General features: G+C 45.4%; 1 protein-coding gene across 1 annotated transcript; it reads left to right on the top strand.

Annotated features, from left to right (window-relative positions):
- Positions 1-6,473: 6,473 nt before the first annotated feature.
- Positions 6,474-61,859, top strand: LOC8050775 (store-operated calcium entry regulator STIMATE). Its single transcript, XM_029987918.4, has 7 exons — positions 6,474-7,101; positions 7,709-7,757; positions 8,853-8,948; positions 21,889-22,010; positions 28,159-28,271; positions 35,464-35,547; positions 59,349-61,859. Exons 1-7 carry the CDS (start codon positions 6,894-6,896, stop codon positions 59,553-59,555), a joined length of 879 nt encoding a protein of 292 aa, XP_029843778.1. The 5' UTR covers positions 6,474-6,893; the 3' UTR covers positions 59,556-61,859.
- Positions 61,860-64,350: the final 2,491 nt, after the last annotated feature.

The following is a 64,350-nucleotide window of genomic DNA, read 5'->3' as shown; positions in this document are numbered from 1 at the left end:
TTGCACGCTCCGAGTGGTATTTGAACGTTCCTTCAACATTCAGAATATCCAGGGAATGTTCACACAACATTGGGTGCTACTTAGGAAGTTGGCCGTCGACATTTTGGGGGTGGGTTTTCTGGCCTCCCCAGTCACATGAGTTTTAGACCCCTGGGACCCTGTTGTGAATGAACTATCTTAGCAACACCACGTATCGCGGAATCTCACCTTCTGACGCCGTGACTTTCGCCGTTTCGAAATTCGTCATCAGCGACTTCACCAATGAACATCCAATGAGCGTCGTTGACGTCCCTCTCCCCGGCCGCCCTGGGAGTCCAAAAAGCGCAACGTAGGGCCCCTGTTCTAGAGACACGTATAAATGTTCCTTCTCAGTCTCATGCACGCTTGGGGTCTTACTTGAAGAAACACTGACAGGTTATTTATGCTCGCCAAGGTTTTTATTTGTACATCACATATGAGAGCCCATCTACCCAGATCACAATTTTCGGCTCGAAATTCGGTTTCTTTCCCTCCGAAAACCGCCGATCGAGGACCGGCCTGTTTGAGTAGCGCTCACTCTCCTCTCCGTGGTCACGTGCCGTTTTCTATGGTTTATTAGACTCTAGAGCGAGACACGACTACCAAACAACGTTGCCGCACTACCACTTCGGTTTTTCCCTCGCCAAGCGGCGAAAATTCCATTTTTTTCCGGCAACACCATTTTAGTGACAAAAGTCGTTTTTAAGATACGCATGACGCCAAGTATATTTAAATGCACCAACACCTCCCCTATGTTTTTGTTTTGCAGAAGTTTGCATTGCATAAATTTCGAAATGTAGTTGGCATTCGGCAAACTGGTCTCCCCTCTCCTTCATTGGTTGAATGAACCAGGGGAACTGAATAAAGGCAAGCGGGCCATTAACTAAACTGAACTAAAATCGCCTGCTCGTTTTCGTGATGTGAAAGGGATCCCACCCACTGTGCAATTCATGATCTATCGCACTGACAGAGGATTAGTGTGCGTACCTAGCGGTGAGAAAAGCGCACGAACCGGCAGTACTGTACCGGCAGGCTTGCAGCACGCACATGATGTAAGTCGTGATGAACTAGGTTGGCTCTTCAAAACAGCAAACTGCTTTGCTGGCTAGTGCCACTTCCTTTCTCTCGTTCGATGTAGATAAGAAAATTACGAAATTTTGGTTTAGTTTCCTATTAAAAAATATTTCCCAAGTTTTACAAGTGTTTAAATCCTGGTTTTCCCTTTTCCCTAGCTGTCATGCTTTTTCCCACAGTATGGGAAATTTCCCACGATTCGTCAACACTGCTACCAAAGATAATCAAGGTCGTGGGTCATCGCAGGCACACACTCAATACTAAAAATCGACAGAAAATATTATATCCATTTTTGTGGCTTCTAAAAACTGCAAATACGCTGAATAAAAAAAAAAAGTTGCAGAGCCACGTGATTTTTGGTAACCTCCTTCTCTGTATTTCCCCTTCCTCCCCAGTCCAGTTTCAATTTCGATTTCTAACGTTGTTTTTTTTTTTTTTTTACTTTATTAAAAATGTACGTGACGCTTTAGCGAAATATTGTTTGGATAGTCTTCTGATACCATAATAATTCACCTGGCAAACAATAATAAAAAGAATTGGTGGGTGTCAGTTTTCCTTTAAAACTGAAGATTATAGGATTTTTTCAAGGCAGGTACGAAAAACGAACACCCGTATTACGAGCCTGAAAAACGCGGTTGAGAATCTCGTACCCGCTCATGTTGGAGTAAAAACAATTGCTCTTTCGTCACAATGCGCGTTAAATGCAAAATCAAAAAGAAGACCCGACGCTGCTTTGATATCATGCTCTAAACAGCTAGGTGCTTTTCTCGCTGTATTTTAACAATGTCTCCATGCGTGTGATGACTTTTGTCAAAGAAAATCCGGTGTGGCACGTAAAGTTGCAAAAAAAAAAAAAAAAAAAGCAAAATCAAAATATTTTTGTGCAGACGATTCCGGCTGTTGCAGACAGCATACTTCAGTCATTCCGTGTGCGTTCGTCATCCGTTCGTCGTCTGCAACAGGCCTCTCGAGACATTTCGAGGACCGGAAGATGTCGCAAATATTTCAGAAACAGCCGATTTTCGGAAAACGTTTGCCGAGGTAAGAGTAGAGCCTAGGATTTCTTCATCTATTTACGTTTTAAGTCTTCTAATGTTTATTTATTATAATTGCGCTCGTTAACCGCATTGACGCTGCAAGCGATAAACGTAAGCTCGGTGCGCTGGTAAACATATAATTAAAACACATATTTTTTTTTTTTTTTTATTTAGAGGTTACTACAAGCCATCGAAGGCCCAAGTAGGTGTGGGAAATAACATATACATTCACACATAAAACGAAAGCAAATAACACGACATTAAAAGGTTTACAACTAACTAGCAAATATACAGGATATATTATTTAAAAAAAGGGGGGGAGGGGGAAAGCAAGCATCAAGCAGTATGTAATTCCATCATGCACTAATACAAAATGACCTATCCAGATGTAGTATGAGGGTTTATACAATCCTAATGTCCATGCGAAAAAGATGAAGGTGCAGCAATGTACAAAGCAAAACATGTTAGTTGTCAAGACGCTCGAGACCTTCTACAAAGTTGGTGTCGATAAATAGTTCGAGAGGTAAACCGTTCCAGTCGCTAATAGTGCGAGGGAAAAAGCTAAACTTAAACATATTAGTACGCGCAAAAATGGGTGTTAGTGAAAACTGATGTCTGTGCCGCGTAGCTCTTGACGCTAAAGGGGAAATATATTGCAATGGGTCTATGCGAGTCTGTCCTTGCTGAAGATGAAACAAGAATTTCAACCGCGCTAGTTTCCTTCTGGCCTGAAGAGTCTGTATTCCGTTAGCCTGCATAAGTTGAGATGGTGAATCCAGCCTTCTATACTTTCCGTAAATAAACCGAACCGCTCGACGTTGCACCATCTCCAACTTCTGGATATCTTTCTGAGTGAATGGATCCCAAACGATATTGGCATACTCCAACTTGGATCTGACTAATGAATAATACGCATGTAGCTTAACCTGAATCGGAGCGTCGTTCAACTTTCTTTTAATGAAACCCAACTTCCTGGATGCCGAAGTACAGATATGTTTTATATGAGGAGACCAAGAAAGTGTGTCCGATATAATTAAACCAAGATATTTACATTCTCGCTCCACAGTAACCGGGGTGTCCGCGATATTATAAATGTATTCAAAGGGTTGCTTCTTTTTTGTAATACGTAAAAGTGTTGATTTAGCAGAGTTAAGCTTCATTTTCCACGTATCGCACCATGATACAACGGAATGCAAACTATGATCTAGCAATAACTGATCCGAGCTCGAAGTTATTTCTTTAAAAATAATGCAATCGTCGGCAAAAAGACGTATATGGACACCTGCGTCAATGATTGAAACAATATCATTTATGTACACCAAGAACAAAAGAGGACCTAAAACGCTCCCTTGGGGGACCCCTGACGTTACAGGCAGAACTGGAGAGATGCAACCTCCGACGGAAACAGACTGTGTGCGATGTGACAAGTATGCAGCAATCCAGTTAACAAAACCATGTGGAAGACCAAGCTGTTCAAGTTTAAAAAGCAGTTGTTCATGAGGCACCTTATCGAAAGCTTTGCTGAAGTCCAGGAAAAGCACATCGATTTGACCTCCCCTATCGAGGATTTGCGCAAACTCATGGATGGTAGTGACGAGTTGGGTCGTAGTTGATAAGCCTTTGCGAAAGCCATGTTGAAATTCTGTTAGAAAATTACGACTGTCCAGCAGTTCATTGATTTGGCTGCAGATGATATGCTCTATTAATTTACACGAAGAAGAAGTCAAGGAAATTGGACGGTAGTTCTCAACTGCTAGGCGATCCCCTTTTTTGTGCACAGGTACCACTATGGCAGTTCGCCAATCATCTGGCAGCGAGCTGTTTGAGTATGATGCACGAAAAATAATGAGAAGATAATGGGCTAGGGACTCAGCGTACCGTCGTAAAAACGTGTTTGGAATCTTATCGGGACCAGCACTTGTTTTCGTTTTCAGTGACAACAGCAAAGAAACTATGCCGTAATAAGTTATGAACTCAGAGTGATAGTTTGGTGTGGTGGAAATCACATAATCATGGTTACGGATATCGGAAAAAACCGACTGAAAATACTCATTGAAATGGCACGCTATAACACCAGGATCAGTTGAGACAGTGTCATTCACCACGATTTGCTCAACAGGCTTATCTGTTTCAGTCAAGTACCGCCAAAACTTTTGGGGGTCATGTTTAAGATAGTTTAGAAGCGTACCGGAGAAGTAGTTGTTTCTAGCCACTGCAATTAGGCTACGAAGATCGCTCTGCTGATTGGTGACATCACAGTTAACTGGCCTTGATTTCTTCGCTCGTTTTATCCTGCGTTTGAGATGTATGATTTTTCTGGTAATCCACGGATTATTACGATTAATACGCTTGTATTTTGTAGGTACAAATTTGTCAAGGCAGTATTCACATAAGTTCTTAAATTTTAGCCAAAGGGTATCAACATTTGTATCAGTGAAATTATCAAGATTTATGTCAAGATAATCGAGTATGCTAGTATCGTCAGCTCGCGAGTAGTCTTTGAAAGGCGAATATTTAACTCTTTTTGTAGGTGAAAAGCGCTCAAGTAAACAAGTCAAGAGGACCAAATAGTGATCAGATATACCCTGTTCAACAGATATGGTGCAATCACTAAGCGAATTGTTTACGAAAACAAGATCAAGAATTGAGTGACTTGTACCATGTACTCTGGTTGGAACCTGAACTAACTGCGTCAGATCAAAGGCGAACATCATATCAAAAATAATTTCAGTTGCAGAAGAAGAACCACACATATTCGGCCAGTCAACGGACGGGGTATTAAAGTCACCAGCCAGGATTATTTTATGGCTGCTAAATTTAAACAAGTGGTCAAATAACCTGCACAAGTAGTCAGGAGTAGCAGAGGGGGGTCGATAAACACTTCCAAGGATAACAGTGTTGCCCCAACAGTTAAGGCGTAGAAACAAGCTTTCATGATTTTCTATTTGGGTTTCCAGGACCGCTTCAATGCCTGGTTTAAGTAAAACAGCCAGTCCGCCACCCCTTCCATCACGATCCCTGCGAAATACATTGTACTGATCCGGAAATACCTCTCCGTCACTAATGTAATCAGTAAGCCAGGTTTCGGTTATAACACAAACATGCGGGTCATGCGTAAGAAGGATAGATTCAAGTGCGTGTGATTTGTTGACGACACTTTGTGCATTTAAGTTCAAAAGTCGAAACTGTTTACGATTAGGTACAAGTCAGTCAGAACGGGTGGTTTTCATCTGGGTTGAAATACTTGCGCGTGTATTTTTGTTTTCGTCCCATACAAATACATCGTCATTCACGTGAAGCTTATCATTAAATAGATAAACACGGGCGCCTTTATCTTTATCGTTTCTGGCACTCTCCCACAGCATTTTTCTTTTCATGAGTGTAGCCTGCGAGTAATCATTGTTTATAAACACTTTCGAGCCTTTAAGTTTTTTAGCATTACGAAGGATTTCCGTTTTTTCATTGTAATCCTGAAAGTATAAAATAATCGGTCTTTTGGAGCCATGTTTACCAAGCCTGTGAGCACGCGCCACGGACGAACACGCAACGCCCAGTTTATGTTGAAAAAGTTCAACGAGTACTGTTCTTTTTAATTGGTCGTCGGTTTCATTGGGAGTTTCGGGGATGCCATGGATTACAAGGTTTGAACGGCGACTTCTGTCTTCCAGATCAGTAATTTTTGCATTTTGTTTCAATATAATTTGCTCAAGAGTAGTTACAGTTTGCTTTAGGGAATCAATCTGCATAGTCTTTATTTGTAGATCGCTCAGAGTTCTCTCGATTCCCGTGCATTTAGACGTTAGGTCTTCCATTTTTTTGTCATTACGATCGTGTCGAGCCCTGAGCTCAGATATTTCACTTTTAATCGCGATTTGGCCATCAATGATTGTCTGAAACATTTCTTCAGTTGTAGGCCCCGGGTTTGACTCCACATCCCCACACAAAAGAAGCGTACATACTAACAAACAGTCATGCGCAATGTGACACAAAGTCCGTGGGCACGGCACAACTACAATCGTAATATCATCACTTCTAAACGATCTGAATGAATAACCAACCTGTAGGTTGACTCTATGTTAAAACAGCGCAAACGAACACAAGTACAGCTAGAAGAAGGGCCACAGACACAGCGCTGACTCGCGACTTGCTCTTTTTGCGCCAAGTCTAGGCCACCACCACCTCACTGCGCTTGAGTTCCCCAATTTCTTAGTGGAATCGAAAGTGGCATTTACGCAAAGTTAGGCTTGGAAAGGCGAGTGACGAATCATACTTTCGCTTTCACTTTCTTGGCTAGGTGCGTTGGCTAGGTGGCGGACAGCATCCATGCATCCGTTTACTATCCACTACCAGCCAATCCAATCCAAAGCAATCTGGGAAAACGCTTGCGGAGCGAGCCAAGTGAGCGGTGCATGTGTTGTGCGGTTTGTGGTTTATTTGTTCAGCCAATCTATCGTCGCAACGTCTACTTCATCGACAGCTGCACCTTCTGACGCCCGCAGTCTGAGACCACTGAAGTACGAAATAACACACAGCTACATCAGCGGCTCCGTCTCCTTTCGACGCGACGTAAACGGTCGTTCGCATCGGGCATAGTGCGACGCGAAACCTCCTTCTCGTGCCGGCTCGAAAGGGGGTTGCCCGGCCCCTTCCTTCCTCCCCCGAAGTGTGAGTCATCGCACCGATCCAACAAAGCCCCTCGACGACATCTCGACGGGGAATGTGGGATCCGATGGTCGTCGCAGCAGCTGCGTCCGTAGCACGCTCATGACGCTCGGCACGGCGTTGACTACGGCCGGTACTTGGTCGTCGACCGCGGCGGCGGCGGCCGCCCCGGGCGCCGGCGATGTCATCGACAACTTCGGGGCGATCGTGGACGACGACGGCGTGCACTGTCGCCACGGCGCCCTCACCAACTCTTTCGGCTGGTTCGTCCAGGGCATTCTGGCGGTGCTCGCGTTCGCCTGCCTCATCCGTAAGTTGATCGCGCGGATGGAACGGCGGTCGCGCGGAGGGGGTGGCGACAGCGTACGGGTTGAACCGCCCCCCTCTGTGCTTTGAACCCACTGCCGAGGCGCCTCGTACGACTTCCGAGCCAAGGAAGAGGCTTTTCCGCTTGTCGTGATCGAGTGTGTTGAAACACGGAAGAGGGAGCGAGCGAAAGTTTGGCCGTGTTTTAGGTTTTTGTCTCAGACCCTGTAGTAGTAGTAAAGTAATAGTAGTAGCAGTAGCAGTAGCGATGTGCGCCGCAGTGCTGCAGGTGTACGCATGCACGTAGTACCTGTACATCAGTTAGAGGTCGTGTTTGTCTTCGAGCTGTATTGATATCTCCTTCAGTAAACAATGGATATCGATAGCTAGCTCCCGTGGTCGGGTCTAGAATAACGGATCGTTTTTACTCTCGAGCTACAGACAACTCATTGTTTTACTGGAGATCAGTATTTCTCTGTGCAGACACCCAGGAATCGAGATTGAACATGTACAGAATACTAAATAGCTCAATTTTCATCTTTTGCAAGAATGCTTGGAATATTTCTTGTGCACTCGTGAAATGTACAACAGTTTTGTGGGTATATTTTCAGTAAAGAGGTTCTGCGAGCCACGGAGACACAGGAGACCTTGGATTATTTGGTGAGAATTCATGGAATTTCTGGTTTATTTTTGTAATTCTTTCTTTGAGAAGGCTGTTTCTTTTCACATGTTAAAAGGGCCCTGCAAGGACTTTTTTTACTGGTTTTTAATTTGCACCGAACCTGAGCGCACTGACCGTAGTAACCTAATGAAACTTTTCTCGAATTTCGCTTTAGTTTAAAAGTTATAGGCAAATTAAAATTACAAAAACAAGCAAAAAATAACCTCCTTCATGACGTCCTCGGTTGCTTGAGTGGCCGTGAACTCGAGGAGGGGTAGTGAGCTAGGCAAGCACTCACGGATGCCGCTCTCTGTGTCGACGGCGCGAGAGGGCGCCACTAAAGCATGTTCTGGATAGGCTGTATGCAGCGGGCAGCCAGAGCGGCTTTCATTGCATATGCTGCGCGATTAAACACTAATTCGGCATGACACTTCATTCGCCACAAACGACAACAAACACGGGGTAAAGATCAGTTCAGAATGGGAGCCACTTCGCGCTGCCATACTGCGAAACGGCCAAACCGCAAGACGAAGCTTCTCACCGAAGGCTTTCGGAACGCTCGGAGCCAGTCGGATCCTCCTGTCGATACGACCGCAGTGCCGCCGCATACATCCGGAACCTTTCCGTGTTGGCGCCTGATCCCACTACTCCTTTCTAGTACGCGCCGCCTTTTCCACTACTTGGTGGCGGGTATGTCGACGGGTCATTTCTTGTTTCCGTAGTTTATAAACTGCATTCGTTTCTTTTCTGATCTAAAATACTGAACAAAAACTACTTTTATAAATAATTAAAACGGTTCGCGCCACCTATGTTTTGTATTTCGACCAAAAAGAAGCTTTTAGTGGCTCCAGCCAGTAGTAAGCCCAGGACCAAAGACGTCACATTTTGCGCGCTTTCGGTACTACGGGTCGCCCTCGTCGGTGGAGGAGCTTTTCGCGTCGTCCGGTTACAATATGACGCACTGATATTTAGTTACTCTCTCCATGCCCGCTCGCTTGCCCAAACCCCAAGAGACGTGGAAACCGCAAAAAATGTAGACGCTTAATTATGATTGCAGGGCCCCTTTAACATGGCTATGTTGCTTTTGCCCTCAGGTTTTATGACACGTCCAAGCAAGGAGTCGGTGCCTTAGTGATCCACTTTGCCAACGTCTTCCTGGCAGAGTTCTTCCAGGGTGACCCGTGCACGTGGTGAGTGCCACCTTACTGCTTGACTTGCTTCTGACAACCGCCGAGCACTTGTCAGGAAGTGAGCCTTGTTTTATGCACCGCATAAAAAAAAGCTGCTTCCCAAAGAGTTTGATATCTGCCAGCATTTGGAGCTGTACTTAGCAATTTGTGAAGCTGCCCTTACTGACTGCATTTTATGAATGCCCAGGCTTTTCTTTTCCCAGGCACTCCTATAAGTATCTCAAGTTTCAGAGCAGGTATTGGGAAACCAGAAGATGAAAGTGATGCCAGTATCAGAATTTGAGTACTTTCCAGTGGTATGAAGTCATTGGTAGGCATGGGTAGAGAGTCTAGACTACGAAGTATCCCACACATTTGTTTTTTCGTGCTGCTGAGCGAGTGCTGAAGTGAGCTTCCATGCCGTCCATTTCGCATTACCAAAACTTTCCTTAAAGGGACAATGAAGGCAATTTCGGAAATCTTTTTGGCGATTGAACTGGGTTCCAGGCATGTCTCAGGCCACGTTGCCCAAATTTCAGCCGAAACCGGCGCTTGTATGCCGCGCAAATCAATTACACAGTCGCGGTAATAATCGTACCGGAATCGACTGGAGCGACGCACCGAGAGTTGCGGGAGAAGCTAGGAGAAGCGGAGCTCACGTGACCGATGCGAGGCCAAGAAGCGCGACGTCACAAGAGACACCTCAGCGATTGGTTGAAACGAGAGACGCGCCCTCGGTCACGTTTTGATTCTCAGTTTTTAGGAATATTGTTCTAATTTCCGCTTGAATAGCCATGAAAAGTATAAATCACACCGGAAATGATTACTAAACCGTAAATAAAGCAGCATAATTGTTTTTTTCTTTGCTACGCTGGACGCGAAACGGTCACCGAGCAACTATGGGCACTTCGGCATGCGGCCGCTCGTTATCGGCTGGGCGGTCTCCCTCGGGTGATGGCGGAGGCCGCCACACACGTACTCCCGTTCCGTTTGTGTTGGCTTACTGAACGGAAGCTCGAACTCGCTCGGGAGAGCGGCATTGCCGTCTATGTTGACAGATTCGACGAAACGACCGCACCAGCGCGCTGCTATAACCCACCGCGGTAACAGGAGTCTCGATCTCCTAAATACTACCGATACCGACTATTCACTCTTGACGTCACTCCCTACGTCACCTCCGTTTTCGGAGGCCCAGAAACGAGAATGGAGATTGTTCAGTTTCGGTTTCTTTACTTCTTTCGTAGGGACAGAAATACGCGTCACAAATGTCTTCAAAAAATTGGGCAGCATGCTATGTTCCCAAGAAGCATAAAAACACTATTTAAAAAAATTAGATAAAATCGTCTTCATTGTCCCTTTAAAGGGACGCTGACAGGGCATTTAAGCTCGCCAAGGTTTTTATTTGCACATGTCATATGAGAGCCTAACTACCGAGAACACAATTTGCGGCTCGAAATTCGCTTTTGTCCGAAAAGCGCCGATCCAGAACCGGCCGATTTGAGTCGTGCTCACTTTCTTCTTCGTGGTCATGGGCAGTTTGCTACGGTTTAGACATAACCACCAAAGATAATCAAAGTCGTGAGTCATCGAAGGCACACACTCAATACTAAAAATCGACAGAAAATATGATACTTTTGTGACTTCTAAAATGCTGCAAATACATTGATTGAAAGAAGAACGAAAATTGCACAGCCACGTGGCTTTTGGCAACTTTCTCCCCCTCTATATTCCCCCCCCCCCCTCCCCCACCCCTTGGAACTAGTTTCAGTTTCGGTTAGTTCTGTTTTTTTATTTTATTAAATATATATATACGCTGTAGCAAAATATTGATTGGGTTGTCTTGGGACACCATAATGGATCGCCAAACAAAAACAGAAAACTGAATTTTTTGGGGGGTGTCAGTGTCCTTTTAATCACTTGGGGACAAGTTCTATTGCCCAAACAATGAACCCGCCTGGGCATAATATTTATGTTACAACTTCAGCCATATCTAATGGTGTATTGAGTCAATTTTGAGGCAAGTCATTGTCCCCGAAAAGAATGGCCAGGGTGCTACAGACGCTCCGAGACTTCAGTTTCAAAACTTCACCATTTAAAGGCCAAGGGCAAGCCTTGGTCTGCTTTGTTTGAAATTTTGTGAAAGGTGCTAGCTTTCTCTTGATTGCTTTTGAAACATTGTTTTGCCTTGCAATGGTAGTATAGCTGAGGCTGCAGTGCTCTAAACAATGGCATAGGCAGGGTGGAGGGGGCAGGGCTTCAGGGTCGCACCTCCCCTTCTCCCTCAAGATCATATTGCTCCTTCTGCTTCCTCCCTCCACTCTTCATGCCCACCTCCAGAGCCCCCCCCCCCCCCCCCCCCTATTGTAGAGATACCCCCCTTCCCTCTAAAAACAATTCCTGTAGTCAGTTGCAACTCAGAGAAAGTAGGGCGATGGTAAGACGAGCCGGAAAGGAGGAAGCAGGCGGAATACTAAAGAGAGGAGGAGGTTTCCCTCTCTCTTCTCCAGTGTTCCGTCTGTTTCCTCCTCCCCGGCCCGCCTCAACTCCGTCTGTTTCCTCCTCCCCGGCCCGCCTCAACCTCGCCCTACCTTCTTGAGTTGCAACGAACTATACACCAACTCATGTTTACAAACAAACCGGAGCGCCCCTAGCGGACGCCACCGGCACCGCGCATGTGCGATGGGGGTGTGGGCAAGAAGCTCGCCGTCGCCCAAAACAAACCATTGAAATGCGATGTTGTCGGTGTGAGTCCCCCTGCCCTTTTTCGCGTTTGAATTGTTGATTCTACGTCTTTCTGGCGATGTCTGACTATCTTCAGCGGCATCAGCGAAATTTCCGAGGCATGTTACACTGCAAAACTTTGCGTGAATAATGTGACATTTGGCGATTCATTCTGCGTAGACGCCGCAGTATTTACAATACGCTAATGCCTGATACGCATGATGAGATTTCGCTCGGAATTTTCACTCGCAACGCCGCTCGGGCTACAAAAGCGTGAACCGTAGCTGAGATGGTCGACGTCGATACTGAAAATCGCAAGTAGAATCGGACCAAGTGAATTAGGCATAACAAGTCGGTGATGGTCACTGGTAACACTGATCAACATCTTCTTGTATCTACTGTTTACATCGAGCCTGCTTACCAACCTTCAAATTTAAGTCTTGATGCATGCACTTACTTCTTATCGCAAGTACCGGGCCAACATTCGGTCTACTGGCCAGTGTCGTCTAAGAGAGCAGACGACAAGCAGAAACGTTAGGAAGAGCAGACGACAGTTCGAACGATGAGGCGGCCGTTTGAACTTGAAGACGCACTGAACGTAGTCCGCAGGTGGTCCGCACAACTTGACGGTTTTCTGGCTTTCATGTTGGAACAAAACAAATAAATCTGATGACCACAAGTATCCGTGAATTCAACCCAAAGCGCTTCCCCCCCAAGCAATCGTTGTCCGACGGCGTCTGCTTTTCCCTTTTCACGGCACATATCCAGATTCTCGGACGAACCGAGCAAGTGAAAACTGACCTTCAAACCTTTCTCGACACTTTTGGTATGGTCCCAGTCGCGGCGTTTTGACGAGAAGGCAGGTTTTTGTCTGGTTCCTTTCAAAACAACGCAGGAATACATGTCTGGCATGGGGACTTCTGCCCACAGCCCCAGACCGGAAGTGCGCCCGACGCGCCACCACCGTGCCGTGACGTCACAGAGTTGAGTTCGTGCATAGCTATGCCACTGGCACAAGTAACTTGTTTTGAAATGCTTCTTGACCGTTCCTACAAGAACCCTGCCTTGGTTCTGTAGCATGATTTGAAGTAAAACAAAGTTTGAGCCTGTCCCTCTGTGTGAAGACACAAGCAGCAAAGGTTTTCCAGTAGCAGTAGCTGGCACAGGGCTTTTTCTGATATGCCGAATGGATAACAAGCCCTCACTTAGAGGGCGAACATGGACTGATAAGAGTCTCACAATCTATGTGTGTCAATTTTCAATGGACGAGCGGTGTCAGTTGTAGCTTTTTTCAGTTCGTCTTAATAGATTTGCCGGTTTGATTGTGCAGGAAGTTCTTGAGAAAAGAGAACCGTGTTTTTCGACCCGGGCAATGGAGAGTATGCATTGCACAAAGCTCAAACTCCGTGAGAATGTGACGCTAGCGGTTGGGGTAGAACAAAAAATTATAAGAGCACAACGTTACCTGGATCAAAAGATATTTGTGAAAAACATAATTTCTCCACAAGCGAATGTCCACCTAAGCCAAAACGAGAAATTACATTGTGGGTGCCTGTAGCATCTATTTCAGTGAAAAAAAACTTAGCATTAATAAAGAAAGCAGTTTCCCCTTTTTTAGCGACAGGTGTTTTTCAATGATATATATCCCACAACCATCCACAATGTTGAGTTTTGTTTTGATGATATTAGACTGAGGTGGACGTTGGCGTCCAAAATGAATGAAGATCAATTCAAAGCAAACAGTTTGTGTCTATATGTGCTGTGCCAATTTCTTTCTTTCTTTTTGTACTAGCTCAAAGATGAAATTGCAAAAAAAGAACTGAAAATCTCTTATCTCTTTACAAAGCTGACCTCAGCAGATCCACATTGAGGTGTTTCATAAGAGAAAACATTCATTCTAATATATCTTCTTTTTATGTCGGCCATCATATGAAGACGACCAAATCTGTGATTGTCAGTTATTGTTAAAAATGAACACGGGTAAGTTTGAATGTAAAAAGCTGGAGCACCTAGGGAACTGGAACGCTAGGGACAAGACCAGGTATGCTGGTTGTAGATATCATCTGGTTTTAACAATTGTTAGGATTGAGTCAGTCTACTCTTTGAGAGGAAACAAATATAACAAAACCGAAGAACACAGACAAGATGAGGGATAAAATGTATATACTAAATTGAGATAAACAATGATATAAGCCCCCACTCAAGTGTCCTAACTTAAATAATAATAATAGTATATAAAGCATGCATTGCCTCTGACGTTACAACAGTAGAGGGGTAAGGGCAGAAATATTTTCTTATAGGGCCACATTCACATAACCCTCCCCCCACTCCACCTCCATTTATAAAAAGATGACAGACCAAAGATGCTAGACGAGTGGACCCAACCGAAGGGCCCATCAAAACAAGGAAAAGCCATCCTCAATTCACCGGTGGATTACATGAGATCTGGGACCCATCACCTCGTGTAGTTTTGATGTGGTCACCTAGGCCAACCCCTGTACTCACCTCTTTTCCCTCAGGGTAACTGCCCGAAGGCAGGCGATTCTTCGGTGAAAGGAAAAAATACTTGTCTTTAAGGGGCCCTCTAATCATATTTAAGCGTCTACCTTTTTTGCGGTTTCCACATCTCTTGGGGTTCGGGCAAGCCAGCGGGCACGGAGAGAGTAACTAAATATCAGTGCGTTATATTTTAACCAAACGGCGTGGAAACCCCTTCTACCTACGGGGGCGACCCGCGGTGCCGAAAGCGCGCAATATCTGACGTCTTTGGTCCTGGGCTCACTACTGGTCAGAGCCGCTAAAAGCTTCTTTTTAGTCGAAATACAAAATATAAGTGGCCAAGTATTTACCAAAGTACTTTTTGTTCAGCATTTTAGATCAGAAAAGAAACAAATGCAGTTTATGAAGTATGCAAACAAGAAATGACCCGTTGACAAATGGCCACCCAGCGGTGGAAAAGGCGGCGCATACTAGAAAGGGGTAATGGGATCAGGCACCGACTAACGGCGAGCATAGAAAGGTCCCAGATGTACGCGGCGGCACTGCGGTCGAGGATCTGACCGCTTCCGAGCGTTCCAAAGGCCTTCAGAGAAGGTTTGGCTTGCAGTTTGGCCATTTTGCGGTATGGCAGCGTGAAGTGGCTCCCGTTCTGAAGTGATCTTTACCCCGTGTTTGCTGTCGTTTGTGACCAATGAAGTGTCATGCCAGATTAGTGTTTAATCACGCAGCAAATGCAATGCGAGCCGTTCTGGCTTCCCGCTTCATACAGCCAATCCAGAACATGCTTTAGTGAGGCCCTCTCAAGCCGTCGACACGGAATGCGGCAGCCGTGAGCGCTCGCTGAGCTCACTACCCCTCCTCTAGTTCACGGGCACTCAAGTGACCAAGGATGTCATGAAGGAGGTTATTTTTTGCTTGTTTTTGTAATTTTAATTTGCCTATAACTTTTAAACTAAAGCGAAATTCGAGAAAAGGAAGGTTTCATTAAGTTACTGCATTCAGTGCACTCAGGTTGGGTGCAAATTAAAAACAAGTAATAAAGTCCTTGCAGAGCCCCTTTAGCTCACTGATCCCATCACCCCTTCACCTTCCAGACACGTGCGACCCCTGGCCCTTAGCATTGTAAAGGGGCCATGAAAAGATTTTTCAACTTCTTCCTTAGCTTTCCTCCTCAACTCACAAATCTTGCAGCGTTACCAAACAGTTCAAGAGAAGAGAAAGGAGGAACTCCCGTCTTGCTCCAACCCTCGTTTGTGTACCCGGGTGTTGCCATTCTCCCTCTAGAAGATTAGTCCGTCGCTCAAAATTCGAAGAAAGGTTGCTTCCCCCACCGCCCGAGGCTCTGGTAGCTATGTGCTCGTTGGGCTAGTCACGCTTCTATCTCTTTCCACGTGATCACACTCCTTCGCTCATACCCACGTGCAGAAGTGGGGTCAGGTGATGAAAGGCAGGCGGTTGATTGGTCCAGCACGCGCATAGCTCCCACCGCATTGTCCGCTTAGGTGTGAACAGAATATTCGCGACTTTAATTCACTATAGGTGGCGCCACTTGTTTTCCAAAATGGCGGTCTTAGTGAGGGTCGAAGCAGTTGCTGAGTCTGTCTACTTTGCTGGCTTGACAGAGCGACACAAATTATTCCTGCTTATGCGAGGAAGCTAGGGTATTATGAGCACGGGTCACCTCCTTATCTGAAAAAACAAATGGTGTTTAGACAGGAGGAACGTTTTAAATCTGGAACGAAATCGAAACTAACCTCTTTTTTTAATTTAATTTCTTGGTTTCTTGGTAATTTCGGCTTTAATAAATTAAGATGTGTCTCACAGTGTAATTATCCAACTGAAGAAGTTGGTCGCGGAAAATTTATTTTGTGACGTACATCTCCGATCAAGGCAGTTCAAGATATCTTGGAGTCCAGTGTGCTTTTAAAGACAGGGCTTTCATACCCCTCAGAGGTAACATAGAATATTGCATTTGTTGAAAAAAAAAATCGGTGCTGATATTTGTGTGTTCTTGCTACCTTTTCTCGCTCGGATAATTGTCATTTGAAATAATGAACTGCGGGCCTTTAAATGGGTTCGGAGATATTTAGATGAATGACTTTTAACATCATTTTCAAGCACAAGAATAACAATCAATCTGAACTTCACAAAATGTCCATAAATGTCCATAAAACGTATAAATTAAGAAACGCCGTTCTTACTACAAAACCCCAAGACGAAATCGGAGTCAGACAGCAGAAGTGTGCGATTGTTTTTTAAAGCAACGCGTGACGCATAGAAATTTATATTACATACAGCTTAGATTGTTGTTTGATGACAATTTCACAGTTTTTATATGCTAAAAACAAAACAAAATGAGACCTTCCTGGAAAGACTGTTATGATTAAATGGCGTATTTTTGTGATCGTGGCGTGTATTGGAAGCTTACATTGCCGCAATTTTTATTAATAATAATAATACAATTAAGATATTTTAATACATAGTTTTTCAAGCTCTAATATAATTTGTTGTTTATGATCTAATTTCAAACGTGCGAACAAGTATGGCACTCGAAAATGTGCAAATTATTATCACTGGTGTCAATTGCAGCCTTTTTAATTAACAAGTTATAAAATAAAAATAGTTTAAAATCAATGAAAACATTCCATAGCAGATTTTAGGGATCCATGTAAAAATGCACAAATTGCAGGGGGTAAAGCTATCAAAGTCAAGACTTTTGACAATCGACAAAACTTTCAAGGGTGCCGTCAATCCTTCCGGACAAAATTCACCCCCCCCCCCCCTCTCAAAAATAAATAAAAATAAATAAACTAATTTCCTTTTAGTTACCATTCTTTTTAAACAGTTTGTTTCTTTAATTTTTATGTGCCGTCCTTTTTCCCAATTTCAGCCTTTCCAGTTCGAAGGAACGCTTACCCGCTTGCCCGTCTGCTCACTGCAGCGCGTTTCATTGGCGTTGAAAACCGGTGCAACAGTACTGAGTTTTAGTGTTGTGTATACGAGCGAATGCAAGCACTGTGTGTTTGTGCTGCGTGCTCTACACTGCGCGTGCACTAAAATACGGCCTTGGATTGGAGCTTCGCGACGACGTGCATGCACAGCGTGGAGCACGCAACTCCAACGCAAACGCACAGCTCTTGCTTCTGCACGCAATACTAAAACTCTGTAATAAGGTGCATTCCCATGCCGGCTGCAGCACTACATTGGGAAAGTGAAGAGTGTTGTTTGCATTCGGAAATGACATTTCGCGAGCCATGATCGCGAACAGTTCCGCTGTGCCCGCCGAGCGGGAGAACCGGGTGGCCCTCACTAGAGCGCTTCCCTTTTCCGCTGCGGGAGGGCGAGTAACGAGCTGGAGACGCGAATAGGGAAGTTGTTTTTCGTGGGATGTGCTTTGGGGACGGTTGGCATGCCTTGGGTACCGATGGACGTATCACAGCAGAAAGGCAGAGAGCTTTCGAAGGAAAGGAGGTACGAAATAGTCCGCTGTATTTTCAAATTTATATACCTAAAAGCAGGCTTTTGACTTTCTACCTTCTTTCTTTTGGCCCACTAAACAATATTCTATTAGTAAAGTCCCAATCTGAAGTCATTTATCCCAGCCAAAAATTAATTTCCGTTTCCTTTAAAGGAAGATGCGGGTCGAAAAATGGCAACATTTTGCAAAAAAACTTGATTTTGGGTTTTATGATGTTTTATTAATCTTGAATCTTTATGTTTCATATATGAAAATAATTAGTGCCAGTTATGAACGCGAAATTAGTCAAATACGCATTTGAAAACCTCCAGGGAAACTAGAACAGCATGAATTTGAGCCGTTTTTCCCTGCGTGGTTCTTCAAGGTGTGACGTCACCCGCCATCACATTGACATGTAGGCCTAGCTGTCTCCTCTGCATGGCCGCCTTTTGTAACTTCAATTTCTCGCGTAAAGTTATTAACAAAATATTATTTTCTGCACTGCAAATTGGTATAGCTACACATATAGGGTAACATTCAAATGCATTTTTCTTTTTATGTTATTTGGGGTCATCTTCACAGTTTGTGGGCGAGAGCATTTCTCTTCTTAATATTGTCCTATCACAACCAAATTTGGCACGCATATACTTTAGAATAAGTAAAATGCAAGTATCTATTTTTGGTTGGAATGTAAATATTTAATATTTATGAAAAATTTAAGTAACTTTTGTTAGCCTCTTGAAATGGCAGTTTTGCTATTTATTTATTTTAATACAAACGAGGTGTCGCAGTAAAAAACAAACATTAATTTTAAAATTTAACCAGGTAGGAAAAAACATTTTTTTCCGTAGGTTCAGCATTTTTTGAAGGGTAAAAAAACCTTTTGTAAAGCCAACTTGCGGAATTACCGTTTTGCTGATTTGGTTGCATGCGTACATGTTTGAGCCCTTCTGCAATGCCCACAAAAAGTTGACATATGACACGAAATTTAAATGTTCATATATAATTTTTTTTTTAAAATAAATTGAACTAAGGGGGTACAGTCGATAGCACATGTATAGGCCTACTACAGGCAAATAGTATTTTATCAGCAAAATGTATGATGAATCCTAAGATGCAAGGCTCCAAATATGTCACCAAACGTCGACGGTGCAATGTTTGACACTTGTTATTTCTGACAGTTTAGTTGAAAGTAAAAAGCAGGTCATGTGCCGTAAATTTACAAGAAAAATTAGGTTGAGTTTTCTTAGTTTTCACTCGTTCGTAACAACCCACAGAACTGGATACAAAAATTAAACAGCCTAAATGTAGTGTTTCACCTTGCTTCATTTCAAAACTTTTGAGGAAAAAAAAGAATTAAAGGAAGTTTTAAGGGGGAACACTGGTCTTGGAGCTTTTTTTCTTATTTTATGACCAAACCCAATGAAACTGCACAAGCTTGTTCAGCTTTTTGTGCTGATTTCATATATCTGGTCATTTTCTCAGTCAGTAGAATCGTCCTCAAAATAAATAAAACTTGCCTGCCTTTGTTTGGAAAAACGATAGAAAAAAAACTGCTCAACAAAATATTCTTTTTAACACATGGCTAGATACTATGAAGTGTAGAGAATACAATGTTGGAAGCACTTTTAAGATAAACTCATTATTAGTGATTTTACTACACATTGAAGTTCACTGCTCAATGCATGGCTAACAAAAAATAAAGCAAATGATCAAATATAAAATTTTCTAGACTTATATCAAAAATTCTGCTCTCAACATTGTATGCTTCACATGTTCAGCTACACATTTCAGGAACGGTTATATTTCTATCTGCTCTAGATGCTGAGATAACCCTCCTGCAAATTCTCAACGAGTCCAAAATTTGTGTTTTGTGAAAACAATGTTTTAGAGTCAACTTCAACGCACATTCAGCCCGCATAGACATTATAAAGTAATTTATAGCTCAAATATTCATCCATGAAATTATAAGCCTGGTAGATTCAGAAGAACGACAGCCATCGCCATTTTCAAAAGAATGCAGTTTTAGGAAGTTTTTGTCTCCAAAGACCCATGTCTCCCCAAGGGTGCTTGGTTAATTTTGAAGTGGGGCTATAATATATAATTTTTTTAGGCAAATCAAAGTATGCACCTTGACACACATGTTTGATTTCACATGAAACCACCCTAATGTGTGCCCTCCTTTAGCCCCCGTAGTGCGTGCTTTTTAAAGAGCATTGGTGCACTGCCGACAAGCAACACCCACGGAAGTGAGCTCCACGTGTGTTGCTCCTCCGCAGCGCACTGGTGCTTGGAGAGTAGCGCACTCAACGGTGCTGCGAAAACAAAAAGTCTGAATCGCACGGAAACGCCGTGACTAATAAATGCATTGAAAACATAATGGGACAACCCAAATTTCGATATTTGTTTGAATTAACCAAAAGTATGAAATATCCAAGTTCGAATTATCACGAGCCTACACTTTAAGAAATGCCTGTGCGTCTACTTACCCGCCAAACACTCGAAGAGCCAATCTCTGCGATCTACAAAATCAGCTCAGCGAATGATGAGGTGGAACATTTGTTTAGACCTCAAAATTTAGTCTGCACTGTGGCATTACGCAGTGCAAGCATGACGCTTTGCATTGCGTAATGCCACGTGCAGACTTCATTGTTAGGTCTAAACGGATGTTCCGCCTCATCATTCGCTGAGCTGATTTCGTAGATCGCAGAAATTGGCTCTTCGAGTGTTGTGCGGGTAAGTAAATGGGCAGGCCTTTCTTAGAGTGTAGTTTAATTAGATAACCTTCTGGATGTCGGAAGCAAAGACGAGGATGTTCATCATATCCTTTCACCGACACACCCTCCAGTACAACCCGCGTTTATGTTGCAGAGATTTTAGCACATCGCAGTAAGGACGTCTGGTTTCGTCTACACGTCTACGTTCTGTAGCACTTCACGGGAAATCGCAATAACAGGAAAGCAGCTGTGCGATTGTAGAAATACTTCGTTTCATCTCGCGACAGACGCCAGAGGGAACTACGAGCCAACGAAGCCAATTCAAATGTTGCGCGAGTGCCACGTGAGCTTCGAGGAGGCTGCAGCAATGGATGGAGCACATAATCCCGTGATTCTTTCAAAGTGCCACTTTGGCTGGGATGGCTCATTGCGTTTGCTGCGCTCCATCATCAGGTGAAATGGAGTGGAGCGGTAGTGGTGCGAAGGCACTGGACACGACGAGCTGGGAACATTGTACAGCTACAGTGGCATTACCTGTACAAATACTGCCTTTTGTAATAAAAGCCTCTGTTGTGAACTGAGACCCGCCCTTTGGACAGGTGGGGAGCCACTACACCGTAGCATACGTCAATTTCTCAAGGTGCTGTGCTGCCATTTTACAGTAGGTGTTTAGTTAATGGCTACAGGTGTTTGCTAACAAACATCAATAGAGGACATGCACACTCACAACTTTAAATGGAAACTGAAGCGGTTCTGTGCATGAGTGAAAACGAAAAAACCGTCTTCATTTGGCCTCCAGGATCACCAATAGCAAGATTATTTTTCAGTTTGGGTGGACGGAGGCTGCAGGAAATCCTTTTCAAGGTACTACTGAAGCCCCTTCTTCCCAGGGTGTTTGCATCACAAAAGGACTTTTTGGAATCTGCTCTCGCGCATCTTCAGCACCTATCAAAGCTATGTATGTGCACTCTCGCTATTTTCAAAAAGGTTGTAACGTAACGAAAGGTAACGGATTACTTTTTTGAAGTCGCAGTCACTTGCTTTCACTGAAGATTAATTGTAACAACGATTGGTTACAATTTAGCCTCGAGTAATTGTAAATCTACCTTAATTCCTTACTCTTTTTTTAGTAACGCGTACGAGTCTGCTACGAGCCATCAAAGCCAATTTAATGCCACGTGAGCATCACGTAACCTTTGGAAGGAGCACCTTGGGGTGCAGGGCATGCAGCCACGTGATGCAGTCACAGAGTTGGGTTTCCTGGCAGGGCTCGAATTCTCCACTGTGGCCCAGTGTAAGGGGAAACAGAGTATAGACGCGCAAAAGTTCCCATATGCTGCGTCTTCTTTTTGTGCCTCCATCGAGAACGACACTGGTTAAATCGAGACTGAAACAACTAACTGTTGCTCCCGTTATTAGACGTGGAAGGAGGCGTCATTGGTCGCGCACAAAACCGGAAGCTCGAGGTCGACCGGGGTTTGACGAGGACGTCCTCGGGTTCCGCGTCCCTTCTGCGACCCATGGTTTCCCCCGGCCCGCTTTGAGCGCTCGCCCGTCTTCTGCGCAGGTACATCGTGAGCTTCCTACTGGACTCCTCGGTGGGGCTGGCCTTCATCTTTGCTGGCATCCGTCTGACGCAGCACGTCTCGCGTCGCCGGGGCTGGAACCTCCTTGTGTTCGGCGAGTACGGTGAGGCAGAGTCCCGCTTCCTCTGGCGGCTCTCGCAATATTCAGTCCAGAATGTGTTACGTTGGCTGGCTTTCTGCCACTTCCTGTAACATGTCCCCGTAAAAGGAAGAGCGTCGCACGAGCACTGCGTCAGTGAACGACCTCAACTCGCATCCTCGCTGATCGGGTGCAAGTACCGTATTTACTCGCATTATGAACACTTTTTTTTCCCTTACAAATTGACACATACTTGGGGGGGTGTTCATTACACGGGTGAAATTTTTGCATTTACACACTTGCACACGCACGCAATTTTTGCACACATGCAAATGTCACATTGGGCGCCAATATGACATGGCAAGTGGGGCACTCCTCAGTAACCATGCTTTACCAATTGTGAACCTTTTTAAGGCACTTTCGGCGTGCCTTTTGCCGAAGGAAAAGCGCCCTATGAAGCTCACTCGGCAGGGAAAGCAACGCGACCATTCTTAGGTCTAACCACTTTCACGATTTCACTGTCCAAAGGGGGACCACAGACGACAGCAGCATCAATGCATCCGATAGGCGACGAAAGTCTGGGGCTGGACAATTCCTCGACCCAATCTTCGTCAAGCGTGCGCACCGCTTGGTGTCACGGTCAATCACTTCCGCAACTATGCACTTGCAGCCATTATGAGAGCAGCTTGGCTTGGCTTGACTTGGCCTGACCGCTTGGTGGCGAAAGAAAATTGGCTTGGTGGGCTTGGTGGCTACCTAGTTGGGCACAATTCGAGAGGAGCCGAAAATTGGAGGTGCATTCATGATGCCAGGCAGGGTTGGGCAGAAATACTCAAAAATTTATTTGGAAATACAAATACTGGGATACATTAAAATAGTAGCTAAAATACTGATACTAAGATATATCTGTAAAAATGTATTGCGATTTATATTGGAAATACATTTTATATAGAGGCAAAAGTATTTGGAAATACAAATACAGGAATACATTTTAGGAAGGGCAGGAATAGAAATACCGAAATACTAATACTGCAATACATTTTTCAAATTTGTTTGAGACGCCAACTTTGATAAAGCTTGAAGTTCGAAGTGAAAGTTTTTGACCTCGAAATTACTTTGCCGCAGGCTTTTCACTTTGCCTTGAAAGTAGTGGTTTCGGACGACGAGGAGTCCTCAATAAGCTCAAAAAAACGTTCCATCAAGAACCGACTGCAGTCCCTTCCCTGACATCCATTCTGTCTGACGAGGGATGCGAAAAGGCTTCGACCTCTAAATAAATTCGATGTCCCCCTAAATCCCATTGAAACGTCACCACGCCCCTGTCCAATAAGGACGCCCCTGCCAACATTGATCACATGACGTCACAATGGAATGAACTGGTATTCTTTATCTGTAGGTGTGGCCTTGAACATGAAACTTTACCACGCTGCTGTATGAAAGAACAATACGTACTATTGTTTTAGGTTACCTCATTGAAGATCGTGCAGGCCTGTCATTTGGAATTTTCGAGAATAGTGGACCACCTGAAGCATCCTTGGAACACACGTGTTATCTTCTGTTACGGTTGAAAAAACGATACAGTGGCATCGCTGTTGTGAAGGTCCTTCCTGCCGACCCTCCGCCACCAACGCATGGATTGCCGTCCTCAAGTTTCGCGTAGCATCATCCAAACAGAGACCTCGTGAATTGCGACCTGATATTGCCGGTACAGGTGCGAACTCTCCGAGAAACAGCGCGTTTAAGTCGAGTCGCAGGTGTATAAGTCTCGGTCGGCACAGAGAGGCGACGTATGCCTCCTTCCTGGGTTTCTGATCACGAGAGCAGCGGGTCACGTTCACGTCGACTGATGACATACCCTTGAGCCGTGCAATATTAGGGTGCAGCCGCTGACGCAATCAAAAATGTGTTGAACTTCCCTGCGTGAGTCATCCTACTATTTCAAGTCAACCACCGCCAGGCTTGTGCTGCAACGGACTGTGACTCAGCTTTGCCGGATGGGTGTACTGTGTACGCTAAGGCAAGAGAGACGGTTAGCAGCGGGCACTAGATGCCAGCAAACAATGACTCAAGATATCCCTACCTAGGGACCTGCGGCACAAGATGCTCTGACACCACTCCTGGCACGCCACCTGGTTCGAGTCCCCGACTACGCAACACTTCTCAGAAGAGAGAAGAGGATGCATAGAAAAATAGTTTGGAGAATCGGAAGGAACCTTGGTCAGCATGGTAACAATGCCCCGGCATCTCCTTGACCGTAGTGCCCTCAGAAGTAAAAGAGAAAACAATGTTCAGACTTTTTCTTTCTTTTTTTTGAGGGGGGGGAGTATTTCTCAAGAAATGTAATGAAATACATTTCATCTTGATTGTATCGCGATACAAACAGACATTCCAAATGTATTTCATTACAGGAATACAGATACTGGTTAAAAAAATGTATCGCGATGCAAAAATACAGATATGAAATGTATTTCTAAAATGCTATCGCGATACATTCGTATCGAGATAGCATTTTAAAAATACATTTCATATCTGTATTTCTGCATCGCGATACATTTTTTTAACCAGTCAGACAGTATCGCGATACATTCGTATCGCGATACTGTCCGACCCTGATGCCAGGGAAAAAAGGAAAGTCAATATATTAGTACCCGTTGTGGGGGGTGCGACAATGTGGCGGCTTGTGTTAGGTTAGGTTAGGTTAGGTTAGGTTAGGTTAGGTTAGGTTAGGTAGAGTAAATACGGTACCAGCCAAATGTTGACACGAAGTGCATTCCCATTCGTGTCCCCGAGTTGATCTCCAGTAGGTGGCCTAGGAAATCCGCCACTCAGGTGACGGCCTTGTTTTCGCACTCACTCCTGTGGCTGGACGCAGCGAGTTCTGCGGTTGAACCCCACATATCTTTTCCAGTGTGCTTGTTGTGTTCAACAACATTCAATGCAACATACAGGGCACTTGATTTTCGTCGGACAGGTAAAATAAAAGGGGTTTGGAGTTATATGGGTGCTGTCTCCTCCCTGTATTTATCGGGCTCGGCAGATATTAGATAAAAATATAACTGTCGTAATCAGTATACTTAGAAGCTGTTAATTATTTGCTGTTGATTTTAGAGTTTGTGTTGCAGTTGCAGTATAGATAGCAATTCATATTAGAGGCCTCACTACTTTAAAGAACTTGTGAGAAAAAAAATAATAAGGGTTTCGCAACATTGATTGACAATTTTTGGTGTTTTGTACCCGATTACAAAATTACATGCAAAAAGAGTGCCCGAAAGCCTGCTCACAATGACGCGTCAAAGAGTGACGTTGTTTGAGTCACATTGTCACTATCCCAGCAGTTTGTCCTCAGCACATCCCCCTACGACGCCTTGCTCAGATACTGACAACCTGATTAAAGCAACTACATAACTCTTCCTAGTGTCATTGCGGGCGGGGCATGAGCACTCTTTTTGTGCACAATTCTGAAGTAGTAAAAAAAAAAAAAAAAACACGAAAAGTGATCAATGAATATCTAAAAAAAATATTACCTTTTCACAAATTATTTAAATTGGTCTGGCCTTTAATAGTAATTGCTATCAATGCTGCAATTGCAAATGACCCATAAAGTCAATAATAAAAAGTAAATGAATATATTTGAGTTAATAAAGGTAAAGATTATGACAAATATTTTCCCGTGTAATGCAGAGAGCAAGTCGTTTGCTCCTTCTGTAGGGGTTGTGGTAACGTCAGAACAACGTTGAGTTCTGATTGGTTTTGATTGAAAGCATAGTGGGCTGTCCTCGAGGCTAGAGGCCTTGTGGTCTACCCACTATTTTTTTTTTTTTCAGTCAGCCTATAAATGTTTGGCATTCTGACATCGTTGCTACCCCTGTGCGAGAAGCAGACGAACTTGCGTTCCACGTATCCACCGAGCTTGACAAATATATGGTGCAGACGGCATTCCTCTCATTCTCAAAATTTCTGAGGTGCATGCACTGCTATTGGAATTTACGCTTTGGTGTGAACCTGACCTTTAGTGCTAAGGGCCAGTGCTAAGTGCTGAAGTATACCCTAGTATACGTGGAGGTAGTAAGCTTGGGGGAGACATGGCACTACCAGAGGTGAAGCCAGGAGTGTGGAGGGACACGCCCCCAATGATGACCAAAACCAAGAGACGCTTTTGGACGAAAAGGAGAGCTGTTGGCGCTAGTCATTGCAGTGATGTGATTGCTGCGCCAATTGCGCCAAACTGCGCCAAGGGGCTAACCCTGCTACATCCTGCTACATTTCACCGGAATATGGCTAATCTGCGCCAAGCCTGCGCCAAAGGAGCATTTTTGGTCGCCTTTCGAAAACGAAACTAAGAACCGTAATTGAGCATGTATGAGCTAGGTGGCAATAGACGCCGCCCGACACGAAGTACCCTGAATCAATCGTCTATTCGGTCTTGCATGATTTTTCCCGCGTCGTCTTGCGTTTCGCGCTCTCGTTGTCTCGGCAATCTTGTCTAGCGCCTTCTTCTTTTTTTTTTTTTTTTTTTTACTTTTTTTTAGCGATAGACGTGGGCGTGTGCGGACGCTCCGACGTTAGTGTGCCGTGTTCTAGCCATGCCGTCATGCTGTGAAACAAAACCACGTTTTTTGTGGCGAGAGTTACTTGTGAGCTGAAGCGCTCGCGCGACCACAGTCGCCGTGGTCGCGCGACGTCGTGCGTTGCCATCCCCACGTCGCTGCAGATATGGCGCTTTCTAAAATGAAACGCATCGACATTCCTGCTCTTGTTTAAATCATACGCTGCTATAAAAATTCCTCTTTAACTCGATTAATGTTTGGCGAAGTTTTGATTACCTAGGTTTCTCTCGGTGGGCTTTCTTTCGAGAGGGACCCCGGTACGTGAAAAATCTCCCGCGAAAGAAAGTTGATGACGAGAAGCGAGCTAAAGCAACGAAGGCAATGTCTGCACGCTGAACCCGCACAGCGCGCTTGTTTGTCTCGAGTTTAGTCGTTGCACAAAGCGCTCCAAGAACTTTTTGACCTTGATTGGTAATGTCTTGCATCGATACTGTCAGGTTCTTTTTTCCTGTGTGTTTAGCCTGTACCTCGCCTGCCGGCCTGCCAAGCACGCGCCGCTGGACTTTTTATTGTCGTATGCTGGACAGTTACATTTTGCATACTATTTTGGGAACCAGTTGGCGACGGTGCGCGGAGTGGCATGGTTTCAGTTTCGGTTGAACAGCCGTTGTCTCCGCTCGCGCGGCGAATCACGTGTAACTGCAAGCCTGCCGAAGTTGCCCTCACGTGCATGTGAACATGATTGCACGAGAGGCACGAGCCGGGACGCTTGCAATTCATTGTTTTAGGTTTGCTTACTTTTTATAAAAATCTGCCACGTCGGGAACCAGTAAAACGATAGGAAGTGTTTTTTTTTTTTAATTTTTCGGCAATGCTTACAGCTTTGTATTCACTTGCGGCCATATCCGTGTGCTCTGCTGCTGAGCGCGTGCTGACGGCGAGCTTCCGCGGTCCTTTTGGAGCGTGCATTTAGCACCATCAAGGTTGCCGGTCTTAGCAGGCTATAAATGTGAGCTCGTTCTGAGCATGCGCTGTAAACAGCACCCACAAATATGGCGTCCAGTGAATACCTCCTATACTTGTGGGATGTCTCAGCATCACAAACACAAGCAGCGAGTTCCGCCCCAACACGTCACATCACAACACAACACAAAAAGTGGCCTTCGTTTGTCCAGCACTTAAAACAAATATTTATTTTTCTAAGATTATATGCTCCAGAAGTCACTTTTTCTGCTCTGAAACACTGTTTTGGCTGCTCCGAAAGCCACTTTTGCTGCTCCAAAATACTGTCTTGGCTGCTCCAAAGTCCACATTTGCTGCTCCAAAACACTGTTCTGGCTGCTCCAAAAGGTGCTCCAAAATGGCTTAGGCCAATCACATCACTGTCATTGGGGTGTGTCCCCTCACACCTCTGGCTTCACCTCTGGTGGCGTCATGTCGCCTCTAGAAGCTTCCTGCCTCCATGCTAGTGTTTGTGTCTTCCGTATTTCGGCTCTGGGACCTGACAAGCATCCATCCCCAGTTTTTTGGCTCTACCTCCAACTTTGGGGTGGGCGCCAACTGGGTAGTTTCTGATATCTCCCCGGTTCCACGGCATCCCGCGGTGACTCGTCTTTCGTTCCCAGGCAAGCCTCCTGACAAGCGAGCGTGGCTGGCCCAGGGAGCCCTGTACGTGCTGCTGATGCTGTGCGAGAAGGCCCTCAGCACCCTCGTGGTGCAGCTGCCCTTCTGGGACCAGGTGAGGGACAAAGGGCACGTCTGCCGGCTGCGGGAAGCGTCACGTGGCCGGCTCCTTGTGGAGAATCTATCTTCGAGCGTAGAGTTATTATGACGTATGCTAAAGGTGTAGCTGGAGCTAGTGTGTGGCTTCAAATTGAAGCAGACGGCAACCAGTCTCAAATTGGGTTTTGGTAATGCATTTCTATGGGAAAAGGTGGCTGCATTTTCTTTCTGTGCCTGGTTATTAAAGGGAATACTACGAAGTATTTTTTTTCCAATAAATAGCCTGGAACGTTTCTCTGTTGTGTAGACAAAAATGGTGGTCGGTTAAATTTTTTTTCTTTCAAGCTTGGGGCTTTAAACATTGCGCAAAAATAGCTGCATACATTCATTTACATACACTGTTCGACAGTGTTAGCGAGAATGTGGCATTGACGCTTTTCTGCACGGGTGTTTACGTGCCATAGCAACGAAGGACGTCTCGAAAATCAAGAGAGACGGCAGAGACCACACACTAACACTGGATTAGCGCCTATCTGCAATTGTAGACGATCAAAATAAAGTCAAAGCCAAGAAATGGGTACGATTTGCAATAAATAACATTTGTTTTATTCTCTCTGCTCATGTTATAGGTGTAAAAATAATTTTGTTCTAGCGTTCAAAACATCATACCAGCATGCTGAAAACTTTGAAAATGGGGGAAAGCCAGAAAACTCTTATCAGTTAATAAAATCAACACAATAATAAAAAGAGAAACAGCTTTTGTAGTCTGCACACTTTTAGTCTTACGCGTTTTTAACCGCTCGTGAAGAGGGGTCTTTTTAGTGGCATATGAATCATGCAGATTGTCAATATAGCGTCATCAGAATGTCAGCACTGCCTGAACAAGCCCTACATTCTTTTTACGCATTATTTTTACTTAGATTCATCACTTGTTTTTACACATTTGCTGTGGAACATAGGATTGGGCCCAGAATACTGGGAAGTTGAACATCGCTCACTGATCAGAAGAATACTGTAACCCAAGCAATTGCACTTTTATAATGGTAATGAAGTTGCCTACTATTCGCTAAAACCCAATTAACAAAAGTGATTTCTGTAATTCTCTGGCAAAAAGAAAAAATTGCTTGCGCATTTCCTTGTGGAAATGCGTCAGAATGCTGCAAAAATGGACTGGTTCCTGTCTACACTTCAGTAGGAGCCTGGAAATCCCGTAGACACTAGCGTCGGTAGAATCTCTAGCGTACATTATCAGGGAGCCTAGCGACCGGGAAAACCTGGAATTTCCAGGGAAATTTTAATTACCGGGAAAAATTAGGGAATTGTCAGGGATATTGTCAAAAAGCAAGCCCAGTCAGGGAAAATGAGCCGGAAACGCCATCAAGTGCCCTAAGAAAAGACTTGAGGTCTTGGGGGCAGAAAAACATGCAATAAACTCTGCTTAGAGCGGTGCGCGGGCCCTGCTCACCCAATGTAGAGTGTGCTGTCCGATGCAAAGAACAGCCAACAAATCCAGTCTAAGCCTTGGATTGGATTGGATTGAGAGCGCGATACTAGGCTGGATCCAGTTTGAGCTACTAGATTTAGTAACAAATGCAATAGTCGCAGACCCCAATCCAATCCAAGGCTTAAGCCAAAAGTATCCGAAGGTGCACTTGGAGGCCACGTTGCCATTTGGTTATTGACGAGTGTGGTTGAGTGTCGTGTTTTCATAGTGCTTCCGGAAGTGGCCTCTTCACTGACGATGTCGGCGGCAAGAAAGTGCTTGTTTAATCCGGACTGGACGAACCCGAATATTTTGGAATATGCATGTTGGATCTGGCCCGTGCCAAATGATCCTCACTGTGTTCAATGCTCAATGCCTTGTGTTGTAATGGTCTTATATATTTAAGTGCCTCTAGAGTGGTCAGGGAATTTCACCTGAAAATGTCGGAAAACCTGGAAAAGTCAGGGAATTTCAAAACAATAATTTGCTTGACACCCTGATTATAACACCTCTATGGGTTTGAGAAAGGGATCAACTCGAACCATGGAGAGCGCTCTAAATTCACTGGCGGGTGCCTCCCGCACAGATTGGTAGTGATCGCACGCGTGTCGCGTCGCTTAGGGGTGGAGAGCGAACCGGGCGTAGAGGCGGGGACGCCCGCAGACGGTCGACGCCTTCGACCCCTCCCCACAGCTCGCGCCGCAATCGCGGCCTGTAAATTGCGCAACCTGACGGGACAGTTGCAAACACTCCATAATCCAGGTGCATTAGCTCCCAGCCGCTTCCTTTAACGCACTCGTGTTACGAAAGTGCGTTGCACGAGTGTAACGTCAGAGGAAACTGGAAGATGCGAATGGCAGAGTCAGAACTGGGCCGTGTCACTGCAAGAGAACTGCAAACTTTGCTTTCACGTTCCGCTCGAGCGCCGGCTATGACGGGCATATATGCTGTTTTTGGCACGGTTCTCTTTCGGAGATGCTACTCGCGACGGCGGTCGTGTCATCGAGGCATAAAATGCGTGCCGAGTCTCTCCATCTGCAACATTGCCGCGAAGCAACGCACGATCCATTCCGCGTTACCACTAGTTAAATCGGGGTTAAATCTGCTATCACGGAACAATGGTTATAATGAAAAGATGTTCGCTGCCCCTTCAATTTGGTTAAAACGAGCTTAGGCCGAGATTGGCTCCTAGCTGCCCTGGCAGCTAGGGCCCTGGAGCCCATTGGTGCCGGGCCGGGTTAAAACCAAACTTGTGATTTTTTGGCTGTAGCCCGGATATCGTGATCCTCAATCTAGAAAGAAATTACACAGTTAGGCTTCGCTGCCTAGGACTTTTGACATTCGGGGCCAGAGAACGAAAGGAGGGGATCATATCCTGCGATAAAAAAAGTCGTTGAGATACAAAAGCGTCCTTTTGTTGTTTCTTTCTGCTTCCTTGGTCTCTAGCTTTATTTATGTTTCTGGTTCACCAGCTTGCCTGAGCACTTATCCTTGAGTTAGTTGTAAGATGCTCGCCTTCAACTACTTCATTGTCTTCCGAGTCGACTCTGTCATGTGACTACTAATCTAAGTTTGTGCTCACTGTAGGTCACGGGTTCTCTAACTGGAACTGATTGATCTCCCTTGATTGATATCCGAGGAGGCCGTGCCAGTCTTGGCAGTGATGTAATAAAGCAGTGCAAAAGTTTACAGATATGGTTTTGAACAATAATTCACATACGATAGCCGGTAGATGGTCTGCCTCCAGTGCGATCCTTCTGCGTGTTATAACACGTCCTCACCTGCACAGCCAAAACCTGGTGGAAGGCAGTAAATGCATGCTGGTGAGAGAGCTTGCATGGAGTTCTCTACAGTATAGACCACTTACAACGTAACCGCTTATAGTGCAGGACCGGGTATAACGCGGCTTTTTTAAACCACCGGTTCGCCTCCCATAGAACTCCATGTATTTACATACCGCTTAAAATGCAGGCGCGCGAAGGGAAATACCGGTTATAGTGCGGTTTCTGGAAGAGCCCGGCGGCCGTGCCGACTGACCGGCGCAGCGAGCACGCTTCTCTTTGCGGCGCTAGATAACGGCGCGAGCCTGCGCGAGCCGCGAGCGGCACTCGCGGGGCAAGGAGGTTAGAGTTCCTGTATAGCTACCTACGGTAGCAGAGTTGCGCATTCAGCCTCGGCGCGTGGCCGTAGCACTGGCTTTCCCGCACGAGCTGGATGCTTTGCTCCTCACGTGACTAAATTTGGCGAATAGCGGCGCCGCGCGCGCCGCCCCGCATGGCAAACGGGAGAGGAGGAAAAGGAGGCGGAAAGCAGGGAAACATACGCCGGGGCAAGAGAAACGTCGGCAGAGCGACCGTAAAGATGGCTTTCTTGCACGCCAACGGATGCTTTGCTCCTCACGTGATGGATCTCGGCGAATAGCGGCGTGGCGGCGCGGGAAAAACAAATGCGCAACTCTGGCTCCTGTAGGGAGCCTATACAGGAACTCTAAAGGAGGTTGCTCGAAGAAACCGGGAGATGCGAAGAGAGAGGCTGCAGTTGCCATAGCGACGGAGGGACGCATACACGTGTCGTTCTCGTGCGCGCGTCCCTCCGCTGCGATGGTTGGAAACAACCGCAACGACAGACCAATCGCAGGTCGAGGAGAAGTGTTCGCGCGCGTTGCATGCCGGCAGTGCGTACACACTATTGGCTCTCTCCTTTCCCCCCCAACCTCTATTACAACGCTTCTCCTCCTCTCCGGTCGCGGGCCGGCTGCGTCCTAGGAGGTGTTGCTGCGTCTATCCGCAAACATGGCGTTGGTTTTGATCGTCGACGTAGATTGCGTGATGGAGGCTCATCGTTCCGCGTAAAAGCGCTACCCTTGACTGTGAATTTTCGTTGTGTGTCGTTATGATAACCCAGCACGTACTAGAAAGGAAGATCCACCTACTCGTGCGGCGATGTCGTGGCGGCACTCTCAAGACGGCAGAAACGCCCGTGTCGTCGTGTTTGTTTACTTCGACTAGAGTGGTGCTTTCTGTGTTTTCGAACATCGCCCGGATTTCTTATTTGGAGCATTTCATGCCTGTGCTCAAGTTGAAGGTATTACTGGCGCGTACCGTATAAAGGATGCGAATTTTCACGCGTTTTCATCGCCGGAGAAAAGTGATTAGGGTTAGCAATCCTGAACGCTCGCAACGTCCGCCTGCAACCCGCGACGCTGTTAAAAGGCTGCGCCAGGCAAAAGTCGCTCATTTCTTTCAAAATGTGTGACACACTTGAGACAGAACTGTTCTAGTCTGGTGAAATAAAGACTTTCCTCAAACTAAGCTTTATTTTTCACCTAACATAAAGTAAATTCTTTTACAAACGTAAGTAGTCTCATGGCATGTATTTTGGCCTGAAAAATTGATGTTTTGGTTATAACGCGGTACCGCTTATAGTGCGGATTTTTGCGACTCCCGCGACATACGTTATATGCGGTCTACACTGTACTTGCCGCCCACCATAGGTATATGTCCCCCGTAGTTAAGACGTCAATAGATACCTCTTTAAAGAGGCGCTTTTAAACTGAATAAACTTGGGGGAAGGGGCAAATGAGGCAGGTTGGGAGCTTAAGAGTGCCACCAAGTTCCTAGCAATTTAGTTATAGGACTTACTATCTCAGTATACTTGGGATCGGCTAAATACGGCGATAACTCGCTCAGCGAACTCTAAGCATCCTACAGATCCATAAATCATGACGATACATGGCCGATTTCCCTATTAAAGAAGCAATGAAAGGTCACAACACACTGAGGTCATCTTTAGCGATGGCTGGAACATTGTTTCGGCAGCCAGGTCGACATGTGACCAATGAAAACGCGACATTTCGTTGAGATTGCAAACGCTGTTATTACAAAATCTATATGCTTTCGTAGATGATAGAAGCAAATGAGAGTAGTCGAAAAATGTTAATTCTTTACGAAGAGGGAACATAGTACTGCAATAATCGTCTCAAAAACGGTGCACCATGTATTTTCTTGCGGGAGTGATTTGTCCGGTTGTCAGCTCTCAAGCGCGCGCTCGCTAGGTTGAATCGTAGTCCAAGCTGTACGGGCAACGAGGCGCGCGCATTCAAGGTATCAATCCCGCGGTTCTACCAGTCAGAGGCGCTAGGATTCTTTGCTCACTATTGGTTGACAGTGTTCCTTGTTTCAGAACATGCTCCTTGTAGTAAATACTCGTCGCCAAAATGTTGGAATAAAAAGAAAGGTGGTCACCTGAGAAAATAAAGAAGAGCAGTGCCCACGCGGGCCTGTGGAAAAAATGAGGGTCCTCACATGACGAAGTGATGACCGGCGGGGCCGGGGGCGCGGGAGCCCCGGAAGGAAAGAGGCGTCCGACACGGATGGTGGCTGGTGGCGTACTCATTTATATAACGGTAAACAAACATGGGGGTCAAGAGCCACGGGGACGCAACCCTGACAACACGGGCGCAATGGTGGACAGTGGCGCCATCTAGGTAGTTTATATAGAAACTGCGAAAGATTTAAATACAACACTCCTTCCATCGCCGAAGATGACCTCGGTGTGTTGCGATCTTTGGTTGTTCTTTTAATTGGAAAATTGGCCACGTATCGTCATGATTTGAGGATTTCTAGAATGCTTAGAGCCAGCATAGTGAGTTATTGCCATATTTAGGCGATCTCAGAAACCTCCTCAGGACACCTTTAATGCCATTACGTATAATAGGTATTTTTATCCGAAAGCCCTCGAGAGCTTAATTTTGATATGCACGTAGAAATGTCGAAGAGGTCCCTTAAAGGACACATGCAAAGGAAAAATAAATTTTTTTCAAACATCCTGGTTGGGAAAAGGAAGTCATAAAACAAATTTACAACTAAAAATAAAAAATTTTAGAGCTATATTTACGGCGCTATACGAATTTGTAGTTGACGCCCGCGGGCACCGTGAAAAAGTGGCTGCTATTTGTCACGCGGTACTTGCGCTCTTTCGGAAGCTTCCTATGGTTTCTAAAAGTTATTTATTCATCTTTGTTTCAAGTGCAACAAAAAACGAAGATTATTAAGTAACTTTTAAAGACCAACGGATGCTCCCGAAAAAGCGCAAGCAGACGTGATAGACCTGTGCGCCAGTCAGATGACAGCGGCGGCGCCTCGGAGCAGGCAAGCTTGCGCGGTGGCGGTGGCATGGAGAAACGCGTTGAACCGGTGGTGCACTATGCCATAGAGTTAGCACCACGCTCAGCGTGCGACGGTGGCATGACTTTAGGGCGGCAGTGGCGCCGCGTGACGGCGCACAGGTGTACCACGTGACCCACAGCGGCTCCCGCAGGCGCCAGCTACAAATTCGTTTTGCACCATAAATATAGCTCTAAAATTTTTTCCTTCCTTGTAAATTTGTTTTATAACATTCTTTTTTTATCTAGGCTGTTTAAAAAAAAATGTTTTTTTTTTTCTTTGCATGTATCCTTAAACACCTTTTCAGAAGTAGCATTTCCTAACTTTTCAACGGAAAAAAATTAAGTGTGGCACAAGGATCAGTTTGACAGTTATATTTTTGTTTAAAAGTGTCCTGAACTGCTGCTCACAGAAATGTGTGTCAAGCTTTTAGCGTTCCAGTCTAAATGTGGCGAGTCACAACTAGTATTGCGTGTGGTTGTCAGTGGTATGTTGAGAACTACGAGCGGATAGACATAGACTCGGGTGAAATGAACTGGGTTGCACGAAACTGTGTGCAGGTGCGGCTGTTCATCATGTCGCCCATCCACAATCCCAAGGTGGAGGTGGCTCTTGTGGTCCTGGTCATCCCGTTCTTTGTCAACGTGAGTCTGCCTCTTGCCTTGTGCGCTCATAGTCTAACTCAATCAGTCAGTCAATCAATCGTTCGTTTGTTTTTTTTCGAGTGAGGTTTGGCACTTTTTTTTTTTCGAAACATCACCCACTTTTGATTTGTGCAACATCAGTTTCCCCGAAATAACGCTCACAGATTACCCCCAACCAAGGTTGCAGCTGTCTGCCGCCCATGTTCAAAAGGTTTTGGATAAGAAAAGAGTTAATTCTAACACGTCTGACAGCATCTAGAACAAAACGAAAAGAATATATCTGGTTAAAGAGGACTGACTTCCAAAAAACATTTCTAGTTTACAATGACTGGGTAAGAGGCATACAAAACAAAATAAAATAAACTTCCTCAGAAAAAAAAAAAAAAAGTATTTTGCTTAATATTTGTTTTGAGACTTCATTTTAGAAAGAGAAATTCTAAAAGCTGCTCGTATTTCTTGGTCAGTGCCTCAGAATAGATGCTTGTTTTGGAATTGTTCCTATTTCAAAATCTGTCTGCCAGCATAAAATTTGCACACATTATGCTTACCTTTCTTTTTATTTTCTTGGGGAGGGAGAGGGGTTATTTTGTGCAGTAGGGTTCCATCCTGGCACTTGACAAAAGATATTCCTTGGGGATTCTGTGTACTTTTAAGGGGCACTGCCTTCCTGAGTCAGTTTGTTTCTTTTTTCTTATCGCACGTGAAACAAAACGCATAATAAGCCAGCTCTGCAGCAGTCAAAGGAAAGAGGATTGAATACTGTAAACGACTAAATTTTCGCAAGAACCTAATTTTCGCGAATCGCTCACAATTCGCGAAAAATACCTCCCGCAAACTATTCGGGCAATATGTGAATGTTACGGAAGCTACGGTACACTTATTTCGCGAAAATGAGAACCCACGAATGATTTCAAATTTTCAGCTTTGGCCCGATTCGCGAAAATTTGAGCCCGCGAAAATTAAGTTGTTTACACTATCTCGTCTTGTGCTTGAGCCTGTGCATTACACTAAGTTTCTGCAGTTGTTTGTAAACATTCTGCGGTAACGTGAAATGCGGCACAAGTACATTGCTTGGAACACTTGCTTTACTGATGCGTTTACCGCGCCTGTATTTTGTCCCCTCGATTTCTGGCTGGTGACGTCGCGACTGTGAGGCTCTAGAAATCGCCACAATTCTTGTGGTGACATGACAGTGGACATGTACACGGTAGTCACCCATTCTTTCCTAGCTTGCTCTGCTACCAGCCAGTCGAAGGCAACCCTGGCAGACGCACCTTAGCTCGCCTCGACAGCTGCGAGCTTTGCTCCTGCCCGTCACTTTTGTCGACTCTTCTACGATTCGCTGCCGCAGAAGCAACGACCCCCTCGCATTATGCAACGGCTAGAGCAACGTCCTTCATTTTCTTTTCGCCGTATGTATGGGCTGTAAGGGTTCAGAGTACATCAGTCAAAGACTCATTGGAAGCATCACTGTGGAGGTTTCAATGGTGCGGTTGGGCCACGCGAGGGGCCCAACATTGCAAGACAATGCAAGACACCACCCTATTACATTCCCCGGCATGCACGGCACGCTTGGACCTCTATCGATTTTCGGTTCATTAAAATTTTAGTTGCCGTTGTGTGTGTTCGTGCTTGTTTTCATGTTGAGTTTCCAGCTGCTTTATCCTTCAGATGAGGATATGAGACAAGGACGATGTCAGTGTTGTCGAAGTGCCCGAGGTGCCCATAGAGCGTCGATCACCAGTGATCGATGGGTGCGGAGGCCCATTTCAAAACTCCCGCAGAGCTCTCACGTTCGTTGCATCAACTCATAGGTAGTTTGAAAATTACAGTTTTGGTTTCTATGTTTCTCTTCCCCTTTCCGTGTGGTTGCAACTTTTAAGCTTAGAGTGAAACCGACGGCACATCGTCATTTGTGACAGCCGTGGCCGCTCCCACAGGTCTGGCACGTGCTCGCAAACGTAACAGTTCTCGCAAATCCTTCGTTGCTTTTTTGAGCTCGGGTAACGGCAGCGGGTCTGGTGATGAAGTCTGATCATCGTAATTTAGTTCTGGGTCTCTATGCTCCACGGCGGGACCAAGGGACCGGAATAACGCCGTGTGCTGCGATTGGTCAGCGGCGCGGCGCTGACCAATCGCAGCAGACGGCGTTGTCCTGGTCCTTTGGTTCCACTTGGTCCCGTTGTGTAGCACAGGGCCCCTTATCTGTGCTTCACCACATTGAGAAACTGCTTAGCCCAATGGGATGTCCGTCATGGCAGTTGACTTGATGTTTGGTAGATAAACTTTTTAAGCTAAACCTCTAGCTTTTGCAGTTTTTTGTTCTGGAACAAACATTTTATATACAGTGTAGACCGCATATAACGTATGTCGCGGGAGTCGTGAAAATCCGCACTATAAGCGGTACCGCGCTATATCCAAAACATCAATTTTTCAGGCCAAAATACATGCCATGAGACAACTTACCTTTGTAAAACAATTTATTTCATGTTAGATGAAAAATAAAGCTTAGTTTTAGGAAACTCTTTATTTCACCAGACTAGTACACTTCTCTCTCAAGTGTGTCACACATTTTGAAAGAAATGAGCGACTTTTGCCTGACTCAGCTTTTTAACGGCGTCGTGGGTTGCGGACGGAGGTTGCGAGCGTTCAGGATTGCTAACCCTAATCACTTTTCTTTGCTGACGAAAACGCGTGAAAATTCGCATCCTTTATACGGTACGCACCAGTAATACCTTCAACTTGAGCACAGGCATGAACTGCTCCAAATAAGAAACCCGGGCGATGTTCGAAAACACAAACGCTTAGAAATCATTACTGTAGTCGAAGTAAACAAACACGACGACACGGGTGTTTCTGCCGTCTTGAGAGTGCCGCCACGACATCGCCGCACGAGTAGGTGGATCTTCCCTTCTAGTACGTGCTGGGTTATCATAGCGACACACAACAAAAATTCACATCAAGGATAGCGCTTTTACGCGGAACGATGAGCTTCCACCATGCCGTCTACGTCGACGATCACAACCGACGCCATGTTTGCGGATAGAGGCAGCCGGCCCGCGACCAGCATGCAACGCGCGCGAACACTTCTCCTCGACCTGCGATTGGCCGATCGTTGCGGTCGTTTCCAATGCAGCAGAGGTATGCACGCACGTGAGAGACACGTGCGTGCGTTCTCCGTCGCTATAGCAACTGAAGCCTCTCTCTTCGCTTCTCCCCGCTTCTTCGAGCAACCTTCTTGCCCCGCGAGTGCCGCCTGCGGCTCGCGCCGTTATCTAGTGTCGCACAGGGAAGCGTGCTCGCTGCGCCGGTCAGTCAGCGCGGTCGGCGGGCTGTTCCAGAAACCGCACTATAACCGATATTTCCCTTCGCGCGCCTGCATTTTAAGCGGTATGTAATTACATGGAGTTCTATGGGAGGCGAACCGGTGGTTTAAAAAAGCCGCGTTATACCCGGTCCTGCACTATAAGCAGTTACGTTGTAAGTGGTCTATACTGTATCTGATTTTTTTCCCCACTTTTTTCTGTTTTGAGTTCTGTTTTAGCAGATCTCATCGTATCTGTGGAACAGACACTCCCTTTTATCTGCATCCAAAATGTATTCAAGCTTCTGCACTGCTTTATTGCATCAACACTGAGACCGAAAAGATTAAAAAAAGCTGGTGGGGTTTCTCGAGGTTGAGAACCCCACGTCTAGTGCATCTAGAGACAAGAGATTATGCAACTTCAATTTGGAAAGCTCCTCCAGATGCACACTGTGCTACAATGTTAGTGCAAACATGACACCAGTGCACTTCTGCAATCTACTCAGTTTTAAGAGGCACCAAACTTTATCACTTATGTTAGTGCACTGAATGAATACTTCTTACCGCAGTACCATAAAATCCCGTAGGAATGCCCACTTAAAATAGAGATAAATAAGGGAAAAAATGGGGTGGGCCATCTTTCGGAATGCGACAGCAAAACTTAATCTGTACTTTACAAACCATGGCTGACGTCCACTGTGGCTGGCAGTTTGTTCACGAAACGATTCTTTTTTCCTCAACCATATTAATATGGTTAAGGAAAATGGCCCAAGTTGTAGAAACGTTTGAAAGTCATTGCTGAAACATCCGGTATAAAAACCATTCAAAGTTTGATGAAAACCATTTATATGAAATTATAAATAGTAGAGGTTAAGCAACATGGCTTTAGCTGTTTTTGCGTGATTGCAAAGAGCTTTTGTCGTTTGTCAGGATAATCTGCTGCTTATGTCATGGTAAAGCTTCATGGAAAGGGGCTTCTGAGTCAATAAAAAGTACCTTGTGAGAAAGCTCGAGGAAGAAGCTAAAGTTGAGGCTTGGGCGAGTTGGTACATACTTCGGAAATTAAAAACAGCGCGGAAAGACGAGGACCAGACAAAGAAGTGACACGGACGTAGCGCTGACTTACAACTGAGTTTATTGAACGCAAACTCGCAATATTTATTTGCGGTGTCACGAACAAAAGAACATAAAAAATTCAGCCCATGTGATGTATCACCAATAAAAATAAAACAATGATAAAAAAACATTGAAAAAAAAAAACATTGAAAAAAACATTGAAAAAAATAATAATGAAATGCGCCATGACACAGCCGTACAGAGTATGTGCTAAAAATCGAGCAAGTCACGGAACTAGAAAATTCATCTCTTTGCCTGATAGGGCCACAGAAGGACTGCTTACACATGCTGCACCCAGCCTCGCTATCTCAACAGCCTCTAGAATTTCCCGAGTAAGCTGGTCCCTATGACGCTTAACAACCTCACACCGTTGGAAGTCGGGAAGGCAACCACAGTCGCGGCAATGAATGCCCAGGTGACCAGACACGGTTGTGGAGACACTGTAAGCGTGCTCTCTCAACCTGTCGTTGAGACAGCGGCCCGTCTGGCCAACGTAGCACCTGCCACACGTCAGAGGGAGAGAATAAACAACCCCCTCCGAACACGGGACGAAGCGATCTCGATGCCTCGTACTGCAAGCCGTGGCCGCCCTCGAAGAAGGGTTAACAGCTCTGCACAACCTGGACAGCTTGTCCGGGGCAGAGAATAAAACGTCGACGTCACACCTGCCAGCAATGCGTTTTAGGTTGTGGGACAGGCCGTGTACGTAGGGAATAACCACAAACTTTCTTCTTTCCCTTCCCTTTCTGTTGTTGGCCTCTTCTTCACTTCTCATAGGGCTGCTCTTGATATCTTTCAGCAAAGACTCGGCGACCGTTGTTAACACGTGAGAGGGAAACCCAGCATCTGCGAGGCGTTCAGTTTGCCTGTCAAAGCTATGTTTAATTTTATGATAACAAGACCTACGCAGCGCATGTGTATAGCAAGTCCTTGCAATCGCCCGCTTGACAGTTTTTGAGTGAGCGGACTCGAATGGCAACAATGGCTTTCCAGCACGGGGTTCATAGCTCCAACAAAGATGACCTGGACATATAGTTAAATTCAAATCCAAAAACCGGATGCATCCTGCCTCAGGCACTTTATGAGTCAGAACAAGTGGCGAAAGGCAATGACTAAAAATGCCTAAAACATCAGTCACTGACGAAAGAAAGGATACGGCATCGGCATGAAACAAAATCAGAAAATCATCTACGTACCGGAAGACCTTTGCAACTTTGGTTCCCCCAAGCCGTTCAAAGATGAGGCGGTCAAGGCTCGCTAACAACAAGTCGCTAAGTACGGGGGCAATGCAAGAACCAATACATACCCCTTGCCGTTGCAAATAGATGACCAGACGCACGCCTGGCGCTAGCAAGATCCCGGTTAAGAAGGTGTCAACCTTTTTGAAAGATAACTCTTTGTCTTTATTAGCCTCAGATAAAGAAGGGGGGTTCCTTGTCCTTCCAGTTGACCTTTATAAATCCAAGGCACTTGTGGCTATTTCGTCTGTGTTCCTGCCTAAGGACAGCGTTTCCCTAACTAAACAAAAATCTGAGGCGAAAAAACTTTGTAAGAGGCTGAACCTCGAACAGCTGGTTAAGAAAATTGACGCTGGGAAACAGCTTAGTTTGGAGCTTTTCTTCGCAGCAAAGACGCACAAGGTAGATTGCCCTTTGCGTGTCATTGTTTCGGAGGCCGGTACTTGGCAGAAGTCGGTTGCCTTGTTCCTGCAAAAGAGTTTGAAGCTGTTTGAGATTCACGATCCTTTTCTCGTGAAGAGTTCCGATAATGTCATTTCTTTTCTTAAAGACAACCAGCGCACTAGCTTTATGGCCTGTTCATTCGATATTAAGGATTTGTATTACTCCTTGCCACATAATGGACTCCTTACCTGCATTCGTGACTGCATCGATGTGTTTGGTGTAGTTGCCTATCAAAATGCTGCGGGAATTTCAGTTGAAGGCTTCATGGAACTCCTTGATATGTATCTGAGGTCGACCTTTGCGACTTGGGAGGGTAACATCTATTTGCAACGGCAAGGGGTATGTATTGGTTCTTGCATTGCCCCCGTACTTAGCGACTTGTTGTTAGCGAGCCTTGACCGCCTCATCTTTGAACGGCTTGGGGGAACCAAAGTTGCAAAGGTCTTCCGGTACGTAGATGGTTTTCTGATTTTGTTTCATGCCGATGCCGTATCCTTTCTTTCGTCAGTGACTGACGTTTTAGGCATTTTTAGTCATTGCCTTTCGCCACTTGTTCTGACTCATGATGTGCCTGAGGCAGGATGCATCCGGTTTTTGGATTTGAATTTAACTATATGTCCAGGTCATCTTTGTTGGAGCTATGAACCCCGTGCTGGAAAGCCATTGTTGCCATTCGAGTCCGCTCACTCAAAAACTGTCAAGCGGGCGATTGCAAGGACTTGCTATACACATGCGCTGCGTAGGTCTTGTTATCATAAAATTAAACATAGCTTTGACAGGCATACTGAACGCCTCGCAGATGCTGGGTTTCCCTCTCACGTGTTAACAACGGTCGCCGAGTCTTTGCTGAAAGATATCAAGAGCAGCCCTATGAGAAGTGAAGAAGAGGCCAACAACAGAAAGGGAAGGGAAAGAAGAAAGTTTGTGGTTATTCCCTACGTACACGGCCTGTCCCACAACCTAAAACGCATTGCTGGCAGGTGTGACGTCGACGTTTTATTCTCTGCCCCGGACAAGCTGTCCAGGTTGTGCAGAGCTGTTAACCCTTCTTCGAGGGCGGCCACGGCTTGCAGTACGAGGCATCGAGATCGCTTCGTCCCGTGTTCGGAGGGGGTTGTTTATTCTCTCCCTCTGACGTGTGGCAGGCGCTACGTTGGCCAGACGGGCCGCTGTCTCAACAACAGGTTGAGAGAGCACGCTTACAGTGTCTCCACAACCGTGTCTGGTCACCTGGGCATTCATTGCCGCGACTGTGGTTGCCTTCCCGACTTCCAACGGTGTGAGGTTGTTAAGCGTCATAGGGACCAGCTTACTCGGGAAATTCTAGAGGCTGTTGAGATAGCGAGGCGGGGTGCAGCATGTGTAAGCAGTCCTTCTGTGGCCCTATCAGGCAAAGAGATGAATTTTCTAGTTCCGTGACTTGCTCGATTTTTAGCACATACTCTGTACGGCTGTGTCATGGCGCATTTCATTATTATTTTTTTTCAATGTTTTTTTCAATGTTTTTTTTTTTTTTTTTTTCAATGTTTTTTTATCATTGTTTTATTTTTATTGGTGATACATCACATGGGCTGAATTTTTTATGTTCTTTTGTTCGTGACACCGCAAATAAATATTGCGAGTTTGCGTTCAATAAACTCAGTTGTAAGTCAGCGCTACGTCCGTGTCACTTCTTTGTCTGGTCCTCGTCTTTCCGCGCTGTTTTTAATTTCCGATGTCGAGGAAGAACCTCAGACAGCAGAGCTAAAGGTCAGCCTTATGAACAGGATGGCGGAAACAGTTAAGTTGTCACTCTATGAAACGAGCTCCAACAAAAACAGACTCAACATTGAAGCACAATTTGAGACTTCTCTACTTCTGGAAAAACATTGCCCCCCAAAAAAGTGAGGACATATCATTGTTCCTTAAACACTTGACAAACCTAACCAAGTCTGGAAGAACTTCAAATATCCTTAAAGGGCAACTCCGCTCAATTCCGAAGATTTCGGGATAATGAGTGATTTCGAATTAAAAAGCCCTAGTAAAAGACACTACGTCATTTGCTTCGCGAAAAATGGGATATATATTTTAAAATCTAATTTTAAACACGAGCGGAAATCGAAACCGAAACTTCGGCTCCGTCCGGCAACATTGGCCTTGGGCAGCCAAGTACATGGCTATCACATGGTACGAGATGTCACGTGATCCTCGGCCCAACGACGGGCGGGATGGGGGCGGGCGTGCGGCAGGCGCGAGTGTTGTGTGCACCGCACTCTTCGCCACGTTTTGGTGTCTACGGCATTCGACGACGTCTGCACAACTGCGGCATAAGTCTGCGACTCTGCGCACGTGGTGCCCATAGTGTGGACGAAACTCCGAGAGGCAATAATCAAAAACGGTGAGACGACGACAGTGGTTGTGACGCGGAAGACGGCGGGACCACGGCGGGCGGTTGGTCTGCTCCCAAGAAGCGCGCTGCGCAGGCGCGTACGCCAATCACGTGGACACCGCTGAGCGCCGAGAGGCAACGTTGCTGACGTCATGCGCTACGCTCGATCGGAGAAGTAAAAACAAACAAAAGGGGGCCATGATGATGACGTTTAGCTCAATGTTGGCTCCGCCCATGCCGTAGCCTTGACTGTGCTGTTGGTTGCGCCTGAATTCGCCCGGTCGAGTCAGCCGATTTCGGCAACTTGGCGAGTTGCAAAGTTTGCTGGACCGTTTAAGAAACATCTAGACAGAACTGCGTCGTAATATTTGACGTGTGGTCTTCCTAGGCGATACTGAAGAGGACTGCATTGTTTTTTCAAAACCAAAAATGAAGCGGAGTTGCCCTTTAAGATCACTCTGTTGTCCTTAAGCCGCCTTAAAGGGGTTATGACACGCCAAAAATAATATATGAGATGACAATACTGTTAGGACCCATTGAATGTTCCTATAATTCTGCTAAATTTGTTGTGAAAATGGCACAATAGTTTTGTGAATAAATTGATTTATTTGCGGGTCCCTTGGAGGGGCAGATCCAGGTGGAGCGGGAGGCTGGCTACGTAGCCAGCCTCCCATGTGGCGTCCCCTTGCACGCACTCACAAACTTTGCTCTATTGGCGTCTCGAGCTTCAGCTTCCTCGTTTATCTTCGGCGTTTTGAGCATGCGGTTTGTGACGATTATGTCTACGGCATTGCTCACCTTGTCAAATTGTTCAACATTGATCGCAGCAGCGATGAGAGTGATTGCTATCCAGGGATGTTGGAAGCTGTTCATTTGGACCGCGACCCGCTGGCAACCAGCTCGAGCAATGGCGAGTTACGGACAAACTCGCTGTGGTCACCGTCGTCCTGGAATATCTTGCAGGCGCATGCAGGGTGGAAGGTCAATGGGCTGGGGGCGAGAGCGAGAATAGCGTTCGGGTTACCGAGTTGCGTGAGCGGTTTTGATCGTACCGCGGCGAGGAGAGCTTGGGTGATCATTAGAGCCCTGCGCGGATAACGGTTTGATTATCCGATCCGCATCTGTAGACTTTGTATCCGCATCCGAACCGCATCCGCAAACTTTTTACATTATTGTATCCGTATCCGATCCGCATACTTTATCCGAACCGCATCAGCAAAATGTGGAACTGCATCCGACTCACCATCCAGGCATTTATTGTATGTCGTACCATCAAGCATGAATGAAAAAAATATAGCACGCTTTAAGCTGTTTGCTTGTTTTTGTACAAAGAAATCTTCGGGGCACCATTCAAAGGGAATGCCATTTTATCATTATCAGTTTCATCGTATTTATATTAAAAGCGATCAGCCTTTTCGAGACACTGTGCGTTGAAGGAAGAATGATGTCAGCTATGTGATCGTCCTAGGAGTCCGCTACACTCTGTCCAGAAAACTGCACAAAAAAAAATATATAAATATTTTTTTTTCTTTGTAACATCTATTTTATGCCGACGTGTACTTTTGAAGCATAAAAGTTAAGTAGTGGTGTTGTGTTATTTTGTATGTTTTCGCCTTCTTAGGGGGTTAGAGCATGCTTACGGCAGGGCGCGTGCCCCCTCCCAGGGTCGATAAGCCCCAAGTGGAGGTGCAAACATGAACGTTGTAACCTTACACCTGTTTATATAGAGCTCTGCATATCTTCTTCGTCTACGAAGTTGCTCTGTATTATTTTAGCTGCTCTTGACTGCTTCCTTCGGAATGTGTACTGATTTATGTACGCGCATCATGCCGTTGACTGCACGTCCCACCCCGTGTTGTCGACCTTTCGGGCTGGTACTGGGACTCAGCTATTGTGAACACGAGAGGTATGTTAAGGACTTGTATGTGCTTTTGTAGGGGTCGATGATTGGAATGTTTACAGAGTCGGCTGCGGAGGGCCGTTTTGTTTTGGATAGCGCCAACTGAACTCATTTATTATTTTGCTTGTCGGGATTTGGGTAGCCGTACCACGGAGACGAGAATGCGTGTTAGAGGGAGAGAGTGAAAGGGAGAGAGAGACGAGGGTAGCTACGTTGGGAGCGGAAGAGTTGAGGAGAGGGAGTCGACTAAGAGATTTCAAAGAAGACGCATCGAGAGCGGTGCAGGAGGGGTTGAGATCAAAGTCCCATCGAGAGCGATGCGGAAAAATCGAGTAGATAAAGTGCAGAGGTGTCGCTTAGAGAGTTAAACGGCAGAGGCCATCGAGTTTTAAAAACTACCGAACTTTAACTATGTTGTAATTTTAGTATATAATACCTGCATATTAAACCAAGTTATTCAACCCTAAAAGTCTACAATCCCAACATCACTAAAACCCAAGAGAAGAGACCCTTGACTGGCAGTCGGCGACAACGACGTCAGCACGGACCCGAAGACAATTAGAGACTTCACGTCATGAGACGAGGCGAATGTAAACGTTACAAGGGCATACTAAATCATGAGACTTTAGTTCCGTCAAACAATTAAAAAGTGAGAGAGGTTCCTAATTGTCCGGCTACAACGCCCTGGCGTCGTAGTTGGACGAATATGAACTACCAGACTTTTTGGCTAGGTTTCTAAGCATAGAAAAAAGAAACACAGGCAGCTTACGGGCTGCCATCTGCGTGCGCTGTTGATATTGAAACTTTACAAACCGTGGCACCACAGTGTCGCGCTCGCTGTCGAGGCACTCCTTTTGTTTTTGGAATCATGACCACACTACTCTTTGTGGAGAGGGGGACGCTTCTTCTACTTTCTTGTGACTTGTACATTTGAGGTTTTCTTTGCCCGGAGAAAGTTTTCGCTCTTTCCCTGCCAATGTACTAGCTTTCTCGGGACGATTGATGCCCTTGTTACGTTTCTCCGGGAGAATCGACGAATCCGGAGACCGACGTTTATTTGGCAGCGTTTATTGTTCGGCAGCCGGAACCAAAAGAGCGCAAAGCTTGCCGGCGATGCCGCTTATATCGGCAGCAAGCACCAGAGGTACGCCCCCCTGACTAAGCAGTTCTGCTGCGGCCGCGACAGCGATAAGCGATAACATCGCATCGTAACAACTCCTCCCCCTTTTAGGGCGAAACCGCATAAAACAATTTTCCCGCCACTCTCCAGGTTTCATGCACGTCCTTGGGAATGTTCGACAGACAAACGAACGGCGTAATCCTAGTGCTGCTTGCGCAGAACTTCACAGTCGTTGCTCGAAGAAACCTTCGCAGCGAATACAGGTTCAGCTTGCGCTGATCCGAAGGGCGGGAAGTCCTGGAGACGCAGGGCCCAACACCGTCTGCGAAACTGGCCGGAAGCGTCGACGCGCGGCCCAACACCGTCACTGCAGTTTTCAGTGTCCTTGACTGGTCGGAAGCGTCGACTGTGCGGTCCGAGAGGAGCAGGAAGGAGCGGTGATGGCGTTCCTTGCGACCATGAGCCAAAGTCGCCAGCGGCCCAGGAGTAGCAGCGGCTGTCACGTGCCGTCGGTGCCAGGACGTCGGGATGACAACAGAGGTCCGTCGTGCTTCTGAGGGGAATGAGAAGGGCCAACAACCAAGCACCACAGAAACTGCGGAGGCACCCGAAACGCCCTTTCCACTCACCGAGAGCACGAATTATTCAAAAGAAATAGCTTACAAAATATGCCCCAAACGCAGCCAGAATTTTTTGAAAATATCGTTCCCGATCTTTCGGGAATAGACAGCTAATGAATGAAATTGAATGGAACTATTTACAAATGTGCAGATGAGACAAAAGAAACAGAAAATCGCACTGTGCGCCGGTTAGAGCGCTCAACTCAGACAATCTGCGTTCGCATGAAGCTTTCCTTTTTTATGTCGAACCAAGAAAGAATATTCCTGGAGGGTCAAGCTCCAGCGTAACAAGCGACCGTTTTTGGGGGACAGCTGCTGAAGCCATGTGAGCGGTCTATGATCTGTAATTAAAATAAACTCCGAACCATAGAGATAGCAGCGAAGCTTTTCTACAGCCCATACGAGACAAGCGCATTCTTTTTCGATGGTACTGTAGGCTTGCTCCCTTGAAGTTAGCTTCCTGCTGGCAAACAAAACGGGGTGCTCTTCCCCTTCATTTTCTTGGCTTAGAACGACGCAGAGTCCTTTTTCGCTGGCGTCGCACTGCACTAAGAAGGGTCTTGTGTAGTCAGGGCTGACTAATACGGGCTGAGTCGCCAAGGCTAACTTAAGAGCTTCAAACGCATGTATCTTGCGATCGTCCCATTTGATCTTAGTGGGCTCAGTTTTCTTGAGCGCATCCGTCAGGGGACTCGCCTTTTCAGAGAAATGGGGAATGTATTGGTGGTAGTAATTCACCAGTCCGATAAAGGACATCAAATCTTTTTGTTTGTGGCAAGGGAAACTCTTTAATGGCCTGAACCTTGAGTTCTTGTGGACGTCTCGTTCCTTGACCGACTACGTGTCCGAGATACGATACTTCGCCTCGGCCAAACTTACACTTTTTCGCCTTGACTGTAAGTCCTGCGTCTTGCAGGCGCGAGAACACCTGTTCTAGGTGCTGAACGTGCTCTCTCCACGTGTCCGAAAATATAGCGACGTCGTCTAGGTACGGCAACGCAAAAGACTCGGTTCCGACCAGTACCAGATTCATCAGTCTCGAAAACGCATAGGGTGCGTTTTTCAGTCCAAAGCTCAGGACAAGCGGCTTAAAAACACCAAACGGGGTCATGAAGGCGGCAAGGTTACTGGCGTTCGCGGTAAGTGGCACTTGCCAGTAACCTCTAACGAGGTCGATGGTTGAGATGAACTTGGCTTTGCTTACTTTCTCAAGGCAAGTTTCGATATTAGGGATTGGGTAGACTTTTGTTACCGTTACCGCGTTTAATTTTCGGTAGTCCACACAGGGACGAGGTTCTTTTCCTGGAGTCTCTACCAGAATCATAGGAGACACGAAGTCACTCTCGCACCGCTCAATCAACCCTAGCTCTAGCATTTGATCTACGGACTCCTTTAATAGCTTTTCTTGGCGGGGGAAAAGCGATAGGCCTTACACTGAATATTTGACCGAGTCCTCACTTCGATGTCATGTTCGACTAGACTCGTTCTTCCGGGAATAGTTGAAAACAATTTTTGGTATTTGCCAATTAATGCCGTAAGATCCGAAAACTGGTTTTGGGTGAGCGTCTTATCGACTGCGGCCTCTACGACTTCGGCGATTGTCAGGATCCCGTCGGTTTTTCCCAGCTCAGGAATTCGTGTAGGAACTTCCTCTGGTTGGTTTAGTGCAATGCTGACTACTTGCACCCTTTCCACGTACGGCTTCATGAGGTTGCAATGGTATATGCGGACCTCTTTTCTGCGACCTGGCAGTTTTACCACGTAATTTGTCTCCGATAGCCCCTGCTGGACCGTTGCTGGTCCTTCCCATTGCAATTCCAACTTATGAGCCTTAGAAGACCTCAAAAGTAGGACTTGGTCACCCACCTTAAACGTTCGGAGGCGGCTGTTTTTGTCATAGTAGGTTTTACCTCGCGATTGCGCTTTTCCCAGGTTAGCCTCAACTAGCTCACGCGTTTTGTGGAGACGGTTTAGTAAGGAAAGCACATACTCCACCACTGTTGGGTTCTCGGCTTCACCCTCCCAGCCCTCGCGCAGCAACCGCAAAGGTGAACGCAAATTGCGTCCATAGAACAGTTCCGCTGGCGTGAAACCAGTTGACTCGTGAGCAACGGTTCACAACGCGAAAAGCATAGCGGGCAATGCCAAGTCCCACTCTTTTTTCTGTTCGTGACAAAGGGCCCTGAGAATGCGCTTCATTACCGAGTGCGCTCTCTCTACGCTGTTACTTTGCGGGTGGCTTACAGAACTGTGAACAATCTTAATGCCACACCTCTCGAAAAAGCTGGTTGTTAGAGCACTGGTAAAAACGCTACCCAGATCACATTGAATTTCACTAGGAAACCCGATCCGAGAAAAGACCGAGAGCAAGTTATCTACTACTTCGACCGATGTCTGCTCTTTCATTGGAACGGCTTCTGGGAACTTGCTGGCTGGGCATAATATCGTTAGAAGGTACCTAAAACCCGTCTTAGTTGTAGGTAGGGGTCCTACGACGTCTATCACTAGCCTTTTGAAAGGTTCCGTGATTATGGGCACTAGTGTGAGAGGCGCCTTTCGGCGCTCGTTTGGTCGTCCTGTTCTTTGGCAGGTGTCGCAAGAACGGACGAATTGCTCAGCCTCCTTAAAGCAGCCCGGCCAATAATATTCTGCCAAAAGCCTGCACTTGGTCTTTGTGATTCCTATGTGTCCCGACCACCCTTCTCCGTGAGCAAGCTCGAGTAATGCAATTCCATACTTGGATGGAACGACAATCTGATCTACCTCGTTCCCCGATTTGTCCTTGAAACTACGGTAAAGAATGCCGTTGCTCATAAAGAAGGAGATGTTCGGCTTGATTTCTTTTCCCACGCTATCACGACACTTTGACAGACTCGGGTCGGATGACTGTTCGGCGATAAGCGTAAGCTTATCTACACCGGCTAGCGCACGAAAATTGCTGCTCTCCGGCGAAACCAGCGTGGTCATGTCAGCTCCTTCGTTCGGCTCTTCATCGGGCCCGCTGCTGGTTTTACCAGTCGTCGCGCTCGCTTCCGTCTGAAGTGTTTCCGGCACTGCACTAGTTGTCATTGAGCGCGTGACGACTAGAACAGGATTCATGTCAAGCGGTATACCCGACTCGCTCAATTGCCTTGCAGTTCTGTTTGACAGTATGTACGGACAGTTTGGAAGCACTCCGTCAGAAACAGCTGCTTCCGTTTCCACTACTCCGAAAGGTCCGTTTAGTTTTACCTTAGCTACGGGCAGACTAACTGCCCGATTTTCCAAGGCCTGACGGATCCACACACAGTCGCCTGTAAAATGTTCTTGCTCCACTAACGAAGAGTGTACCAGATTATACGTGGCGCCGGTATCTCGTAAACCTTTGCAGAATTTACCATTTACTTTCATGTCGTACAGATACGGCCTGAGTAGGTCCTCCGCTTCTCCCAGACACAAGTTAACGGGAGCAACTTTAGGGACGCGGCAACCAGAAGCGACATGACCAGGCTGTTTACACTTGTAGCACACTATTGGTTTACGCTCCTCGAACGCCTTCATTTTACGTTTCTTTTCGTCTGAATCAGACACTCCCTTTGTCGGTACTTCACTCTCTTTGCCCTTTTCGGCGCCTTTCTTCACGAACGTGCGAGGTCCGCATCGTTCGTAGAAACGGTTTGAGCTACGGTTTTCTTCGACGACTTTCTTCCCGTGCCTAGAGCAGTACTCATCCGCGTAATCTGCAGCTTTTTGCACCGTTTCTACTTCCGGTCTATCCTGAATCCACTCCTTTAGACCTGTCGGAATACAGGAGAGAAACTGCTCTAGTGCTATCTGCTCCAGCACCTTTTCACGATCCTCGTAAGAGTTGACACCACGGAGCCAACTTTCCAGAAAGCCTTTAAGCTTATAAGCGAACTCCGCGTAACTTTCGTCCGGTCCTTTCCTTGTCTCTCGAAATTTCTGTCGAAAAGCTTCAGGCGACAACCTGAACTTCCTAAGCAGGCAAGACTTTACGGACGCGTAGTCATCGGCTGCTGTAGGATCTAGTCGGGCCAAAACGTCGGCCACCTTCGCTGGCAGTAAACTCAAGAGCCTTTGAGGCCAGCTCGACTCTACAAGACCCATCTTAACGCAAACCCGTTCGAAATTTACTAAATAGAGACCCATGTCTCCGCCGACGCGAAAAGGTTGCAAAAGGGCTCGCATGTCAAACTTTTTCGAGCTGTTATCCACCACAATGGCCTCACCAGCGTCAAAATTACGTTGAAGCATTTCTAGCTCAAGTTTTTCTCGAGCAACGCGAAGCCCCTCTTGAGCCGCGTGAAGCTCCTCTTGAGCGGCACGTTGGGCGGCGCAAAGTTCCGCTTCCCTTCGTCTCTTCTGCACCTCGCTCCAACACTCGGAAATTTCGTCGGCGCCCGCGCCACAATCTTCAATGGCCTTGATAATCTCAGGCTTTCTCATGGCCTTGACCACTTTAACACCCAGCTCTTCCGCTAAGAGCATTAAATCGGGCTTCACAATCGCCGCAAGATTTATCGGATCCATGTTCAGAAATTTCAAAAAAAGTCTGGCTACTTTTGCCCAGCGCCCGTATCAACCGTTTGGCGACACCACAGAACTAACTGCCTTAAACACTTAAGCTGCTCGGTGAACGGAAAGGAAGCCTCAGGCACTCACCGACAGCACCCATGGAACCCGGCGTCGTCGATCCATCCCACCGCTGCCACCAGCTGTTACGTTTCTCCGGGAGAATCGACGAATCCGGAGACCGACGTTTATTTGGCAGCGTTTATTGTTCGGCAGCCGGAACCAAAAGAGCGCAAAGCTTGCCGGCGATGCCGCTTATATCGGCAGCAAGCACCAGAGGTACGCCCCCCTGACTCAGCAGTTCTGCTGCGGCCGCGACAGCGATAAGCGATAACATCGCATCGTAACACCCTGCAATATTTACTGTTTGTATAGATGGCAGTTTTGACGAGAGGAAATGCACTAACTGAAGCGATCTTTAGTGAGAATCAGATCTTTCTTAGGATCCCTATCGTGTCTTCAAAACACGTTTTCTGGAACTACGTTTCGTGGACAAATTTTCATAGACATACATTTCATGGACACACAGTTCGTCGAACCTGTACATATTGTGGGGATGCCTCTGCGACGTTTTGTCGAAAACGCATTTCTTCACTAAGCCGCTAAAAGCTAGCGCGCGATTCACTAAGGCGAGCTTAATCAAACCATGCCCCCCTCCCGCCTGTAATCTAGGCAAGATGCAAAAAGTCTGTTACGAAAATAGCAGGGTTGCGCGAGACGAATGGTCTCAGATTTTTCAATGAAACGAACACGAGAAGCCTTTCGATCAAACGTCGCATGTCGACAAAACGATCTGTAGATGAAATGTCAGTCAACAAACTGAATGCCACCGGGCAAAAATTTAGATCCGGATCCGTGGATACCCGCATCTGCAGCCTTTGGCGTCCGCGTTCGATCCGCAATCTGCCAAAATTTGTCTAAATTTTATCCGCATCCGCCCGTTTACTGCGGATATCCGCGGATATCCGCAGATAATTTGCGGATATGCAGGGCCCTAGTGATCATGGGGGTGCCTAGAATGAGAGAGCGTTCATGATCACGTGGTTTATGCAAACCATGCCATGACTAACTCGGGCAGTGTTGTCTAGTCGCCAGATGAAAATGATAGAAATGCGTAAATTGATTACAGTTAAACCTGGATATAACGAAATTGATAAAAGTTTGATATATTTCGTTATATGGAGGATTTCATTACATGCAGTTTTCGCGGAAAAACTTGTAAAGTACACGTGGCAAGAAAGAGAAAATTAAAAATCCACGTGGGCAAACTCGCCACGTCATTTATTTAGTGGAAAAGAAGTCTGTAAGCTTGCGTTGGCCTTTCGCGCGAACGAAGGCAGCACGCAACGCTCAAAGGACACGAAAGCGTTTAGAGCACTGTCGTCGTCCTGGGAGCTGGACATACATCGATGGCATCCAAGACCTCCCTCGCGGTAGGCACCAAAGGCTGCTCACCTTTGGTGGCAATTGGACAAGAATATATCTGCATTTTAGGTACAGTCGCCGAACGATTATTCGGACTTCGCAGGGACCAAAACAACGTCCGAAAAATAGAGCAGTCCGAAAAATGAGCAGATTGAAAAACTTGCCTTTATTACTTCCAAGCGGGCTCAAAAAAGCTGTAAATAGCGCCTTGTTCAGGTTAGGCCTCCGTTTCCGTTCGGCAACTTTCTGTTAGCTTGAGAATCGCTGCCTTCTTTTCTAGCGTTATGGTCGAGTACTTTCTGCGCTTCTTAATGACACATCGCGGCGGCAGAAGAAGAGCAGATGGGGCCACGACGTCCATGCCAGCGTTGTGCAAATGAGATAAGAGACGCAAAACAAAGAGCGCAAAAGGGCAACTGGCGACGCGAAGGAACGAGAAACAAAGCAAAATGATAATAATGATGATGATGATGATGTGCAGCTGAATGGGAAAAAAAGGGCTAGCATTGCGTCACCTAGCGGTAGGACTCAGGAAAGCCCAAGTAGCGCTGCCAAACCAAGCCAATTCATTGGCAGCCAACATAGAATTCAAAATGGCCACTTCTCGATGGTGTTTTCCGCTGATCGCTCGCGACGATTTGTCCGAATAATCGAACTTTCGGACTTCAAGCTGTCCAAAACATTGGTCGTAAATATACACTATTTCAATGGGGTAAGTCACTGTTCCACCTTTAGGTCCGAAATATCAAACAAGCTTAAATTATCGGGGTCCAAAAACAAAAATGGAGATTGCGGCACGAGTTCGTTAAATCAAAGTTATCCAGTGCGAGCGCTTCGTTACATGGAGTTCACAAATACAAGCGCTTCTATGAAGATTGTGTTGGGGAATTGAAAAAGTTTGTTAAATAGAGGATTTCGTTGTATACAGGTTCGTTACATCCAGGTTTAACTGTTGTATTGCAATTACCAGAGCTCTAAAAATCGTGTAACTTGGTGTATATACTAAGTAGCATATGAGCATTCCATTTCAAGAATAATCTATCCGTTTAATTTTCGTGTCATAACGCCTTTAATAAAAAGAACTTGAAAGAACACGGAGTGCTTCCTTTGAAGTGGACATAATTTGTGTGATAAGCAGGCACATGAAGAGGTTATATAGAGGAACCCTGATTATATGACTTTAGGGGGACTGCGTGAGAAAGTCATATAATCCGCGAGTCGTATAATTCGATTAACCCGAAAAACAGTGCTTATGACTTCGGTGCTCGGCCTCGGAGAACTAAACATGTAGAACTTCTGAAATTACTTCAAGGCGAAAGTACTGCTGGCCATATGCATGGCAAGTGTTGGCATCCCTGAGGTCCTGCAGATCCTACAAAGGGCCTCAATTAGCTTCTTGACTGAACTGGATGCGTGTGGTCTCATGGGTCTGCAGACGCATGACGTCAAAGACGGATGTGACATCACGAGCAAAACGTCGCCGAGATCTATTTTGTTGAGCTGATATTTGCCATATAAAAGAACATAAGCATTTCTTTCAAAGAATGTTTGTGTATGTTGTTTTTTCTATAAATAAAAAGTAGACCTTGGGGGAGCTTGGGGGGTTCACCCTCCCTTACATATGGTTCACGTGTCAAGACTGTACGCGGCTAGCGATAAGGTTCGAATCCGAAAGCTGCTCTACTCTGCGGTGCCACAGGCACGTGGAGTCGTAGATACAGTCAAACCCACTTATAACGATCCCACATATAACGACCTATTGGTTATAACGACCAACTTTCAGAAAATATACGAAGTCAAGGCCTTACCCATTAAAATTGGTCCAGATAAAACAACCGTTTTTCAAAGCATCATACTGTTACAACTAACACAAAGTCTGCTTTCAAAAATAAAAAATAAAATAAACTTTCGCGCACAAAAAGCAAAAAAACAAAATTAAGAGCTACATTTTGAGCGTGGCGGTCTGCGAGACGCTCAGTCATTTTCACGGCATCGAGGCAGGGGAACAAAACCGAGTCGCGTAGTCTGCTGATTGTGCGTGCGCGGTAAGGAGAAGAGGAGGAGAAAGTCAACTCTCATGCCGTGCTGCGTTCATTCGTTCTAAGTTTGCAAACTCTGTATGCAACTCAAGAAGAGCTCAATGCTCGGTACAAGTTGGCTAGCCCCATCACCATCGTGACCGTTTGTTTACATTCGCCATTTTGGTATCATGCACATTCTCGCGTCTACGGACTCGTGCCTGTCGTTTTAAGATGGGGGAGAGGGAGGGGGGGAGGAATCTACTAAGAGGCTTCATTTAAACGAAAGGGCATCACGCTGGCGGAAAAGGGTGATAACGGAGCAGCACTGCTTGGCCTCGCAATCCTAGCCACCCGACGAGCTCGCAAAGTGTTGTTTAAAAGACGACCCTGCCAGAGGCGACGGCCGCGCACTCGTACATGCACAGGAAGCGCGGCACTTGAAACGCTTTAGACCAAAGCAAGTATTAATTACCCCTGTGGACAGCGAAGAACCATCGTCGGACTAGTGCACGGCATTTATTTTTGTGGTGGCGTGCGTTTTATAAAATCTGTTCTATAAGGTATGTGGTCAATCTTCATTATTTTACTTGAGCGGTAGAATCGGCAGCAATTTACTTTTTGATTATCTGAAAGCTAAATCTGCTTTCACGTCAGCATTGGGGGCGCGTTAGAATCGTGCAAACAGTTTTTTTAAATAAAGAGCTGGCAGAGTGAAATTACCAACTACTCTGGACACTAACTTTACCAATGCTTCAATGTTATTTTTCTTAAAACGTGTGTGTATGTGTGTGTGTGTGTGTGTGTTTTATGTGCTGATGCACTCTTCACAATGTTGAAATTAATTGATTTATGACTTTAATGCTGGTGGTTTAGTTACACAAGCCAATTCTGGCTTCGGCAGACCCGAATCATACTTCGTCGCATCTGAAAAATGAACTATTATTATTATTATGATTATTAATATCCTTATTTACAATGTTTTAAAGGGAAGTCCAGATGTAACAAACTACTGATAAAACTACCACTTTTTGCGGAACTATAACGTTCGTTATAAGTGGGTTTGACTGTAGCAGCAAATGTTTATACTTTCTGTTCTCATTTTTACACTAATTTCAAGTACAGCATTTAAATTTAACAAATGTTGTTCAGACATTAGTGTAACTTTTTTTTTTCTTCTAAAGAGCAGCTCATTGGCTGCATTTTGATGTATTATAATTAGCTAAATGGTGATTAGTACTTGAAATAAAAATGTTTTGTCCGACCCTCAATGATTGGGTGCTTCGATTTCAGGTAAGGCCCGATATTTCTCAGTAGCCACATCCTGAACGTGCTTCGTGAAAATCGGGTTAAAGGCAATTTTTTTCCAAATTTGAAAATTGAATTTCACCATTTTTCAAATTACTCTGCGCCGAAAATATTTTCTTGGAAGCAAAGAGTTGGTAGAGGGACATACATTGAGCCCCAAAATTTCTCTTTTGTGTCTTTTGAGAAGAACCCTTCGTCCTTCCCCTCCTTCCGTTTGAACCAGCAAAAAGAAAAAAAAAAAAAAAATAGGAGATGCACAAAGATTTTTTTTAACACTGTTTCAAAATGAAGAGCAGATATTTTATTACTTTTGGACTAGGTAGTGATAATATTGTTCATCCTAAATGTTTGCATAAGCTTTGTTCTTGAGAGAACATTCTCTCAGTTCGTGTATATTCAAAAACAGGACTTGGATTGATGAGATGCTGCACATGGGGAAAATTATGTAAACAATGAGGATTCTAAAAAAAATTTAAAAGCTCAAGTGATTTCATACAATGTTCCAATGCGACCCGGTGTACTTAAAGGGGTCATGAAACAATTTTCGAAAATTCTGCACTATATGCTTATTTGGACTACTGGTCCTCTATTACGTAACCCACGCGCATTTGTTTTATTGTCCGGATTGGTTTATTAGCGTAAAACAAGAATTTCGTTTTTCCGGAGAGCTTCCTTTATATTTCTACAACTATGTGATTATGTAAGTAACAAGGATTATAAAAAAATTGAAAAGCTCAAGTGATTTCATACAATGTTTTAATGCGACCCGGTGTACTTAAAGGGGTCATAAAACGTTTTTCGAAAATTCTGCACTATGCGCTTATTTGGACAACTGGTCTTCTATTACGTAACCCACGCGCATTTGTTTTATTGTCAGGATTAGTTTATTAGCGTAAAACAAGAATTTCGTTTTTCCAGAAAGCTTCCTTCTTATTTCTACAACTATGTCGCATCAAGACAGCCATTTGAAAAGTGTTGCTTTCTGACGTCAGGCGTACAAGTCAAGGGCAACCAGGTACTTTTTCAGGTGCAAGATGTCCGATCGGTTGGACCTCACCAAGCTTCAGTGCCGCTAAATTGAGCACAGCCGACTTTTCGGCTTTGTGCCTTATGTGGACACTCACCTCCGACGAGTACTAGACCGGTTAGTCCGACGGCAAAGACGGGGCGAGCTTTTGCAGCACGGTTCAACGAGACGTGCCCGTTTCGTGTCCAGGCCAAGGCTTTGCCCCACTTCAATGTTCTTGTCATGGTGCCCCATTAGAAAGTTATCGGAACACACGTAACCCTGGCTCCTGCCGATGTCGTCCGGGCCATTGCAGTCAACGGCTCGTAGCCTGGCCGCTCTCCGCCGTGGATCGTCCGGCAACTTATAAAACCGAATGTCGTTCGCTCTATCGTACCTTGTGCTGCATGGTCTCACAACGCACACAGTCGGCCAGGCAGGTGCTGTAGCGCGCACACAACACACGCCACCAACACCGAGCATCCACAACTTAAACCTTCCATGCACAGAGAATGCGCAGAAACCAGCAGACGACAGAAGCCGACGTTGCGACGTTGTTGACATTGCTATGGCTGCCGGACGACGAAAATCTCGGATGTGTTTGAGAGCAAAAATTACCAGCAATCGCTCAGTATGGTACCGCCGAATTAGTTTTTGAACGTCATTAAATGCCTCATTATTTTCGTAACTTCCTTTTTGTTATTGGAACACAAAATAAAGTACAATAGATTCTCAACCTTCCACAGGTATTTTTGTGGCGTTTCATTGCTCAAGCTGGCCAACAATAACGCATGGTCGTTCCAGGCACCCCAAGAAACAAGATTTTCAAACATGGTTTATAAAACGTGGATGCAATATTTCGCTGTGATATTTGGTATTTCGGATTTTCGCGGCCTCATTAATTTTATAAAATTAAGTCTGGGCATATCTATTTTTTTTGCATAACCCCTTTAATTACCTTAATTGTAAAAAAAGAATTATATATTGAAACAAATTAATGCTTTTTATTGTTAATTATGCTTACGTCTTCCCAAATGTAACCTAAAATAACCTGAGGTCCAGTAAATTTGTCTAAAACCCAATTTTTCTTGATTATCTGCTTGGAACAATGCAGCCGATTTTTACCCCCCCCCCCCCCCCCCTCCCCCCATTCCTCCAGATTTTTAAAAAATATGAAACCCAAAAACAGTCATGGGTCACCACTTTTTCCTATGGCACGGAAAGAGTTAAACTGGAAGTACACTTTGGGGCGGGGACAGCCAAAGAAATTCTGGTACTCGGGGAACTCCTGAGGGTGCTCTGGGGAACCCATCTTGAGAATCCATGCACTAGATACATTTCGTCCCTATATTTCCAATGCAGGTGCTAATCTTCTGGGTGACAGACAACTTCCTGATGCAGCACCATCCCCGCCTCAATGGCCGAAACGGTTCGGTGAACAAGAAGAACCCTCCAAAGTCCTCGGCATTGCGGCGGTCCTGGGTGCATCCGGCAGACGAGGAACCGGCCTCGTGGCCGGAGTGCGAGGGGCTGCTCTCTGGGGAGGAACGTCCCGGGGCCCTGTCCTGAAAACGGCCTCAGCAGTTTCAGTGCTTTAGCTTGACACCTTGAGAGGAGGACCTCCTTCTGGGCAAATGATTCCCAAAAACGATGCTGTGATTCTGCGGTAGCATGCAGTAACCTTCCCTCGTTGAAGAACTGTTTTATCCCATGGACAACTTTGTGTTTCCAGCAACGAATGTACACCTGCTCAGGACAAGTTTGTGAGTTTTCGGCTGTCGGCGGTATACGTTGAATTGACTCTCGAGACATGCAGCCCTTTTCGAGGGTCAGCAACCTCTAAACTGGCTCTTTGCAAGGGTGGCCCCTTCTAGCAAACACCCTCAAGCCATTGATAGGATCCTTCCATCAGAATTCTCTGAACCGAGTTCTTGCAAGGACTGCTTTTCCCTGGGGAAGGCCTCATGCCACCCTGCTTGTAGCAGCTAGCATTGGGACATTCCTGGCAGCTCCTGCAAAAATTTTAGTATTGAGAATGACGTCTGTTAGCCGAACCATTATCCCCAGACCCTGAGACATTTTCGAGAGAGAGAGATCTGGTCCAGATGTCACTCCCATTTGCCCACATGCAATTTCAGGAAAAAGTCAGTACAGTTGGAACTGGATTATGGAACTTGTCCCAGCTAGATTGTCTGATTTCCAGCAGGGATTTAGTTCCATAATGCTGCCCAGGTATACTAACTTTCAGAAAAAGTGCCAGAGTAGACAAAAAAATATGTGAAGGATAATGGGCTCTACTCAAGACATGGTACACTTGTCGGTGGCATTAGCAGAAATTGTGAAGTGGCAATATGGAGATTTTGGCTTGCCACATAGAGCTGAGATGCTTAGCTGGCTCTGGAAATGTGCATGCACACAGGTCCTGCCATGACCATACTCTGTATCATGACTCCTCCCTGGAGCTTGGCAACTCGAGCTGATATTGCACAAGACTGTGCCCCATTTACAAAAGACTAAAGGATGGAACTTCAGAAGTCATTCAGTTGCCATAAATTAGGACCTGTGGTGGAGGAACTAAAAGAAGCCCTTACGATGCCTTATAGCAGTCCTTAGTCCTGAGATGTTGCATTTAGAATAGCTGTGCGAATGATACGTAGAACATGTCTTCACATGACGTGTCGCCTCCTAGTGTAACACACCCGTTTCAATAGCTTTAGGAATTGTTTCTTTCAGGCGGTTTCACTTGCCTTTGCCATAGTGCAGGAGCTGCAAGATTTGTTTGGTCTTCGATGAAAATTCTCAATTATACTCAGTCCTCATTTTCAGTTATTTCAAGGCTATTAAGCTAGTCATGGTATGTAGCTGGGTTTTGTTCTTAGAATAAGAATGTACTTAAACAATTATATTATCGAAGGATATTTTGAGATTAGAAATGTATACATATCTTGTGCAATTAATTATTTTTTTAGGGCTTTACCCTTTTTGAACAAAGAGAGGCCACGGTCGGCTTTGGTTGTATCAGTTCACAACCAGTGTGATGGTCTGTGAATTGCGGCACTGGAACCAAAGAATTGTTGTGTGATGCATTCTGGAAAAGCATATATACAGAAAGCCAGCAGAAGTCCCCAAACCTGTTTCCCTCTCAGTGCTTTCAGGGTATGGTTATTACCCCGTGCAAGGGTCTGGCAACATTGCTTGGAAATTGCTATGAAAGCATCGTCAAACTCGGGCTTGGCAGTTTTGCAATAGAGCGACTCATGTAGGACACACTTGATGCAACTCCAGTTTTTCTATGCTCAAGTGCTCCAGACTCGTTGCATCTAATTTGTTGTGTACTTCACCCCCAAAGAATGACCAAGATTGAAATAGTAGAGAAGTATAATTCTCTTCTCCAGTACCCTCTGCGGCCACTCCTACTATTGACTAGCAATAGTTTTGTTTTTTATTTATAGGGTATTCTTATCTAAGGAAGAAAAAGGCATCCGGTGGGAGGCCTCTTCCTTACCTCTTGTTCATTATTCATAACTCAATGCACATGCACATTTAACTTGTCTACTTCACACACCAAGCCAGTGATAGTGCTGTTGTCTAAGGGCAGCACTGTTTGCGGCATTGTGAAACACACCTCAATGAACCACACAATCGGACTATGATGTGCCCCCCTTCATTCTGTGTGCCCTTGTACTGTCTTTTTTTTTTTGAAGGGGGGGGGGGGGGGGCACATACCTTTCATGTTTAGCTTTAAAAAGGGGGATTTGAGGTGGTGTTCCTTGATGCAATGGTCTTTTGTATTCATGTGAATTCTGATATACTTGTCAATTTCCCCTTAAGAGCTTGGGAAAAAAATAAATTATTATTTCTTTTGTGTTTGTACATCTCTTCTGATTGTCATGAACTGAGACACCTGTAAATGTACCGTCTGCCAGGGGGAAATGGATGTGAACATATTTACATGTAAATATTTCCTTAGGGTAGTTTTATTGTAATTTTAACCGAGGAAGTTGAGTGGGCTCTTGAAATTTCCTTGACAAAAATACATGTTTGTATTTGTATTAAATTTTTTAAAGTTTTTCCATAATTCGTAAACTATTAGTATGCAGGGCGTTGTTTTTCTTTTTCTTTTAAGGAGGGAGAGGGGGTGCGGGCTTTTGCAGATTTGTTTCATAAAAATCGTGGAAGCTACACTCAGGTTTGTGCAGGCGAGTATAGGGATTTTTCACATAATTTCTTCTACCATTTTGTTGTTACGAACTGTCTGGCCTGTGCTGAAGGCAAGTATTACGAGGATTCACGTGACACCCTCAAATGCGTAGTGCACACGAGCTTGTGTCATCACGCTAACACTCTGGTGCGTGGAGAAATGATTGCTTCGGCAACAAAACGGCGGATTAACGTCGCATGAAGACACCCTATATGGCCAGGGGGACATGATATGAGGGACTATGGTCACCATAACTGATATTTACTAATTAAATTTTTAATTAGTGAATATAAATATGCAGTTTCATTTCAAAAACTTACTCAGCGTCATGTAAAACCACTAAATCGGTCAATTTTATAGACTGAGCGCTACCGCTCTTGCAACAGGCACGCGACTATCGCTGGGACAATGCGCCCACATGGTTTTTCCGTCGCTTATCATTCTCGTTTCCTTATCGCGAGGGGAGCCTGGAGTGAGGCACCCTGCTCGTATTCTGACGCTTAAAGGGACGCTGCAAAGAGAAGGAAAAAGCCACATGCTGCTTCGAAGGGTGTGCCTATTATTGTCAACCATGAGCGTTCAGTGACAACATTGGTCTAGTGCACGGGTCTGCAAAGATTTCGGCAAAGTGGCCAGATTGGGGATTTTTCCCGGTTTCGAGAAATGGAAAATAAATCGGTAAATAAAATGAGAAAAAGCTATATAATATACATAAGCGTTCACATTCCGAAATTCAATATACAATAAATAATACAAGCAATCTAATGTAGATGACTACAATTACTTTATTTCGACAATTGATATTTAGCTAATTGGTACATTATACAATGACTGTGACAAAGAAAACTCCCAAGGCAAAAAGCAAAGCACATGCAAACACTTATTCACACTGGCAAAGTACTAATATGAAAGTAGAACCAATGACATTATGTAATAGTTAAGGCATAAGGTACTAAAAACTGTATTCGTGATAACGCAAAACTCTTCTAACATAGCCACATACTACCTATGACATACAGCTACATACATATGACATGGCAAGATGTTAATCGGAACGGATAAATATATTGACCCGGACATAAAGAGCAAGGCTAATGCGAGCGGTGGAGCTGGTGCTTAGTCTTCAATATTTCGCCAAATTGTGGCTGCAAACTGGATGAACCAATAACAGGGACTACAAGTGTGTCTGGCAAATTAGTAGCTCTGTATTTTGATTTTATATACCTCATTCTTGAAAATGTCTGCTGGCAATGGTTTCTTGTTTCAAAAACTGACACATACCTGCAAGCATTCTGTTTCGAGTGAGGCAAGCTGATCAGAGTCCAATGATTTGTAAAACTGTAAGAGGTTCCCTTTTTTGTATTTCTCCCTGAGAATGTCATTTGACTGCAAGTAAATTACCTCTGATTGAAACTGAGCTGGAAGTGCATCCGAATCGCAGGTAAATGGATCTTGGAACATGGTATTTTCTCCACTCTTCTATCGAGGTAAGAGAAACGTTCGCGAAATTCTTTCTGAAAGTCGCCGAGGATTTCAATGGCGATTAAGGAGGGTAATTCCGGATCAGTCTCTGCACGGAGCGTTGCACAACAGGGGAAGTGGTTCCAGTTCTGGCTTTGCACTTGTCTTTCAAAAAACTATTTTTGCATGGAATCCTTTAGGGTGGTTTTATTTGAAGTCGAATACGCTTGTCGGGGTGGGTCTTTCGATTTTTTTTTAAATATATGTAATTGCCCCATTTCTGGAAAGAACAAAACCGCTTTTCAAACTTTTTTTTAAATATTTCGCTTCACAAAAAATAATGAGTGGAGCAAGGTGAAAATCTAAATTTTTTTACTTTAAAAATTTTAATACTAAAACGTGGGTATTTCAAATTCAATTGTAATAAATACAATTTTCTGAGCGAAAATACATGCCTCAAATTTATTGTCACTGTCCAGAGCAGGAAGAAAACTACTTTCTGTACCGAATGCAGTGTCTCTCAATCAAGCTCAAGCGTTTCGTGACTTTGTGATTACGGTGCTAGTCCAGGGCAAGATTAGTGACGAAATCGACGTTCACAGGCAGACTGGCTAAATAAGTGCCTGATTTCTATGTATTTGTACCTTGTACTTAAATGCTTTTTTGGAAATGTAATTAAATTTGTAATTAAATACATTTTTG

The sequence above is a fragment of the Ixodes scapularis genome, unplaced genomic scaffold, assembly GCF_016920785.2.
Source record: "Ixodes scapularis isolate PalLabHiFi unplaced genomic scaffold, ASM1692078v2 PGA_scaffold2__306_contigs__length_199485367, whole genome shotgun sequence".
In the NCBI taxonomy this organism is placed as follows: domain Eukaryota; kingdom Metazoa; phylum Arthropoda; class Arachnida; order Ixodida; family Ixodidae; genus Ixodes; species Ixodes scapularis.
The sequence above is the reverse complement of the archived record's forward strand: the minus strand, read 5'-3'. Positions and strand labels throughout refer to the sequence as shown.

What these genes read in the sequence shown, in the direction of transcription:
- LOC8050775 (XM_029987918.4), top strand. Translation starts at nt 6,894, where the DNA reads ATGACGCTCGGCACGGCGTTGACTACGGCCGGTACTTGGTCGTCGACC. An exon ending in CAGGGTGACCCGTGCACGTG is followed by an intron (nt 8,949 to 21,888) that starts GTGAGTGCCACC and finishes TCTTCTGCGCAG; the next exon opens with GTACATCGTGAGCTTCCTAC. An exon ending in CCTTGTGTTCGGCGAGTACG is followed by an intron (nt 22,011 to 28,158) that starts GTGAGGCAGAGT and finishes TTTCGTTCCCAG; the next exon opens with GCAAGCCTCCTGACAAGCGA.